This window comes from Elephas maximus, chromosome X (genome assembly GCF_024166365.1).
Source record: "Elephas maximus indicus isolate mEleMax1 chromosome X, mEleMax1 primary haplotype, whole genome shotgun sequence".
Taxonomy (NCBI): Eukaryota; Metazoa; Chordata; class Mammalia; order Proboscidea; family Elephantidae; genus Elephas; species Elephas maximus.
Window position 1 is genome coordinate 146679859 of NC_064846.1, and position 72089 is coordinate 146751947.

The following is a 72089-nucleotide window of genomic DNA, read 5'->3' on the forward strand; positions in this document are numbered from 1 at the left end:
CACTCCCCCACCCCATGCAACCTAACTTAACCTGACCGCCACTAAGGGATCAAAGTGTTCCAAAGCTGCAAACTGCCCTGCCTCAGGGCATTTACACTAGAGGGCTCTCATCCCAAACCACCCCCCTTCTCACTCTTTTCACTTGTCTTTTAGGTCTTAGAGTACATCACCATCTTCCTTACATGATGGCTGCTTCTAGACCATAAACTTCTATGGCAGTGGTTAGGGCTTGTTTTCTTTCTTTTTTTTTTAAAACATTCCCAGCATTAGCACTGCATCTTCCAAAGAGCACATGCTCAATTAATCTTGGAGGCATAAGTGAGCAGGTGAATAAACTAACAAACAAACAGAAAAATAAACCCATTACCGATGGGTCGATTCCAACTCATAGTGACCCTAAGGACAGAGTAGAGCTGCCCCATAGGGTTTGCAAGGAGTGGCTGGTGGATTCAGACTGCCAGCCTATTGGTTACCATCTGATTTTTTAACTACTACACCACCAGGACTCCTAATTTATTAATTTCTACTACATTATTAAATAAGTTAAGCAAATATAGTTATGCATCTTTCTATTTTATTTAATAACAGACAAAGAGATTCAAAAATCAAAGCAAATCCATTGCTTTCGAATCGATTCCTACTCATAGCAATCTTATAGAATCTTGTAGAGATTAACCAAAAAAAAAAAAAAAAAAACCCATTACCTTCAAGTTAAAAGTTAAATACGGACCATCTTACTTTTTTCTCTATGTCTTGATTTCATGTATTTTCTTATTGCTGTATTCTTTACATTTCTAAGAAATGCCTATTCCAATGTCATGTTATCTTGCTTCGGATCACTAAAACAGAAGGTTCCCCCTATTTTTTTTTTTTTTTACAAAAATAGGAAAGCTCCTTACCTTAAACCTGAGAAACATTGCTAAGTGTGTTATCCATGTCATTAATGAACTTAGATTAGAATGCTAAAAACAGCCTTCACTTGAAAGGGTTAACATTTGAAAAATAAAGAAAGAACATACAGTTAAATCCCTAAGTGACCTACATAGAGCAGAAACAGAAAGGTATGATACACTGTGTTCCCTTCTGTCCACCCAGCCCTGCACTACATGGAACGATGACTGCCCTCGTCAACCACAAAGTGAAGAATCTGCCTCACGCTTCACTGGGCCTGGGAGGAGCTGCTGGACCTGGCACGGGAGCACGCACTACACTGGCCATAGCAGTAGGATCAGCCCGGTCTGGAACTGTGGCTCTGGCTCTCTCTTCCTCATCTCTCAAGGCCTCTTCATACAAGGATGGGAGAGCACTTGGCACGGTATCATTGATCTTGGCCAAAAACTCCAGGATTTTCATCTTGCTGGTTTCAGCATGGGCTCTGGGACCCCAGAGAAATTCATAGCTTGGAGGATCGCTGTTGGGCACCTGCCGGTACTCCAGGTACTTTAGCTTCACAAAATCTTGGGTGATGAGTTTCCTAGGCTCCCCAAAGATGAAGTGCCTCTTCCCTGCAAAAATTCTCATCTTATTCAGGAATTCCCAGATCTTCTCCTCACTGGCACAGTTGCCCTTCATGAAGATCACGCCCAGGAGAATCATCAGGAGACCAGTTTTTGGCAACCCCCTGCCACGACTCAGCCTCCCGTTGTTAGGGAGGTCCATTTTGCTGACAAGGGCATAGGACGGCTTGACGGAGTCGATTTCCTTTAAGTCAATGCCAAAGACCACCTCTGTGCTGAAAGAAGCTCTCCTGAGGATCTCAAGGAAGTGGCTCTTGTACTTTTTGCTGACAATCTTCAGCATATCTTCCTTCATGACGAGCTTTTTCAGTTTATACGTTTGCAACAGGAACTGCACCAGTGTACCCACCTTCTTGGTTAGAGGGTCTTTGCGGGACCGCTTAGTGGATGGCTGCTCCTGGGAGGAACTTCGCCTTTTCTCATCTTTGTTCTTGGCACCTGCATAAGATCTTGTGTGTGAAGTAGTGGGGGTGAATAGGGCTCTCGGAGTCCCCTGCAGAGTGCTACATGACTTAGCGCCAGGCTTTCTCTGGGTAGTACACCCAAAAGGAGGAGTGGAAGAGGAGGAGAACTCTTCTTTTGCTGTTGCCATTGCCTGAGCACCCCTGAGACCCTTGGTCTCACCTTGTTTCTGCTGGCATTGCTCAGGTACACAGAGATTACTCTTCTGACTGCGAGGCATGACTGGTCAGGGACACAGGCAGGGGGAGTTTGAGCAGGACACCAGGTGACGTATGCCCCCTGGAAGAGAGAGGAGAGACAGTGTTAGTACCATAAGTAGGGAGATACCACTTGGGCTTTAAGAAGACACCCGCTGCAGGTTTACTTGAAGGCAGTAATCTAGAAACTTTAGAGGGTTCCTGTGCTCCTGGTCAGCCTGTCCCCTGAGAGCCCTGTGGAAGTAATTAGAGTCTGCCTGAGGCTGCATCCTGCCAGCCTTGCCTGGGGCTTACTAGAGCTGAGAGCAGGAATTGGCAGGTCTAGATTCTGTGAGACCTCCTCTGTTCTGGGGTAGATGGCCCACTCAGTTCACACTCAATACCATTGTGTCAACTGTTGGCAGGGCCTTCACCTTCGCCCCCCCCCACCCCCCGCAGTGATACTCTAAATTTGACACATTGAACCAATGTCCCCATCTCCCTGGGACCACCTAGGAGAAAGTGAAGTAGCACCCTGTCAGGGGGCACTGAGTGCCGATTGCTCAATTGGGTCCTTTCTGACTTGGGTTCCTTGGAGACCTCAGTAGTCATTCAGAGTCCTTACCTTGGCTCTAAGTAGGGCCTGAGAGCCCTACCTTTTTATTTTTGATTTTTATTGTGCTTTAAGTGAAACTTTACAAATCAAGTCGGACTCTCATACGAAAATTTATAAACACCTTGCTATATACTCCTAATTGCTCTCCCCGTAATGAGACAGCACACTCCTTACCTCTGGTCTCTCTCTCGTGTCCATTCGGCCAGCTTCTGAACCCCTCTACCCTCTCATCTCCCCTTCAGACTGGAGATGCCAACATAGTCTCATGTGTCTACTTGATCCAAGAAGCTCATTCTTCCCCAGTATCATTTTCTGTCCCACCGTCCAGTCCAATCCCTGCCTGAAGAGTTGGCTTTGGGAATGGTTCCTGTCTTGGAGCCTTACCTAGGGCTATAGTTAAGGCCTGGGTCACCTTCCTCTGCTGATCTGAGGCCCCTCCCCTCAAATCAAGGCTCTCACCAACCTGACAGCAGCAAAAAGAAAGGAGGCTTCACACACACCTCCAAGGACTGCAAACAGGAACTGTCTGCCGCTTCCATTTTTCTGTGGTGAGTGATACCATCAGTTCTCAAACAGGGTCCTCACTGCAACTCCTGTTAGGTCTCCTCCCACTGCAGAATTGGGGCTGCTCCATTAGACAAAGGTCCATACCTCCTTAGCCCCCGCCAGGAGGAAATGAGGGGGCAGCTCAGGCCAACACTTATTCTAGAGTTTCCTGGGCTGAGAGAAGAGAGCATATCCAGTTATGGGGTGCCCGGTTCCCTCAGACCTCATACTGGATTTTTACACTGACTCCTGTTAAGGACCAGGTGAACTCCCATTGCAGAATCAGGCAGCCCCCATTAGAGTAATGTCCCCATCTCTCTGAGACCTTTCAGGTAGAAGTCTGGCTGAAACTGCATGGAGCCTTCCAGGGCCAACATTAGGGGCGGGACTTTGTGGCACTCCTTGTTTGCATCTCATTTGTCCTCACAGTCTTCACCTTGACTCTCGATCAGCCCAAGATTCCTCCCTCGGCACACCTGGAACCCACTTCCCAATGCCTGACCCTCAAATCCCTGTGACTTTCCAGGCAGAAGTTAGCCAGCTAGCTCTGGCTGCGTCGCCCAGGGTCAACAGCAGAAGAGGGGACCTTGAGGGAGGGGGTGGGGTGGACGCTTTGTTCTGGGGTGGGTGATCATCTCAGACCCTACTCAGAGTCCTTCCTCACCTTGACTCCTGACCGATCCTGGACCTATTCCCTCTGGGGTCTGAAGTGTAGCCCCTTAGACACAGGAACTAACCTTCCTGGACTTCCGACGCAGAGGGCAGGCTGTCAAAATATGTCATATCCAGCCAAGGTCTTGGGGAGGCCTTCGACTGTCGACAGCAAATGTGGGGCTTTATGGAACCGCACTGTTATGGAGTGGACGGTCCCCTAGTGCTTACTCAGGGTCCTCATCTTGATACCTATCAGAGTCTGGGATTCCTGCCTATACAAACCTGAGTCACAGGCTGAGAACAAGATCCTCACCTCCCGGATACCCTAGGTGGGAGCTCAGAACATGCCTCACACTACCCTTGCCTGGGGCTGCACAGGAGTGCTGGCTGGGTCAGCACTCTGGGCAGACCCTTTTTGGGGGGTAGGTTGCCCAGTTAGTAGTCAGCTTCAACACCTTTCTCCAGTTGGGGACAAGATTCCTCCCTCTGCAGGAATGGGGCCACCCCCTTTGGACCAATGCCAACCCTCTCTGACACCCTTAGTGCCAAAATGAGGGGGCACTTCAGGCTGAAAACTGCCTGGTACCTCCATGTCATCAAAACAGGGGATGAACTCTGTGAGGTCCTGTTCTACTTACTATTGGTAATCCCTTCATAACAGTCACGGTCCTCACCTTGACTCCTCTTAGTGTTTTTGTTGCTCTTTTGCCTCTGAAGACCTGGGGCAGTCTCCGCTACACCAAGGTCCTCTCTTCCCTCTCTCCAGGTGGAAATAAGGAAGCTCCTTAACCTGATAATTCTGTCATTGTCCCTCAGGGCTGAAGGTGTAGGGGTGGAGTGGGGATTTGGGGAGCCTCTTCTCTTCTGCCATGGGTAGTTCTTTCATTCCTTATTCAGAGTCCTCAGCTTGATACCTGACTTGTCATGGGACTCCATTCTCCATTGACCTGAGGTTGCTCCCCTCAGATCAGGGTCCTCGCTGACTTGGGTCCCCTGAGCTACATCCAGACAGAACTGTTCTGGAGCTACAACGACTGACAGCCAGGGCAGAACTCTATGGGACCCCACTGTTTTAGCCGGGTCCTTCCATCATCCTCAGTCAGGACCATCACCTTGATGTCTATCAGAGGCTGAGACTCCTGCATCTACTGACTTGAGGTGCCCTTCTTAGGCCAAGGCTCTCAAGTCCCTGAGAAATCTCAAGGATAAGTGAGAGGATGCTCAGCCTGACAGCCCTGCCTGGGGCTTTCTAGGTCAGAGAGCATGCCATGGATTGAATTATGTCCCCCCCAAATTGTGTGTAGCAATTTGGCTGGGCCATGATTCCCAGTGTTGTGTGGTTGTCCTCCATTTTGTGATTGTAATTTCCTGTTTAGGAGGATTTGGGTGGGATTGTAACACCCTTACCCAAGTCACAGCCCTGATCCAATGTGAAGGGAGTTCCCCTGGGTTGTGGCCTGCACCACCTTTTATCTCTCAAGAGATACAAAGGAAATGGAAGTAAACAGAGAGGGGAGACCTCATAGCACCAAGGAAGCAGTGCTGGAAGAAGGGTCCTTTGGACCCGGGGTCCCTGCGCAGAGAAGCTCCTAGTGTGGGCGAAGATTGATGAGAAGGCTGACAGAGAAGGAAAGCCTTCCCCTGGCCTGACACCCTGAATATGGACTTTTAGCCTACTTTGCTGTGAAGAAATAAATTTCTCTTTGTTGAAGCCATCCACTTGTGGTATTTCTGTTACAGCAACACTAGATGACTAAGTTAGAGCAGGTGCTAGTCAGTCTCTGGGTGACTCCTAAACTCTAGTGTGCTGGTTTCCCCAGTCTTCCTACATGGGGGTCTCTATTTTGGCTCCTGAATCTTGGATTAAAAACTTGAGCAGTTTTTAATCAAAGAATGGGTGCCTGTCGCAGGAGTCATGTGAGATGAGGAAGCTGCAGCACAAGGCAGGAGGCCCAGGACAGGTGGTCTATGCTGTCAGAGAAAATAAATCTCAGCTATCCCTTCTTTTCATCAGCCACACGTAGAGTGTCGTGTGATTTGTTTTCTAATAGGTATATTTTCTCCAGGCAGGGGCTCCCCAGGATGGTTTTGTGAGCCCCTCATCTTCTCAGGTCATCTGGCATTGCATGTATAGAGGTCGCCAGATATTATCTTTCTTTTCCTTATTACTGTTGTTCTGTCAGGTGCTGTCCAGTCGGTTTCTACTCACAGTGACCCCTGTGACAGAGCAGAACTGCCCCACGGGCTGTAATCTGTATGAGGGCAGATCACCAGGTCCTTGTCCTGTGGAGCCACTGGATGGCTTTGAACTGCCAGCCTTTTGGTTAGCGGCTGAGTGCTTAACCACTGCTCCACCGGGGCTTTCTCCTTATCGTTACCTCTCATTTACTCTTACAACTCCGGCTGTGTAGTCCAACCCAGTGCTTTGGGCACAAAGGTATTGTTTTTCTTGCCTGAGATACATTTTGGAGCAGTGAGAAGAAAAGTGAATTTAGAAACAAGTCAGTCTTTGTCTTGGACGAGTGGAACAGTGTGGGCTCCAGACAAATTCCAACCAGCGGTCTAGTCCAGCCTGGTCGTGTACTAGAGGTGTGGACTCACCCACATTACCAGTCTCTCAGAGCCCCAGGTTCTTTGTCTGTGAAGTGGGTTTGATAAGCCCTGTCTTCTAGGGCCGGTGCGTTCTGCGAAATGCATGTAAAGCACCTGGCAAAGTCCCTGGCAAACATTGGGTCTTTAAATAATTCCAGCTATTAGTATGATTATTTTGACACCACACAGTACCACCCTCCTCTCTGAGAATGTTTTGTTTTGTTTTCTCCAGGAAATGTTGGAGAATATGCAGTGCTCTAGGACAAAAAAAAAAAAAAATCAGAAAAAATGATTGCTTAGAAAGAAAAACTAAATTATATTTTATATTAAGTCCTTCCTGTTGAGTTGATTTTGGCTCAGTGCAACTCCATGTGTTAGTAGAACTGCACCCATGAGGTTTTCTTGGTGGGAGTCTTTACAGAAACATTGCCTGGCCTTTCTTCTGAGGTGCCGCTGGGTGGGTTTGCACTTCCAACCTTCAGGTTAGTAGTCAAGGACAAACCTTTTTGTCACCCATTAGGTAGTGTCTAACTTATCTAGTGCTGCTCTAAGAGAAATGGCACTAGTGGGTGGCTTTATCACACAAATTTATTTTCTCACACTTTAGGAGGCTAGAAGTCTGATTCCAGGGTACCTGCTCTAGGGGAAAGCTTTCTCTCTCTGTTGGTTCTGGGGGAAGGTTCTTGTCTTTGTTCAACTTCTGTTTCTTGGTTCCTTGGAGATCTCCTGTGGCGTGGTACCAATCTTCCCCGATCTGTAGTTACTTGCTTCACTGCTTGATCAATCAGCTCTATTCTATCTCCACAGAGATTGACTTAATAATCCCCCGGCAAAAAAAGTAAAAACCCCACAAAAACACTAAACCCACGGCCATTGGTTTGATTCAGATCGTACAGGATGAAGCAGAACTGCCAGAAAGGTTTTCCAAGGCTGCAATCTTTATGGAGGAAGAGGGCCACATCTCTTTCCTGTGGAGCCACTGGTGGGTTGACTTAAGACAGGCCCTACACTAATGCTGTGCCTTTAACATGACAAAGAAAAGCAATTTCCAAATGGGATTATAACCACAGGAATAGGGTTAGGAATTACAACAACTATTTGGTGTGGAGGGGGGTGGGGGGAGGACAATTCAATCCATATTAGTCAGTATGGTATTTAATGTGGGTGTGGAGCAGACTGCCTCAGTTTAATGCAACAGAAAACTCCTGGAATTATTGTGAAGGACCAGCAACTCACCCACCCAGCTGCACTTCCTTCTAAGTCACCCCAATTTTCTTTCACATCACCACTGCAAAAAGTCTAGTCTTTACTTGCAGTTTGCCAAATGACACTCAAGGTAACCTAATTCTAAAGTCCCTTCAATGGCTTGGGCTCTGGCTTCCCCAGCTCAACACAAAAGGCTACTAACAGGGGCTTCCTTGCACAAAAGAATAGCTCTCTATTTCTCAGGAACTCCCTGGACACACTGTGCATAACATACCCAGTCAGTGCACGTGTTCAAGTGCACCAGAACAAGAGCACAGGGTACCTTCCAGTCCTGACCCAGGCAGGAATTCCTCTCTGGGTAACCCCCAATCCCAGAGTAACTGGGAAGAGCTGATTTCCTTTCCAGGCTCAGCCTCTCCAGCCTGATGCACATCATGGGAGTGTCTGGTCCTGTTCACCCCCCACCACACCCTCATCTGGACTCCCCCCACCTCACCCCACCCACTTTACCCACCCCCTACCCTTGTCCACTCCATGTAGCCGAATGTGAAAATCCACTCCCCAGCACTATCCCCCCACCCCCACCATGAGAGATCAGAGTGTCCCAAGGCCCAAAACTGACCTCCCTCAGGGCATTTATACCAGAGGGAACCCTGAAGTGCTCATTCCTTTTGTACTAGTCCTTAGGTCTTGGAGAGTGTCTCAACCTTCTCCTTATTTCATAGCTGCTCTTAGACTTTAAATCTATGGACAGGGGCTGCGGTGCTTTGCATAAAGATTCCCAGTACTAGCATGAAGCCTTCCAAAGAGAAGATGCTCAATTAGTCTTCGGGGAAAATAAGAACCAGTGAACAAGAGGTGGAAATCATCACGATTTATTTTCTCCCATATCTTTGAATAAGCTAAACGAATCCAGGCACATGTATATTTTACTTTTACCAAAAGGAATAAGGGAAACCAGGAGTTGACCAACTTTTACATATTTCTGCCTCTACCTTGTGATCCCAACTGCTCCTTGCAGACTCTTTAACATTTTCAAGGATATCCCTATTCTGATGCCATGTTGACTGGTTCTAGATCACGAAAAAAGATTCAAGGATTTTCCATTTGTTTTACAAAACACAAAGACTCTCACTCCTAAATCTGAAAAACAGTAATAAATGTATGAGAGTGAATATAGATTTTGAATCTAAATAAATACTCAATATAAACATTTGAAAAAATGAGCTAAATCTACAAGTCACTCAACTATAACAGAAACACAAGAAGACATACATGTGCTCCCTTCAGCCCCACCTAGCCTCCACTAATTAGAAGGTTAACAGCCATTTTCAACAACAAAGTGAAAAATCTCCATCAGACTTCACTAGAGGTGGGAGGACATGCTGGACTTCACCCTGAAAGGGGCCCTTGCCCCGGCATTAGGACCAGCCCCGGCCCATTCTCTGCCTGCAGCTCTCTCTTCTTCAATCTCCCAATTTCTTCATACACGGCTTGGAAGGCACTGGAGTCAGTAGCACTGATCTTGGCCAAAAACTCCAGGACTTTTTCTTGCTGGCTTGAGTGTGGGCTCTGGGACCCCACAGGAATTCGTAGCATGGAGGATCACTGTTGGGCACCTGCCGGTACTCCAGGTACTTTTCCTGCACCAAATCTTTGGTGATGAGCTTCCTGGGCTCCCCAAACATGAAGTGCCTCTTCCCATCGTAGACCCCCAGCACATTCAGGAATTCCCACATCTCTTCCTTGGTGGCCCGGTTGCCATTCCTGTAGATCATGCCCAGGAGAGGCATCAGGAGCCCATTCTTGGGAAACCCCCTGCCACCAATAAAATTCTCTTCCTTGGTGATCTCCAATTGGCTGACAAGGGCATAGAATTGACCTTTGGAGTCGACTTCCTTCAGGTCAAGCCCAAAGACCACCTCCAGGTGCACAGAGGCTCTCCTCAGGATGTCAGGGAAGTGCTCCTTGTACCTTTCATTGATGATCTTCATCATTTCTGCCTTCGTAATGGGCTCTTTCATTTTATACTTGTACAGCAGGAACTGCAACAACGTGCTCACCCTCCGGGTTACGGGGTCTCTTTGAGACCTCTCAGTGGGGGCTGGGGCCGCAGAGGAACTTGGACCTCCCTCATCTTGGCCCTCGGCCCCTCCAGCAGCGCTTGTGCCCGAAGCACCAGCAGCAGCAGTGGCGATGGGCAGGATGCTCTGAGGCCCCTGGGGAATGCCAGCAGCAGGGGAGCTCTGGGGAGACCCCCCAAAAGGAGGAGAGGAAGAGGATGGGGACCCTTCTTCCTCTGCTGCAGTGGTTGAGAACCCTCGACATTGTGGGTGTCACCTCGGGCCTGGCAATGTTTCTTACGGGCATGGAGCTTACTCTTCTGACCACGAGGCATGATGACTCTGCTCAAGGACAGTAGGCAGGAGTGTGGAAGGAGGGCAGGTGATGTGGGCCCACCTGAAGAGGGAGGCTGAGAGGCTGTGCACCCCTGCAGCAGAGAGATGCTTCCTTGGCTTTAACAAATGCCGCCTTTGCAGGATTCTTGGAGGGCACTGCTCTAGGACCCCACAAGGCTCCTATTGTCCTGGTGAGGACACTGTAGTGGAAATTAGAGGAAGGATTAGATTGTAGATTGCCAGCCCTGCTTAGGGCTTATGGGGGCGAAAGCAGGGCCTGGCACTAAGGACCCTGTATTGGGTTATTTGGGGTTCTTCTAAGTTCACTCTTAGGGCCATCATTTCACCTGCTGGCAGGGCCAGGGCACATCCCCTATGCTACTCTAACTTGACACCTCAAATCCCTCTGGGACTCACAAGCAGGAACTAAAGGAGCAGCTCAGCCACCACTCCTGGCAGGTTGTCTCAGTGATGACAGCACATTGGGGCCCGTTCTGACTGGGGTTCCTTGGAGGCCTCAGTCCTCCACCAGGTTCTCACCATGGCTGCCCACTTTCACCATGTCCCTCACCTCCCTGAGATGCCCTGGGAGTTAGTGAGCGCAACTCACTACGTCACCATACCCAGATCCTTCAGGTCCGAAAGCAGTGCTGGAGCTCTTCATTTCCCTCATTTCCGGGAGGAGTCTCCTCATCATAAATATGTATCCTCACCTTAATTCCTACTAGGGACCAAGTCTCCTGCCTCTGCTGAATAAGCCTCTCCATTAGTCCAAGGACTTCATGTCCCTGAGACCATCTGTCCCTACGAACAAACCAGGGGGCACCTCAGCCTGACATCTCTGACAGTGGCTCCCTTGGGCCAATAGCAATAGGAGGCTTTGCTGCCTCCTCCTCCCTTCTTGGGGGAGGGGAGAAGAGGGTTAATTCCTTATTGTCTTTATGGGATTTTTACCTTGACTCCCACCAGTTTCTGGGACCCCTCTATCTCCTGATTTGGGGCTTAAACTACGGCACTCATTTCCCTCAGACAGTCCATGCAGATGTCGAGTCCCCTGAACTTGCCAGATTTGTCCTGGGCTTCCAGAGCTCATGGCATTAGCAGAGCCCACTGCAATCCTCCCCATTTTGGTTGAGTTGTCCCAATACCTCAATCATGTCTTCCCTGCACTGTGTACCATTCCTGGGACCCCATCCTTTGCTGTCATGAGGCCACATCACTCAGACTAAAGACTACACCTTCCTGAGACCTCAGAGTTGAAAGTCAGAGTGAGCCACATCCTTTGCAGGCTGTTTTGGGAATCCTAGCATTGGCCAGGGTAGCAGGAGCTACCTGACCCCAGAGTCCTCAATCTGTGACCCCTTCATTCCTCAGTCAGTGATCTGACCTTGATTCCAGGTAGACCTGGTATTTCTCCCTCTACTAACATGAATCCACCTGAAACCAGGGGTGGGATTTCTGGCTCAGACTAAGGCCCTCACCTCCCTAGAGGGAAGTCGGGGTGCTGCACATCTGGCTACCCCTGCCTGGGGGCTCCCAGAGCTGAGAGCAGGTGTGGGTTGTGGGCAGCCCCTCATTTGCAGGGAGGCCTTGTCATTCGCACTAAGGGTCCTCGCCTCACCTCCAGTTAGGTTCTAGGTTTCCTCCCTCTTGAGAACTGGGGTACTTCCTTGGACCAAGGCCCACCCATTCCCAAGACTCTCCATACGGGAGTGGGCCTGGTGGCCTTGAGGCTGGCAGTTGAGAGAGAGACTCGGGGGTACCTCCTCTGTTCTAGGTTAGGTGCTTCTCTTAGGTCACATTTAGGGTCCTAACCTGGACTCCTGACCAGTCCTGAGACTCCACCCTCCTCCGATGATGAGCCGCGACCCTCAGATCAGGGGCGGCAACTTTCTAGCACTTCCTGTGTGGAAAACAGGACGTAACCATACCTCACATCTGGCCAAGGCTAGAGGGGGCCCTCTAAGGGCCAAGGCTGTTGGGGGGGCCTCCAAGGGCCGACAGCAAGGGCGGGACCTCTGAAGACCCACTATGCAGACTTGGGTGGTCCCTTTGTGTTCACTCAGGGTCCTCACCATGATACCTATCAGAGCCTGGGGATTCTTCTGGTATAAACCTGAGTTGCAGGCTGAGAACAAAACCCTCACCTCGTAGAGACACTAGAGGGGACAGTAAGGGAGTTCCTCAAGCAACCCTTGCTTGGGGCTTCACAAATGTGCCGGCTGGGTCAGTGCTCTGAGAAGACCCTCTTTTGGGGGTAGGTCACCCCTTTAGCACTCATGGTCCACACCTTACTGTTGTTAGGGACAAGACTCCACCCTGCGCACAACAGGGGCCACCCCTTCCGTCCCTGACACCCTTAGTGCTGAAATGAGGGGGCACTTCAGGCTGATAACTCTGCCTGGTGCTTTCCAGGATCAAAACAGGGACTCAGCCCTATAGGGGTCCTTCTCTTGATATGGGCCCCCTCAAAACACATGCGGTCTTCACTTTGACTCCTCTTAGGTCCTAGGTCTGTTCACTCTAGAGGAGCAAGAGTGCTCTCCCTCCCACCCCCCATTAGACCTAAGCCCTTGCCACATAGAAACCCTACAGGAGGAAATAAAGGGGCGCTTCAGGCTGACAGCTTTGCAGGAACCTCACAGAGCTGTGAACAGGGGTGGGACTCTATGAGTAGTCCTTGGTTTTGTGGATCCCTTTATAACAGGAAGGATCTTTATCCTGCCTCCTATTAGGGCCTAGGTGTCCTCCTGCAGAACTAGGGCCAAATGCAATGTACCGAGGATCTGAGACAATCGCTGCATGGCCATTTCTGGGAAGGAAATGAGGTAGTGCTTAGTCTGACAGCTCTGAGCTTTGCAACCCAACTCAGACAGCAGTGGGCGAAGGGACTTTGTGGGGCCTTCTCTGTTCTGGGGTGGATGGTTCCCTCATTCTTCAGTCAGGGTCCTCACCATGACACCCGATCAGTTCTGAAAACCTACCCTCTACTTACCTGAAGATCCTCTCTGATCAAGGTCCACACCTTCCCGACACCATGATTTGGAATCCGGGTGATGCATATCTGTCCACAGTTCTTCAGGACCTCGAAGGAGTGACAGTAGAGATGAGTCTCTATGGGACACCACTATCCTGTCTGGGTCCTTCCATCATCCTCATTCAGGATCATCAGCTTGATATCTATCAGAGTCTGAGACTCCTGCATCTACTGACTTGAGGTACCCTTCTTAGACCCAGGCTCTCAAGTCCCTGAGAACTCTAAAGGATAAGTGAGGGGATGGTCAGCCTGACAGCCGTGCCTGGGGCTTTCTAGGTTTGAGAGCAGGTGCCAGTCAGCCTCTGGGTGAGCCCTATATTCTGGGGTGTTCATCTTCCCAGTCCTCACTCATGGATGTCCTGTCTTGGTTCCTGTGTCTTGGAGTAAAGGCTTCCTGGGAAATGTCACATCCCTCCATGTCTTCAGTCATTTGCCTCCTGGAAATCTTGCAGAAAATGGGTCCCTGTCTGAGAGTGATGTAAGATGGGGACGCTTCAGCTCAAGACAAGGGGCCCAGGACAGCACTCTTGGCAAAAACCAAACCCTTTGCTGTCAAGTTGATTCTCACTCATAGTGATATATATGACAGAGTGTAACTGCCCCATTGGGTTTCCAAGGAGTGGCTGGTGTATCTGAACTGCCAACCTTTTGGTAAGCAGCCAAGGTCTTAACCACTACCAGGGCTCCTCTTGAGCAGTCTCCATAATGCACCGTTCTGTTGTCCAACATCCAAAAGCTGCTGTTTAATACAGCTTGTCCAGTTTTCTAGTTGTTTATAGCAGGAGAGCAAGTCTGTTACCAGTAACTTCCTTAAATCCAGAAGCCTGTTGCTACTAATTTAGTAAAAACTCATTGCAACATACACAGCATTGAAACATTTCACACATTTGTTTCTTGCAGGGCTCTCTGAACAACACTACTTTGTGTTTGGGGAAAGGACCTCAAAAAGAGCTGTTTGTTTTAGCCTCAGGTCACCCTTCCAGAGACTGTAGATTCTGTTTTGACAAATCTGCTCAGATGACCCTTAAATCCTTGTCTTATCTGTCCAGCACTGGGGTGCTCGGAAGGTGCAGAGAAGGTATGCAAAAAATAAGTCCCTGCTTTTTTGTCTTTCCTCCTTCTGCTCTCTCCCCTCCCCCCCGTTGGGCTTATGAATAAGTATCTGCCATTATACAACTTTTGCCACCTTTAAAAGTGCATATTATTTATTTCATATATTTCATCGTGTTTCTCAAATATAATTATTATAAAATGAATGCTGCTTTCTGTTAAGATGCATAAAACTTGTTCAAGCCTTCCTGTAATTTTGAAAGTTATGTTTGCTTTTTTTTTAATCTTATAAAACTTTAGTCACTGACTCTATTTACTTGGATGACCAAGAATGCAACTCCAGTATAGGGACATTTTTTAGGCTTAGAAAAGAAAGTGTGAGTGGTAGAGCTCGTGTTTTATATTCATAATGTCGATTTGCCTGCATCTTCTTTGGTATTGGCTTATTCCCTAAAATGGGCTGGAAAGTTTCCAAAACCAAAGGCATTTTTTAATGAGATGGAGAAACAAAAATCACCAACTTCATATGGAAGGGAAAGGGGCCACAGATAAGCATTACTGAAAAAGTAGAACAAAGTGGGAGGCCTCACACTACCTGATTTTAGAACCTGTTACACTGCCACAGTAGTCAAAACAGCCTTGTACTGGTACAACAGATACATAGACCAATGGAACAGAATTGAGAATCCAAACAGCAATCCATCCACATATAAAACCCAGTGCCGTCGAATAAGCAGCTGGTATTTGACAAAGGCACAAAGTCAGTCAAATGTAAAAAAAACAGTCTCTTTAAGAAATGGTGCTGGCAATACTGGATATGTATCTATAAAAAAAGAAACAAGACCCATAACTCATACCATGCACAAAAACTAACTCTAAATTGATGAATGACCTAAATATAAAATCTGAAACTATGAAGATCATGGATGAAAAAATAGGGACAATGCTAGGAGCCCTAATACATGGCATAAACAGTATACAAAACATTACTAACAATGCAGAAGAGAAACTGGATAACTGAGAGCTCCCAAAAGTCAAACACCTATGCTCATCCAAAGACTTCACCAAAAGAGTGAAAAGATTAGATTGGGAAAAAGTTTTTAGCTATGACATTTCCAATCAGCATCTGATCTCTAAAATCTACATGATACTGTAAAAACTCAGCTATAGAAAGACAAATAACCCAATTAAAAAACGGGCAAAAGATATGAACAGACACTTCACTAACGAAGACATTCAGGTAGCTAACAGACACATGAGGAAATGAGATTCCATCTCACTTCAAAAAGACTGGCATCAATCCAAAAAGCACAAAACAGTAAATGTTGGAGAGGTTGTGGAGAGATTGGAACACTTACACACTGCTGGTGGGATTGTAAAATGGTACAACCACTTTGGAAATTGATTTGGCGCATCCTTAAAAAGCTAGAAATAGAACTACCTAATGATCCAGCAATCCCACTCCTTGGAATATATGCTAGAGAAATAAGAGCCTTTACACGAACAGATATATGCACACCCATGTTCACTGCAGCACTGTTTACAATAGCAAAAAGATGGAAGCAACCAAGGTGCCCATCAACGCATGAATGGATAAATAAATTATCATATATTCACACAATGGAATACTATGCATCCATAAAGAACAATGACGAATCTGTGAAACATGTCATAACATGGAGGAATCTGGAAGGCATTATGCTGAGTGAAATTAGTCAATTGCAAAAGGACAAATATTGTATGAGACCCCTATTATAAGAAATCAAGAAATAGTTTAAACAGAGAAGAAAATATTCTTTGATGGTTACGAGAGTGGGGGGGAGGGAGAGAGAGGAGTATTCACTAATTAGATGGTAGATAAGAACGACTTTAGCAGAAGGGAAAGACAACACACAATACAGGCGAGATCAGCACAACTGGACTCAACAAAAAGCAAAGAAGTTTCCTGAATAAACCAGATGCTTCAAAGGACAGCGTAACAGAGGCGGTAGTTTGGGGACCATGGTTTCAGGGGACATCTAAGTCAACTGGCATAATAAAATTTATTTAGAAAACATTCTGCATTCCACTTTGAAGAGTGGCATCTAGGGTCTTAAATGCTAGCAAGCAGCAATTTAAGATGCATCAATTGGTCTCAACCCACCTGGAGCAAAGGAGAATGAAGAACACCAAAGACACAAGGTAATTATGAGACCAAGAGACAGGAAGGGTGACATAAATCAGAGACTCCATCAGCCTGAGACCAGAAGAACTAGATGATGCCCGGCTACAATCGATGACTGCCCTGACAGGGAATACAAGAAAGAACCCCTGAGGGAGCAGGAGACCAGTGGGATGCAGACCTCAAATTCTCATAAAAAGACCAGACTTAATGGTCTGACTGAGACTAGAAGGACCTAGGAGAACATGGTCCCCAGACCATCTGTTAGCCCAAGACAGGAACCAATCCCAAAGCCAACTCTTCAGACAGGGATTGTACTGGAGTATATGATAGAAAATGATACTGGTGAGGAGTGAGCTTCTTGGATCAAATAGACACATGAGACTATGTGGGCAGCTCCTGTCTGGAGGGGAGATGAGAAGGCACAGGGGGACAGAAGTTGGCCTAATGGACACAGAAATAGAGGGTGAAGAGAAGGAGTGTGCTGTCTCATTAGGGGAGAGCAACTAGGATTATATAGCAAGATGTATGTAAATTTCTGTATGAGAGACGGAGTTGATTTATAAACTTTCACTTAAAGCACAATAATAAAAAAAAAAAGAAACGAGTTTGCTTAGGAAACCTTCATCATCTAAAGTATAATAATAATAATAATAATAAAAGAATTTAGTTTCCCCATAGAGGAGGACAGATACTAATGAACAAGATATGAAGCAAAGTGTAAGTGGCAAGGAACTGGACTCAGATTAAAGACTTTTTATTTTGGATCATAGTAAAAGGGTAGCTAGACAGACCCTTAAAAGTAAAGAAAGGAGACTTGCATTGTTTTCATTGACGCATAAATTACTGTCAGAGCTGACTCAATTCCTAGGTTTGTTTATATCTGTTCTTAAACTAAATTATAATGGTCCAGAGCACAAGTGCTGGAATAAGATCTGAATTTCATCACTTATTGTGACTTAAAGCAAATATCTTAATGTCCCCTCATCTGTAAAATGGGGGCAGTAATAGAGTTGGTGTATGAACTAACCTATGCTAAAAGATTAACATGGAATATGGTACATAGAAAACGCTCAATAAATTTTAGCTATCATTATTTTCTTTGTTCCATAAAGACAGTTCCTATGTCTGTTATTGCTTACTATTCTATGCATTATTGCTTAGCACAGTCCCTATCACATAGTACGCTTATATAATTATGTGTCAGATAAGTATTGGGTAGGAAATAAAATATTTGACATTGAATGGAAGAAAATAATTACAACAGTAGCTAGAGGGGTTATATAGCTAATTACAGATTTATGTTGTATAACAAACCATGCCAAAATTTAGTGGCTCAAAGGAACCATTTATTTGTTCATGAGTGTGTGGTTTCAGTTGGGATGGCACATCTCTGCACCATGTAGTGTTGTCTGGGTTCACCCATGCATTGGTGGTTAGCTGATGGTCCATGGTCTCACTCACATATTTCTTGCTTGGCTGGCTGTCTTTCTCTTGGCAGGGGCAAAGGAGGTATCTAGGCCATTGAGCTTTCACCCTCCAAAAGGCTAACCTGCATTTGTTCACATGGGGTGGTGGTCACAAGGTATCCCTTTTCAAGACTCTACTTGTGTCATGTTTGCTATTAACCCACTGAGCAAAGCAAGCACTATGGCCAAGCCCAGGGTCACTATGGGAAGGAATTTCTCAAGGCTTGCACAACAGGGAGGGTAATCAATGTAGCCATTTATGCACAGGTGAAACAAACATATAAGATAGACCTCATGATATTTTAGCATATTTACTGAAGAGGGAAAGTTGCAAAAGGCACAAGATAAACTTCTGAAAGGAATGTTGAGTTTATAGGACCAAAAATTTTCAGGAGCCAGAAGGGTTCCTGGACGTCTCTTCCTCTGAAACTAAAAGGAGAGATGAAGTGATGGGTGTAAAGGGGAGATGTGGCGGCTAAGAGAAACTAGGCAGTTCTCAACCTTACCAGCTACTGTTGAGTTGATTCCAACTCGTGGAGACCCCTTGTGTGCCAGAGAACAACTGTGCTCCATAAGGTTTCCTATGGCTGATTTTTCAGTAGTGGATTGCCAGGCCTTTCTTTCAAGGTGACTCTGGTTGAACTGGAACCTCCAACATTTTGATTAGCAGCCCAAGGTAAAGTGTTAAGCATTTGTACCACCCAGGGCCTCCCAGTTCACAACAACGTCCCTTATTAACTGAAGACTGATGTCTTGGTCATCTTGCTAGTTTCCTTTTAGCTTCTGTCTATCCTTTTGGGTGCTCCCTAAGACATCTGTCCTAGGCCACATTCCACCAGACATGCAAACATCTCCTTCTTGTTTGTATTATTTTAGAAGACTCTAAGCCTGGAAAGCATTTTAAAATACATTAAACACAACAGGCACGAGAAGGAGTATTTTTTGAGTAAGCCTTCTTGCGGATTCTCCCCAAATTCTAGATCATCTCAGCTTGACCCTGAGGCCTATCCAAAACCAAACCAAACCTCCTTCTGTCAAGTTGGTAACAACTCATAGTAACCCTATGTGTGTCAGGGTAGAAATGTGCTCCATAGGACTTTCAATACATGATTTTTTGGAAATAGATCACCAGGCCTTTCTTTTGAGGCACCTCTGGATGGACTCGAACCATCAAAACGTTTCACCCAATGACTAAACTGCTTATTATTGGGTTGTCACCATGTAGAGATAGCCTAAGATCCAATTACCTTTTCCCAGTGTTCATTTATAAAGGATAGCTATTACAAAAAAAATCATTTATTTTAATATCTTTTAAACGTTTGTTGAATTTCAAAATATATTACTTTCAAATTAGGTCTAAAATTTTGTTAAAAAAGTAATACATGTACAGGGAACAAAAACTCAAATAGTAAAAAATTATTTAAATGGAAAGAATGCCCTCTTCCCCAAGGACAACTACTGTTATGAGTTTTTGTATCCTAATGGTAACTTTGGTGGAGGTTAAGACAGCACACAATACTGGGGAAGCCAGTGCAACTTATTCAAGGCAAAGTCATGGAAGCTCCATAGACACATCCAAATTCCCTGAGGGATCAGATTGCTGGGCTGAGGGCTGGGGGCCATGGTCTCGGGGAACATCTAGTTCAATTGCCATAACATAGTTTATAAAGAAAATGTTCTACATTCTTACTTTGTTGAGTAGTACCTAGAATCTGAAAAGGCTGCGAGTGACCATCTAAGATACTCTACTGGTCTCGTTCCTTTGGGAGCAAGGCAGAATGAAGAAAACTAAAGATTGGAGGGCAAGATTAGTCCAAAGGACTAATGGACCAAAACTACCACGGCCTCCACCAGAGTCAGCACAGTACAACCAGATGATGCCAGACTACCACCACTAACTGCTGTGACGGGGATCAACAGTAGAGAGTCCTGGACAAAGCTGGAGAAAAAAGTAGAATAAAATTTTAACTAATAAACACACAAAAAAGACCAGACTTAGTATGTGACAGAGACTGGAGAAACCCCAAGAGTATGGCCCCTGGGCACCATTATAGCTCATCACTGAGATCACTGCTGAAGTTCACCCTTCAGTCAAAGATTAGGCAGGCCCATAAAACAAAAGGAGTTTAAATGGGCACACCATCCCAGGGGCAAGGACGGGAAGGCAGGAGAGGACAAGAAAGCTGGTAACAGGGAAACCAAGGTTGAGAAGGGGAGAGTGTTGACATGTCATGGGGCTGGCAACCAATGTCACAAAACAATATGTGTATTCATTGTCTAATGAGAAACTAGTTTGCTCTGTAAAACTTCATCAAACATACAATAATAAAATAAAATAAAATTTTAGTTTCCTGATACAGTAGGACAGATACTAATGCACAAGATATTAAGCAAAGTGTAAGTGGCAAGGAAGTGGAGTCAGGTTAAAGACTTTTTATTTTGGATCATAATAAAGAGAGGCGGGCCAAGATGGAGGAGTAGTCGGACGCTTCTGGTGATCCCGCTCACGAAAAAGACTCAAAAATCATGTGAAACAATTATATTTATGACAAGCTAGGAGCCCTGAACATCAAAGGCAAAGTTAGAATATGGACTGAGCGGCAGGAGGAGGGAGAAATGGATCAGAAGCAACGAGGAGTTGCCGGACCTGAATTGCCAGGAACCCTCAGGCACGTTCCCTGGAGTGACCCCAGCAGGGCTGGAGATAGCGATCGGGACACAGTTTCCTCAGGGAGAGAGAGCCAGCCGCATAGCCTACTCACACCTCCAGAACCAGAGAAAAATGGTGCTCTCGGCAAAAGCTAAGTACTTGCATACATTTTACCCTCCCACCAGCTGCCAAGCAGGATTCAGTGGCTGTCAATTTCCCTGGGCCTGAGGCAGGGTCTGCTGAGCACTCTGAGCCATTCTCCCTGCCTTGGAGTAGGAATAAATTCACAATTGGGGGAAAAGATAATCTGCCACCTTCACTAAGCTGGGGAGCTTAGGAGAGAAGCAGCTCTGTCCTGGCGTAAAAGGTCTATGGACTTTGAATACCTTTCCCCCCTGCATGGACCTGTGTGGGCCTATTTCTGGAGAATAGGCCCTTCTTGGCAGACTGCAACTGTTTCTGCTGTGCAGTGGAGAGGTGGATGTTTGATGTTTGACACCACTTTGCCTATTATACAGGGTCCTCACCTACCCACATCAGGGGCCTAAGGACTGGTGGCTCCACCCATGTTACCTAGCCACCCGTGACAGGGATCCAAGGATGACTGGTACCTCCCAGTCCTTAAAACCAAAAGCATTGGGTGCCCAAGGTCCATCTGCAGAACCCACCCACCTGTGTGTTCTAGGGAACAGGGACATGCATTCTTCAGAGACACGTGCGGGACAATTCTCAGCCCCCTGCCTTGTTCAGAGTGTGACCCCCTGCTGCAACCAGATACCGGTACCTACACCAATCACCTCTGCCCTGGTAAGACTGTGGGACAGAGCCTGAACCATAAACTTGATGATCAGCTACCTGGCACCTGAGCTGAATTCACACAAGAAAAGTGAATGGACTCCTAGGCTGACACACCTGATAACAGCTCTAGCCATCTGTAGACAGGATGTCAGAATTTCAAAGGCAAAAATAATCAAGCTAGCTCACTCAAGCAACCCATTTGGGTATATCAAAACAAAACAAACCAAGAAACTAGGATACACTATTTTTTTTTAAGGAAACATAAAATAAACTAATATAATAACTTATAGATGGCTTGGAGGCAATAGTCAAAAAAGCAGACCATGATCACGTCAACAACCTCTCAATACAAAGGATCAAGGGATCTTCTGCATGAAATTGCTTTCCTGGAATTACCAGATAGAGAATACAAAAGATTAATATACAGAACTCTTTAGGGCATTAGGAAGGAGATTGGGAAATATGCAGGACAAGCCAAGGAACACACAGATAAAGCAGCTGAATAAATTAAAAAGGTTATTCAAGAACATAATGAAAAATGTAATAAGCTGCAAGAATCCATAGGGAGACAGCAATTAGAAACTCAGAAGATTAACAATAAAATTACAGAATTAAACAACTCAGTAGAAAGTCAGAGGAGCAGAACTGAGGAAGTGGAAGGCGGAAATGGTGAGCCTGAAGATAAAACACGAGGCACCAATATATTCGAAGAAAAATCAGATAAAAGAATTTAAAAAAGTGAACGAAACTTAAGAATCATGTGAGACTCTATCGGCAGAAATAACAAACGAGTGATTGGAGTACCAGAACTGGGAGGGAATACAGAAAATACACAGAGAATTGTTGAAGATTTGTTGGCAGAAAACTTCCCTGATATTGTGAAAGATGAGAAGATATCTATCCAAGATGCTCATCCAACTCCACATAAGGTAGATCTTAAAAGAAAGTCACCAAAACATATTATAATCAAACTTGCCAAAACCAAAGATAAAGAGAGAATTATAAGAGCAGCGAGGGATAAACGAAAAGTCACCTACAAAGGAGAGCCAATAAGAATAAGTTCAGGCTACTTGGGAGAAACCATGCAGGCAAGAAAGCAATGGGGTGACGTATATAAAGCATTGAAGGAAAAAAATGGCAGCCAAAAATCATATATCCGGCGCTCAAATATGAAGGCACAATTAGGACATTTCCAAATAAACAGGAGGTGGGGCAAAATGATAGAATAGGCAGACGCTTCTGGCAAGCCCTGTTACAACAATGACCCAAAAAGAGAAGTGAAACGTGTATACTTACTACAAGCTAGGAGCCCTGAACATCAAAGGCAAAGTTAGAAAATGAAGTGAGCAGCAGGGGGAAGAAGAGACAGTTGAGAAGCGGAGAGGAGTTACCTGACCTGAATCATCGGGAGCCCTCGGGTACCATTCCAGGGAGCAGCTGCAGCAGGGTCATACTAGCGTTCGGCCGCAGTTTCTTCAGGGAGGAGCAGCCAGCCTACTCACACCTCTGGAACCAGAGAAGAACGGTGCTCTGGGCAAAAGCTAAGTACTTACGTATATCTTACCATGACCCCACCCCCAAGCTGGCTTCAGCAGCTGTTGGTTAATGTGGGCCTGAGATAGGCCCTGTTGAGCACCTAGTGCCATCTTTCCGGCCTAGGAGAAGGAATAAATTCACAGCTGGGGAAAAAGATAATTTGCCAGCCTCACTAATCTGGGGAGCTCAGGACAGAAGCAGCTCCTGTCCAGGCATAAACCGCCCATGGACTTTGAGTACCTTTCCCCCTTGCATGGACCTGTGTGGGCCTATTTCAGGAGAATAGGCCCTTGTTGGCACACTACAACTGTTTCAGCTGTGCAGTGGAGAGGTGGGTGGTTGATGTTTGACACCACTTTGCCTATTAAACAGGGTTCTCACCTACCCACATCAGGGGCCTAAGGACTGGTGGCTCCACTCAGGTCACCCAGCCTCCCGCGACAGGGGTCCAAGGATAACTGGCACCTCCTAGTCCTTAGAACCAAAAACTTTGGTTGCTCATGGTCTGTCTGCAGAACCCACCCACCTGTACGCTCTAGGGAAGAGGGACGCACTTTCATCAGAGACACTTGGGGGATGATTCTCAGCCCCCTGCCTTGTACAGAGTGTGGCCTCCTGCTGCAATGAGATACCAGTCCCTACACTAACCACTCCTGCCCCTCTAAGACTGTAGGACAGAGCCTGTATCACACGCTTGATGACCAACTACTTGGACACCTGAGCTGAATCCATACAAGAGAAGTGAATGGACTCCTAGACTGATTTCCCTGATAACAGCTCTAGCTATCTGGGGATAGGACGTCAGAGCTTCAAAGGTGAAAACAATCAAGCTAGCTAACTCAGGCAATCCATTTGGGTATATCAAAACAAAACAAAGCAAGAAGCTAGAATACAGTAAGCAAACATAAAATAAACTAATACAATAACTTACAGGTGGTGCAGAGACAACAGTCAATTTCAAATCACATAAAGAAACAGACCATGATTGCTTCAACAAGGTCTGAAAACAAAGAATCAAGGGATCTTCCCGATGAAGGTGCATTCCGGGAATTACCAGATGCAGAATACAAAAGATTAATATACAGAACCCTTCAAGACCTCAGGAAGGAAATCAGGCAATATGCAGAACGAGACAAGGAATACATAGATAAAGCAGGTGCAGAAATCAAAAAGGTTATTCAGGAATATAAAGAAAAGTTTAATAAGCTGGAAAAATCCATAGACAGACAGCAATCAGAAATTCAGAATATTAAAAATAAAATTACAGGATTAGACAACTCGATAGAAAGTCAGAGGAGCAGAACTGAGCAAGTGGAAGGCAGAATTTGTGAGCTTGAAGATAAAGCAGTTGATACCAATATATTTGAAGAAAAATGAGATAAAAGAATTAAAAAAATGATACCCTAAGAACCATGTGGGACTCTATCAAAAGAAATAACCTACGAGTGATTGGAGTATCAGAACAGGGAGGGAATACAGAAAATACAGAGAGAATTGTTGCAGATTTGTTGGCAGAAATCTTCCCTGATATCGTGAAAGATGAGAAGATATCTATCCAAGATGCTCATCCAACTCCACACAAGGTAGATTTTAAAAGAAAGTCACCAAGACATATTAGAATCAAACTTGCCAAAAGCAAAGATAAAGAGAGAATTTTAAGAGCAGATAGGGATAAACGAAAAGCCACTGACAAAGGAGAGTCAATAAGAATAAGCTCGGACTACTTGGCAGAAAGGAGGCAATGGGATGACTTATACAAAGAATTGATGGAAAAAAAGTTGCCAGCCAAGAATCATGTATCCAGGAAAACTGTCTCTCAAATATGAAGGTGAAATTAGGACATTTCCAGATAAACAGAAGTTTAGGGAATTCATAAAAACTAAAATAAAACTACAAGAAATACTGAAGGGAGTTCTTTGGTTAGAAAATCAATAATATCAAGTATGAAGCCAAGACTAGAACAATGGACAGAGCAATCAGATGTCACCCCAGACAGGGAAATCACAAAAATAAATCAAGATAAAAAACGCTCAAAACAAGGAAACAGTGATGTTGTTATGTAAAAGAAGACATCATCAAAACAATAAAGAGGGACTAAGAAATGTAGTCATAGATCTTTCATATGGAGAGGAAGAAAGGGTGATATAAAGAAACAAAAGTTAGGTTTAAATTTAGAAAAATAGAGGTAAATATTAAGGTAACCGCAAAGAAAACAAACTATCCTATGCATCAAGATAAAATGCAAGAAAAAAAATAGAGACTCAGCAGAAACAAAATCAACAACAACGAATATGAGGAAAGGATGATATGTAATCTACTCAGCACATAAAATTAAGTGGGAAAAAGAAACTGTCAACAACACACAAAAAAAGACATCAAAATGATAGTACTAAACTCATTCCTATCCACAATTACCCTGAATGTAAATGGAATAAATGCACCAATAAAGAGACAGAGAGTGGCAGAATGGATTAAAAAACATAATCCGCCTATATGCTGCCTACAAGAGACACAACTTATACTTAGAGACACAAACAAACTAAAACTCAAAGGATGGAAAAAAAATATATCAAGCAACAACAATCAAAAAAGAGCAGGAGGGAGGCGGAGCCAAGATGGCCGAATAGACAGACGCTTCCAGCGAGCCCTCTTTACAACAAAGACCCGAAAAAACAAGTGAAACAAGTATATTTGTTATAAGCTGGGACCCCTGAGTTTCAAAGGCAAGCTTAGAAACCGAACCGAGGGGCAGAAGGAAGAAGAGACCGTTCAGAAGCGGAGAGGAGTTACCTGATCTGAACCGCAGGGAGCCCTCAGGCACCATTTCTGGAGGCGCAGCGGTGGGCTGGTACTAGGGTTCCCCTGCAGTTTCCTCAGGGAGAAGCAGCCAGCCGCACAGCCTACCCGTACCTCTGAGAAAAACGGCGCTCTTGGCAAAAGCTAAGTACTTGTGTATAATTACCACGCCCCCCCACCCCCAAGCCGGCTTTAGCAGCTGGATTCCCTGGGCCTCAGATAGGCACTGTTGAGCACCTAGAGCCATCCTCCCAGCCTTGGGGAAGAAAAAAAATTGCAATTGGGGGAAAATATAATTTGCTAGCTCCACTAACCAGGGGAGCTCAGACAGAAGCGGCTCCTGTCCAGGCATAAACCGTCCATGGACCTTGAGCACCTTTCCCTTCTGCATGGACCTGTGTGGGGCTATTTCAGGAGAGTAGGCCCTTGCTGGCAGAGTCCAACTGTTTCAGCTGTGCAGTGGAGAGGTGGGTGTTTGAAGTTTGACATTGCTTTGCCTATCAAACAAGGTCCTCACCTACCCACATCAGGGACCTAAGGACTGGTGGCTCCACTCAGGTCACCCAGCCACCCGTGATGGGGGTCCAAAGATAACTGGTACCTCCCAGTCCTTACAACCAAAAACTTTGGGTGCCCATGGTCCCTCTGCAGAACCCACCCACCTGCACGCTTTAGGGAACAGGGATGCGCTTTCCTCAGAGACACTCAGGGGCCAGTTCTCAGCCCCCTGCCTTGTTCAGAGCATGACCCCCTGCTGCAATCAGATACCGGTATATAAGCCAATCAGCCCTGCCCCTCTAAGACTATAGGACAGAGACTGTACCACACACTTGATGATCACTACCGGGAAACCTGAGCTGAATTCATACAAGAAAATTGAATGGACTCCTAGACTGATATACCTGATAACAGCTCTAGCCAGCTGAGGACAGGATGTCAGAGCTCCAAAGGTGCAAATAATCAAACTAGCTCACTCAAGCAACCCATAGGGGTATACCAAAACAAAACAAAGCAAGAAGCTACGACACAGTAAGCAAGCATAAACTAATACAATAACTTATAGATGGTTCAGAGACAACAGTCAATATCAAGTCACATAAAAAAACAGACCATGATCACCTCAACAGACTCTCAAAACAAAGAATCCAGGGATCTTCTAGATGAAAGTGCCTTCCTGGAATTACCAGAGTCAGAATACAAAAGTTTAATATGCAAAACCCTTCAAGACATCAGGAAGGAAATGAGGCAATACGCAGAACAAGCCAAGGAATACACAGACAAAGCAATTGAAGAAATTAGAAAGATTACTCAGGAACATAATGAAAAGTTTAATAAGCTGGAAAAATCCATAGACAGACAGGAATCAGAAATTCAGAAGATTAACAATAAAATTACAGGATTAGACATCTCAATAGAAAGGAGGAGCAGAATTGAGCAAGTAGAAGCTAGAATTTCTGAACTCGAAGATAAATTGCTTGGCACTAATATATTTGAAGAAAAATCAGTTAAAAGAATTTTAAAAAATGAAGAAACTTTAAGAATCATGTGGGACTCTATCAATAGAAATAAACTATGAGTGATTGGAGTACCAGAACAGGGAGGGATAACAGAAAATGCAGAGAGAATTGTTGAAGATTTGTTGGCAGAAAACTTCCCTGATATTGTGAAAGATGAGAAGATATCTATCCAAGATGCTCATCGAACTCCACATAAGGTAAATCGTAAAAGAAAGTCACCAAGACATATTATAATCAAACTTGCCAAAACCAAAGATAAAGGGAGAATTTTAAACACAGTGAGGGATAAACGAAAAGTCACCTACGAAGGACAGCCAATAAGAATAAGCTCGGACTACTCGGCAGAAACCATGCAGGCAAGAAGGCAATGGGATGACATATTTAAAAAATTGAAGGAAAACAATTGCCTGCCAAGAATCATATATGTAGCAAAAGTGTCTCTTAAATATGAAGGTGAAATTAAGACACTTCCAGATAAACACAAGTTGAGGGAATTTGTAAAAACCAAACCAAAACTACAAGAAATACTAAAGGGAGTTCTTTGGTTAGGAAATCAAAAATATCAGGTATCAACCCAAGACTAGAACACTGGGCAGAGCAATCAGACGTCAACCCAGACAGGTAAATCCAAAACAAACAGAGCAAGATTATAAAAAAAAAAAAAAGCTCACAAACAAATATATATATAAAAATATAAAAAATATATATATAAAATAAGACAACATTAAAATAATAAAAAGGGACTAAGAAATGTAATCTTACTCGTTCCGTATGCAGAGGAAGATACGACGATACAAAGAAATAAAAGTTAGGTTTAAATTTAGAAAAATAGGAGTAAATAATAAGGTAACCACAAAGGAGACAAACTATCCTACTCAGAAAAATAAAATACAAGGGAAAAATAGAGACTCAGCAGAAACAAAATCAACAACAACAAATACAAGTAAAGGAAAATATATAAAGAAAATCTACTCGGCACATGAAATTAAGTGGGAAAAAGAAACTGTCAGCAACACACAAAAAAGACATCAAAATGATAGCACTAAATTCATACCTATCCATAATTACCCTGAATGTAAATGGACTAAAAGCACCAATAAAGAGAGAGTGGCAGAATGGATTAATAAACAAGATCTGTCTATATGCTGCTTACAAGAGACACACCTTAGACTTAGACACAGAAACAAACAAAAACTCAAAGGATGGAAAAAAAATACATCCAGCAAACAACAATCAAAAAAGAGCAGGAGTGGCAATATTCATTTCTGACAAAATAGACTGTAAAGTTAAATCCATCATAAAGAAAAAGGAAGGACACTATATAATGATTAAAGGGACAATATACCAAGAAGATATAGCCATATTAAATATTTATGCACCCAATGATAGGGCTGCAAGATACATAAAACAAAATCTATCAGCTTTGAAAAGTGAGATGGACAGCTCCACAATAATAGTAGGAGACTTCAACACACCACTTTCGATGAAGGACAGGACATCCACAAAGAAGCTCAATAAAGACATGGAAGATCTAAATGCCACAATCAACCAACTTAACCTCGGACATATACAGAACACTCCACCCAACAGCAACCAAGTATACTTTCTTTTCTAGTGCACATGGAACATTCTCTAGAATAGACCACGTATTAGGTCATAAAGCAAGCCTTAGCAGAATCCGAAACATTGAAATATTACAAAGCATCTTCTCTGACTATAAAAAACCCAGAAACTGAGTGCCTATATGGCCATAAAAGTGGAAATCAATAACAGGAAAAGCGGGGAAAAGAAGTCAAACACTTGGAAACTGAACAATACCCTGCTCAAAAAAGACTGGATTATAGAAGACATTAAGGATGGAATAAAGAAATTCATAGAATCCAATGAGAATGAAAACACTTCTTATCAGAACCTTTGGGACACAGTGAAAGCAGTGCTCTGAGGTCAATTTATATCAATAAATGCACACATCCAAAAAGAAGAAAGGGCCAAAATCAAAGAATTATCCCTACAACTTGAACAAATAGAAAGAGACCAACAAAAGAAACAGTCAGGCACCAGAAGAAAACAAATAATAAAAATAAGAGCAGAACTAAATGAAATAGAAAACAGAAAAACAATTGAAAGAATTAGGAAGACCAAAAGCTGGTTTTTTGAAAAAATCAACAAAATTGATAAACCATTGGCCAAACTGACAAAAGAAAAACAGGAGAGGAAGCAAATAACCTGAATAAGAAATGAGAGGGGCGATATTACAACAAACCCAACTGAAATTAAAAGAATCATATCAGATTACTATGAAAAAATATATTCAAACAAATTTGAAAACCTAGAAGAAATGGATGAATTCCTAGAAACACACTACCTACCTAAACTAACACAAACAGAGGTAGAACAACTAAATAGACCCATAACAAAAGAAGAGATTGAAAAGGTAATCAAAAAACTCCCAACAAAAAAAAGTCCTGGCCCAGATGGCTTCACTGCAGAGTTCTACCAAACATTCAGAGAAGAGTTAACACCGCTACTGCTAAAGGTATTACAGAGCATAGAAAAGGGCGCAATACTACCAAACTCATTCTATGAAACCACCATATCCTTGATACCAAAACCGGGTAAAGACACCACAAGAAAAGAAAATATCCCTCATAAATGTAGATGCAAAAGTCCTCAACAAAATTCTAGCCAATAGATTTCAACAACATATCAAAAAAATAATTCACCATGACCAAGTGGGATTCATACCAGGTATGCAGGGATGGTTCAACATTAGAAAAACAATTAATGTAATCCACCACCTAAATAATTTTATCAAAATGATTTTATCAATTGATGCAGAAAAGGCATTTGACAAAGTTCAACACGCATTCATGATAAAAACTCTCAGTAAAATAGGAATAGAGGAAAATTCTTCAACATAATAAAGGGTATTTATACAAAGCCAACAGCCAAAATCACCCTAAATGGAGAGAGCCTGAAAGCATTCCCATTGAGATCAGGAACTAGACAAGAGTGCCCTTTATCACCACTCTTATTCAACATTGTGTTGGAGGTCCCAGAGCAATTAGGCTAGATAAAGAAATAAAGGGCATCTAGATTGGAAGGAAGAAGTCAAAGCATCTCTATTTGCAGATGACATGATCTTATACACAGAAAACCCTAAGGAATCCTTAAGAAAATTACTGAAACTAATAGAAGAGTTCAGCAGAGTATAAAATCAGCTGAATTCCTCTACACCAACAAAAAGAACATCGAAGAGCAAATCACCAAATCAATGCTATTTACAGTCGCTCCCAAGAAGATAAAATACTTAGGAATAAATCTTACCAGAGATATAAAAGTCTTATACAAAGAAAACTACAGTACACTTCTGCAAGAAACCAAAAGAGACTTACAGAAGTGGAAAAACATACCTTGCTCGTGGATAGGAAGACTTAACATTATAAAAATGTCTATTCTACTAAAAACGATCTATAGATTTAATGCAATTCTGATCCAAATCCCAACGACATTCTTTAATGAGTTGGAGAAACACATCACCAACTTCATATGGAAGGGAAAGAGGCCCCGGATAAATAAGGCATTACTTGAAAAAGAAGAAGAAAGTAGGAGGCCTTACTTTACCTGATTTTAGAACCTATTATATCACCGCAGTAGTCAAAACAGCCTGGTACTGGTACAACAACAGATACATAGACCAATAAAAAAGAATTGAGAATCCAGACATAAATCCATCCACATATGAGCAGTTGATATTTGACAAAGGCCCCAGGGCAGTTAAATGGGGAAAAGACAGTCTTTTGAACAAATGGTGCTGGCATAACTGGGTATCCATCTGCAAAAAAAATGAAACAAGACCCATACCTCACTCCATGCACAAAAACGAGCTCAAAATGGATCAAAGACCTAAATATAAAATGTAAAACGATAAAGATCATGGAAGAAAAAATAGGGACACCGTGAGGAGCCCTAATACATGGCATAAACAGTATACAAAACATTATAAGAATGCAGAAGAAAAACTAGATAACTGGGAGCTCCAAAAAAATCAAACACTATGCTCATCCAAAGACTTCACCAAAAGAGTAAAAAGTTTTTAGCTATGACATTTCCAATCAATGCCTGATCTCTAAAATCTACATGATACTGCAAAAACTCAACTACAAAAAGACAAATAAACTTATTAAAAAATGGGCAAAATATATGAATAGACACTTCACTAAAGAAGACATTCAGTTAGCTAACAAATACATGAGGAAATGTTCACGATCATTAGCCATTAGAGAAATGCAGATCAAAACTACAATGAGATTTCATCTCACTCCAACAAGGCTGGCATTAATCCAAAAAAGAATAAATGCTGGAGAGGCTGTGGAGAGATTGGAACACTTTATACACCGCTGGTGGGAATGTAAAATGTTACAACTACTTTGGAAATCCATTTGGCGCTTCCTTTAAAAGCTAGAACTAGAACTACTATATGATCCAGCAATCCTGCTCCTCGGAATATATCCTAGAGAAGTGAGAGCCTTTACATGAACAGATACATGCACACCCACGTTCATTGCAGCACTGTTTACAATAGCAAAAGGATGGAAGCAGCCAAGGTGCCCATCACCAGATGAATGGATAAATAAGTTATGGTATATTCGTACAATGGAATACTACCCATAGATAAAGAACAGTGAAGAATCTGTGAAACATTTCATAACATGGAGGAACCTGAAAGGTATTATGCTGAGTGAAATTAGTCAGTTGCAAAAGGACAAATACTGTATAAGACCACTCTTACAAGAACTTGAGAAATAGTTTAAACTGAGAAGAAAACATTCTTTTGTGGTTACGACGGGGTAGGAGAGGGAGGGAGGGTGGGAAAGGGCTATTTACTGATTAGATAGTAGATAACTACTTTAGGTGAAGGAAAAGACAACACACAATACAGGGAAGGTCAGCATAACTGGACTAAACCAAAAGCCAAGAAATTTCCTGAATAAACTGAATGCTTAGAAGCCCAGCGTAGCAGGGGCAGGGGTTTGGGGACCATGATTTCAGGGGGCATCTAAGTCAATTGGCATAATAAAATCTATTAACAAAACATTCTGCATCCCACTTTGACGAGTGGCGTCTGGGGTCTTAAACGCTAGCAAGCAGCCATCTAAGATGCATCAATTGATCTCGACCCACCTGGATCAAAGGAGAATGAAGAATACCAAGGACATAAGTTAACTTTGAGCCCAAGAGACAGAAAGGGCCACATGAACCAGAGACTACATCATCCTGTGACCAGAAGAACTAGATGGTGCCTGGCTACAACCGATGACTGCCCTGACAGGGAACACAACAGAGAACCCTTGAGGGAGCAGGAGAGCAGTGGGATGCAGACCCCAAATTCTCATAAAAAGACCAGACTTAATGGTCTGACTGAGACTAGAAGGACCTCAGTGGTCATGGCCCCCAGATCTTCTGTTGGCCCAGGACAGGAACCATTCCCAAAGCCAACTCTACAGACATGATTTGGACTGGACAATGGGTTAGAGAGGGATGCTGGTGAGGAGTGAGCTTCTTGGATCAGGTGGACACTTGAGAATATGTTGTCATTTCCTGCCTGGAGGGGAGAAGAGAGGGTAGAGGGGGTTAGAAGCTGGCAAAATGGACATGAAAAGAAAGAGTGGAGGGAGAGAGTGGGCTGTCTCATTAGGGGGAGAGCAATTGGGAGTATGTTGCAAGGTGTATATAAGTTCTTGTGTGAGAGACTGACTTGATTTGTAAACTTCCACTTAAAGCACAATAAAAATTAGAAAAAAAAGAGCAGGAGTGGCAATATTAATTTCTGACAAAATAGACTTTAAAGTTAAATACACCAAAAAGGATTAGGAAGGAAACTATATAATGATTAAAGGCACAATATACCATGAAAATATAACCATATTAAATATTCATGCACCCAATGGCAGGGGTGCAAGATACATAAAACGAACTCTATCAGCATTGAAAAGTGAGATGGACACCTCTACAATAATAGTAGGAGACTTCAACACACCACTTTCGGTGAAGGACAGGACATCCAGAAAGAAGCTCAATAAAGACATGGAAGATCTAAATGCCACAGTCAACCAACTTGACCTCATAAACGTATACAGAACACTCCACCCAAGAGCAACCAAGTGTACTTTCTTTTCTAGTGCACATGGAACATTCTCTAGAATAGACCACATATTAGGTCATAAAGCAAGCCTTAGCAGAATCCAAAACATTGAAATATTACAACGCATCTTCTCTGACTATAAGGCCATAAAATTGGAAATCAATAACAGAAAAAGCAGGGAAAAGAAGTCAAACACTTGGAAACTGAACAATACCCTGCTCAAAAAAGACTGGATTATAGAAGACATTAAGGATGGAATAAAGAAATTCATACAATCCAATGAGAATGAAAACACTTCCTACCAGAACCTTTGGGACATAGCAAAAGCAGTGCTCAGAGGCCAATTTATATCAATAAATGCACACATCCAAAAAGAAGAAAGGGCCAAAATCAAAGAATTATCCCTATAACTTGAACAAATAGAGAGCAACAAAAGAAACCCACAGGCACCAGAAGAAAACAAATAATAAAAATTAGTTCTAGGTTTCTTTATATCTATTCTTAAACTAAAGTATAATGGTCCAGAGCACAAGCACCGGAGAGAGATCTGAATTCATTCCATCACTTACTATGACTTAAACCAAATAACGTTCTCTGAACCTCCATATCTGCTCTGTAAAATGGGGCAATAATAGTGTTGGTGAATGAACTAATGTATGCTAAAAGATTAACATAGTCGATGGTACATGGAAAACACACAATAAATTTTAGCTATTATACTTTTCTTTATTCCATAAAGGTAGTTCCTATGTGTGTTACTGCTTACTACTCTATGCATTGTTGGTTAGCACAGTCCCTATCACATAGTATGCTTATGTAATTATGTGTTAGATAAATGAATATTTGGTAGGAAATGAAATATTTGGCAATGAATGGAAGAAAATAGTTAAAGCAGAATATAGAGGTGTTATTAGTTAAGTAAAGATTTATGTCATAAAACAAACCATGCCAAAATTTAGTGGCTCCAAACAACAGCCATTTATTTGTTCAGGAGTCTGTGGTTTCAGTTGGGATGGCACATCTCTGCACCATGTAGTGCTGTCTGGGCTCACTCCTGAGTTTGTGGTCAGCTGATGGTCCATGGCCTCACTCACACATCTCTTGCTTGACTGTCTGTCTTTCTCTTGGCAAGGGCAAAGGAGGTATCTAGGCCATTCAGCTCTCACCATCCTGCAGGCTAGCCTGCATTTGTTCACATGGGGTAGTGGTCACAAGGTATCTCTTCTCAAGTCCTACTTGTGCCATGTTTGCTGTTATCCCACTGAGTAAAGCAAGCACTATGGCCAAGCCCAGGGTCAGTATGGGAAGGGACTTCCCAAGGCTGGGACAACAGGGAGGGTAATCAGTGTGGCCATTTATGCACAGTGGAAAAAATGCACCAGATAGATCTCATGATATTTGAGCATATTGACTGCAAAGGGGAGTTGCTGATGAAGGAAAGACGAGTTCATAGGACCAAGAATTTTCAGGAGCCAAAAGGGTTCCTGGACGTCTCTTCCTCTGAAACTAAAAGGACAGAGGAAATGATGGGTATAAAGGGGAGACATGGCCCTTAACAGAAACTAAGGCAGTTCACAGCCTTACCGGTTACTCTTGAGTTGACTTCAACTCATTGCTACCCTATGTGTGCCAGGGAAGAAATGCGCTCCACAGGGTTTCCAATGGCTGATTTTTCAGAAGTGGTTTGCCAGGCCTTTCTTTCAAGGTATATTTTGTTGGCCTCGAACCTCCAACCTTTTGATTAGAAGCCCAATGTAAAGCACCAAAGGACTCCCAGTTCACAACAATGTCCTGTATTTAGTGAAGTCTGATGTCCTGGTCATCTTGCTAGTTTCCTTTCAGCTTCTGTCTATTCTTTTGGGTGCTCCCTAAGATGTCTATCCTAGGCCACATTCCACCAGAGGTGCAAACATCGCCTTCATGTTCATGTGATTTGAGAAGACTCCAAGCCTGGAAAGCCTTTTAAAATACATTCAACATAACAGGCACCAGAAGAGGTCATTTTTGAGTAAGCCTTCTTGCTGATTCTCCACAAATTCTAGATCGTCTCAGTGTGACCCTGAGGTCTATCCAAAACCAAACCAAACCTCTTTCTGTCAAGTTGATTACAACTCTTGGCAATCCCACGCGTGTCAGGGTAGAACTGTGCTCCATAGGGTTTTCAATGAGTGAGTTTTTGGGAAATAGAGCGCCAGGCCTTTCTTCTCTAGCTACCCTGGATTGACTGGAACCACCAAAACTTTCCTCCCCACGTATTCACTCCTGGTTGGGTGGACGTCACGTAGAGACAGACAGCCTTAGATGCAATTACCTTTTCTCAGTTTTCATTTTCAAAAGGACAGTTACTCTAACAGAATCATCGATTCGAATATTATCTCTTAAAAGTCTGTTGAATTTCAAAAGATATTACTTTCAACTTTGGTCTAAAATTTTGTTGAAAAATTAACACATGTACATGACACAAAATTTAAATAATTAAAAATTTTTATGGAAAGAATGTCCTATTCCCCAAAGATAACAACTCTTAACAGTCTTTTTATCCTATTGGTAACTTGAAAACCCTGGTGGTGCTTTGGTTAAGTGCTACTACGGCCACGAACCGAAAGGTCTACATTTGGAATCCACCAAGTGCTCCTTGGAGACTCTATGGAGCAGTTCTTCTCTGTCCTATACGGTTACTGGGAGTCGGAATTAACTCAACAGCAATGGGTTTGGTTTTAGAGTGATTTTCCTGCAAATAGATCACCAGGCATTTCTTTTTAGGCACTTCTGGGTTGACTCAAAAAGCAAAACTTTCCCCCAATGAATAAACTGCTGGTTAGGTTAAACATCATTTAGAGACAGCCTCGGTTCCAATTACCTTTTCCCCATGTTTATTTTTAAAAGTATAGTTATTATAACAAAATCTTTATTTTAGTATTATCTTTTAAAATTTCGTTGAATTTCAAAAGATATTACTTTCAAATTAGATTTAATATTTTGTTGAAAAATTAATACATGCACATGGTACAAAAATTCAAATAATAAAAAAATTCTTTCACTGGAAAGAATGTCCTCTTCCCCAAAGACAACTACTGTTAAGAGTTTTTGTATTAGTGGTAACCTGGAAGCCCTCGTGGTGTACTGGTTAGGTGCTACGGCTGCTAAGCCCAGGGCTGGCAATTCGAATCCACGAGGCTCTAAATGGAAAGTCTATGGGGCAGTTATATCGTCGTCTATGGGGCAGTTATATCGTCCCCTATGGGGTCGCTGACTCGGAATCAACTCAGCGGCAATGGGTTTGGTTTTTTGTTTTTTAAGTGGTAAATTTGGTGAAGGGTAAGACAGTACACAACACTGGGGAAGGCAGCACAATTTATCCAAGGCAAGGTCATGGAAGCTCCACTGACACATCCAAACTCCCTGACGGACCAAATTACTGGGCTGAGGGTTGTGGGGACCATGGTCTTGGGTAACATCTAGCTCAACTGGCATAACATAGTTTAGAAAGAAAATATTCTAAATTCTGCTTCGGTGAGTAGCGTCTGTGGTCTTAAAAGGTTGTGAGCACCATGTAAGATACTCCACTGGTCCCACCACATCTGGAGCAAGGGAGAATGATGCAAGGAAAAGATTGGTCCAAAGGGCTAATGGACCACAACTACCACAGCCTCTACCAGACTGAGTACAGAACAAGTAGATGGAGCCCGGCTACCACCACTGACTGCTCTGACAGAGATCACAATAGAGGGTCCTGGACAGAGCTGGAGAAAAATGTTGAGCAAAATTCTAATTCACACACACACACACAAAAGACCAGACTTAGTGTTGGACAGAGACTGGAGAAACCCCAAGAGTATGGCCCCCAGAAGCCCTTATAGCTCAGTACTGAAGTCACACCTGAGGTTCAGCCAAAGATTAGGAAGGCCCGTAAAACAAAACGAGTCTAAATGGGCACACCAGCCCAGCGCTGAGAACGAGAAGGTAGGAAGGGACAGGAAAGCTGGTAACCGGGAACCCAAGGTGGAGAAGGGGAGCGTGTTGCCATGTGCTGGGTTGGCAACCAAAGTTACAAAACAATATGTATATTATTTGTTTAATAAGAAACTAGTTTGCTCTGTAAATCTTCATCTAACGTACAATAAAAAAATAAAATTTTAGTTTCCTGATAAAGGCAGATAGATACTAATGGACAAGATATGAAGCAAAGTGTAAGTGGCAAGGAACTGGATCAAGTTAAAGACTTTTTACTTTGGATCATAGTAAAAGGGCAGCTAGACAGACCCTTAAAGATAAAGAAAGGAAACTTGCATTCTCTTCATTGACGCAGAAGTTACTGTCAGAGCTAAGACTAAATTCCAACCTTTCTTTCTATCTGTTCTTAAAGTATAATGCTTCAGAGCACAAGCGCTGGAGGAAGATCTGAATTCCATCACTTACTGTGACTTAAAGCAAATGTTTTAACGTTCTCTGAACCTCCATTTCTGCATCTGTAAAATGGGGTGAATAATAGGGTTAGTGTATGAACTAATGTATGCTAAAAGATTGACATGGAAGATGCTACATAGAAAACACTCAATAAATTTTAGCTATCATCATTTTCTTTTTTCCATCAAGATTATTGCCATGTCTGTTATTGCTTACTATTCTATGCATTATTGATTAGCACAGTCCCTATCACATAGTATGCTTATATAATTATGTGTTTGATAAGTGAATATTTGGTAGGAAATAAAAGATTTAGAATTGAATGGAAGAAAATAATGAAAGCAGGAGCTAGAAGGGTTATATAGTTAAGTAAAGATTTATGTTATATGGGAAACCACGCCAATACTTAGTGGCTCAAATCATCAGCCATTTATATGTTCATGGGTCTGTGGTTTCAGTTGGGAGGGCACATCTCTGCACCATGTAGTGCTGTCTGGGCTCACTCCTGAGTTTGTGGTCAGCTGATCGCCCATGGCCTCACCCACATGTCTCTTGCTTGGCTGTCTGTCTTTCTGTTGGCAGGGGCAAAGGAGGTATCTAGGCCATATAGCTCTCATCATCTCGCAGGCTAGCCTGGATTTGTTCACACGGTGGTCACAAGGTATCACAAAACAAGTAAGAGAGGGCAAACCCCAGTGTCACATCTCTTTTAAAGTCTCTACTTGTGTCATGTTTGATATTATCTCACTGAGCAAAGGAAGCACTATGGCCAAGGCCAGGGTCAGTATGAGAAGGGACTTCCCAAGGCTTGGACAGCATGAAGGGTAATCCATGTGGCCATTTATGCACAGGTGAAAAAAATGCACCAGACAAATCTCATGATATTTTAGCATATTTACAGCAAAGGGAAAGTTGCTGATGAAGAAAGCAAGATAAACTTCTGAAAGGAAAGACGAGTTCATAAGACCAAGAATTTTCAGGATCGAGGAGGGTTCCTGGGCGTCTCTTCCTCTGAAACTAAAAGGAGAGCTGAAGTGATGGGTATAAGAGGGGGATGTGGCCCTTAACAGAAACTAAGGCACTTCACAACCTTACCAGTTACTGTTGAGTTGATTCTAACTCATGGCGACCCCATGTGTGCCAGAGAACAACTATACTCTGTAGGGTTTCCATTCGCTGATTTTTAAGATGTGGACTGCCAGGCCTTTCTTCCGAGGTGCCTGTGGTTGGACTGGAACCTCCAACCTTTTGATTAGCAGCCCAATGTAAAGTGTTAACCATTTGCACCACCCAGAGACTCCGAATTCACTACAATGTCCCTTATTAAGCGAAGTCTGATGTCTTAGTCATGTTGCTTGTTTCATTTTAGCTTCTGTCCATTCTTTTTTGTGATCCCTAACACATCTGTCCTAGGCCACATTCCCCCAGAGATGCAAACATTTCTCTCAGGTTTGTATTATTTTAGAAGACTCCAAGCCCGGAAAGCATTTTAAAGTACATTCAACATAACAGGCACTAGAAGAGGTATTTTTTGAGTAGGCCTTCTTACTGATTCTCCACAAATCCTAGGTCATCTCAGTTTGATCTGTGGGCTATGCAAAAGCAAACCAAACCTATTTCTGTCAAGCCGGTTTCAACTCACGGCAACCCCATGTGTGTCAGGGTACAACTGTGCTCCATATGGTTTTCAATGTGTGATTTTGGGGGAAATAGAGCGCCAGGCCTTTCTTCTGAGGCACCTCTGGATTGACTGGAACCACCAGAAATTTTCCCCCAATGAATAAACTGCTCGTTGGGTTGACATCATGTAGAGATAGCCTTAGATCTAATTACCTTTTCCCAGTGTTCATTTTTAAAATTACACTTACTATAACAAAATCATTAATCTTAATATTATCTTTTAAAATATTGTTGAATTTCAAAAGATATTACTTTCAAATTACGTTTAAAATTTCGTTGAAAAAGTAATACATGCACATGGTACAAAAATTCAAATAGTAAAAAATTATTTAAATGGAAATAATGTCCTCTTCCCCAATGACAACTACTGTTAAGAGTTTCTGTATCCTAGTGGTAACCTGGAAACCCTGGTGCTGTAGTGGTTAAGTGCTATGGCTGCTGACCCAAAGGTGAGCAGTTCGAATCCACCTAGTTCTAACCGGAAACTCTATGGGGCAGTTCTACTGTGCCCTATAGGGTCGCAAGGAGTCAGAATCGACACTGTGGCAATGGGTTTGGTTTTTGATTTTTTTAGTGGTAACTCTGGTGAAGGGTAAGGCAGTACACAATACTGGGGAAGCCGGCACAACTTATCCAAGGTAAGGTTGAAGACTTCCCCCCACACCGCCGCAGTTCCCCATCCCCCTCGCAGCCTGCCAAGCCACAGCTTCTAACCGCGGTTTGGCCCGAACACACAGTAGCCCTAACCACAGTTTGAATTTGGTGCCAGAACCCTGAGCATGCACGAATCAAGATTTTGGCGCATGCGCAGGACCCGAAGAGCTGTGTCCTCAATCTGTCCTTGGATGTTAACATCATCGACCTGATTCAACATCTAGGCTTCCAAATATGGACATGGGAAGGTGAAGGACAGAGAGTTCCGGGCACCAAACCCAACCCCCAGGCGCCACTGGAAATAAAAAGCTCTCTAACCTCCTCAGTCAGTGAGCACATGGCCATATGGTCGCTAGACCCCACGTTGCTCCTTGTCTGCGCAGCGAATTTCCACTTTCTGTTTCCCTTGCAACTAGTGGTGTGGCGTCCCTCTTATTTTGATCGGCTAATAGTTTTTAATAGTACTGGACAAGAACCCTCATTCTGTTACAGATTTTGGCGGCTCTGGCCGTGACTGGCGGACTCCAAAACCTGGGCGGTGAGTATCCGGACCCCCCACAACCCTTTAAGATGTGCCCTGACCCCATTTGCTCAGTAAGTAGTTTCAGGTGGCCACTGCAATCCCTGCCCCAAGATGAGGTCCGCCGGGTCCCCACTTCAGCTCGGAGCCTCCCGCAGCCTCATCTGGACTTGCCCCCACCCCCAGCCCCACCCTGCCTGCTCTTCTCACCCCCTACCCTTCCCTACCCTATGTTTCCTAGCTTAAAATTCCCCCAGCACAGACTGAGAGATCAAAGTTTCCCAAGGCCCCAAAATGCCCTGCCTCAGGGCATTTACACTAGAGGGAACCGTGAAGTGCTCACTCATTTTCTACTAGTCCTTAGGTCCTGGAGAGTATCTCAACGTCCTCCTTATTTCATAGCTTCTGTAAGACTCTAAAATCTACACACGTGCTGCCACACCTTTACTTAAAGGGCCCCAGTACTAGCATGAAGCCTTCCAAAGGGCAGACGCTCAATTACTCTTTGCGGAAAATAAGAGCCAGGGAACAAGAGGTCAAACCATCACAATTTATTTTCTCCCACATCCTTAAATAAGCTAAACAAATCCAAGCACATGAGTATTGTACTTTTACCAAATGGAATAAAGAAAACCAAGAATTGACCAGCTTTTATGTTTTTTTTCCCTCTATCTTGTGGGTATCTTTAATTTTTCCAAGTATATCCCTATTCTGATACCACGTTAAATAGTTCCGGATTTATAAGAAAAGATTCAAGGATTTTCAGTTTGTTTTACACAATATAAAACTCTTACCCTGAAATCTGAAAGAAAACAATAAATGCATGAGGGTGAATTCAGATTCTGAATCTTAATAAACCTTCAAATAAAAAGAACAATATTTGAAAAATACAAAAAGACAAGCTAAATCTACAAGTTACTCAGGTATAACAGGAATATAAGAAGACATACACGTGCTCCCTCCAGCCCCATGTTGCCTCCACAGCTTAGAAGGTTAACAGCCATTTTCAACAAAAAAGTGAAGGATCTGCATCAGACTTCACTAGGGATGGGAGGACCGGCTGGACCTACCCTGACACTAGCCCTGGCCCTGGCATTCGGACCAGCCCCGGCCCATTCTCTGCCTGCGACTCTCTCTTCCTCATCTCTGCAAGTTTCTTCATACAGGGCTTGGAAGGCACTGGAACACATATCGTTGTCCTTGGCCAAAAACTCCACGACTTTTGTCTTGCTGGCTTCAGCTTGGGCTCTGGGACCCAACAGGAATTCATAGCGTGGAGGATCACTGTTGGGCACCTGCCGGTACTCCAGGTACTTTGCCTGCACCAAATCTTTGGTGATGAGCTTCCGGGGCTCCCCAAAGATGAAGTGAGTCTTCCCATCATACACCCCCATCATATTCAGGAATTCCCACATCTCCTCCTCTGTGGCACAGCTTCCATTCGTGTAGATCATGGCCAGGAGAGGCATCAGGAGCCCCTTCTTGGGAAACCCCCTGCCACCACTCAGATTCTCTTTCTCGGTTATCTCCAATTTGCTGACAATGGTATAGGATTGACCTTTGGAATCGACTTCTTTCACATCAAGGCCAAAGACCAGCTCTATGTACTCAGAGGCTCTCCTCAGGATGTCAGGGAAGTGCTCCTTGTACCTTTTGTTGATGATCTTCATCATGTTTCCCTTGGTAATGGGCTCTTGCATTTCATACTTGGACAGCAGGAACTGGGACAACAGGATCACCCTCCTTGTTAGAGGGTCTCTACGTGACCTCTCATTGGGTGCTTGTGTGGCAGAGGACCTTGGACCTCCCTCATCTTGGCCCTTGGCCCTTCTAGGAGCTCTTCTGCCTGAAGCACCTGCAGTAGCAGTGGTGGTAGATGGGGCTCTCTGAGACCCCTGGGGAGTGTGAGCAGCAGGGGAGCTCTGGGGAGGCCCCCCAAAAGGAGGAGAGGAAGAAGAGGGGGACCCTTCCTCCTCTGCTGCAGTGGCCTGAGCACCCTTGACACTGTGGGTGTCACCTCGGGCCTGGTGACGCTTCTCGCGGGCGCGGAGCTTACTCTTCTGACCCCGAGGCATGATGACTCTGCTCAAGGGAAGCAGACAGGAGTGTGAGAGGGCAGGTGATGCGAGCCCACAGGAGGAGGGAGGCTGAGAGGGTGTGCACCCCCGTAACAGAGAGATGCCTCCTTGGCTTTCACAACCGCTGCCAATGCAGGATTCTTGAGGACACTGCTCTAGGACCTCACAAGGCTCCTACTGTCCCTTTCAGGACCCTGTAGAGGAAATGAGAGGAAGGATTAGGTTGTAGATTGCCAGCCCTGCTTGGGGCTTACTGGAGTGAGAGCAGGGGCTGACACTAGGGACCCTCTGTACTGGGTTATTGGGGATTCTTCTAATTTTATTCCTAGGGCCATCATATCAACTGCTGGCAGGGCCAGGGCACCTTGCCTCTACTACTCTGACTGAAACCTCAACTCCCTCTGGGACTCACAAGCAGAAACTGAAGGAGCAGCTCAGCCACCACTCCTGGCAGGGTGTCTCAGTGATGACAGCACACTGGGACTCGTTCTGACTGGGGTTCCTTGGAGGCCTCAGTTCTCCACCGGGGTCCTCACCATGGCTGCCCCCTTTTACCAGGTCCCACATCTCCCCAAAATGCCCTGAGAGTTAGTGAGTACAACTCACTAAGTCACCATACCCAGGTCCTCCAGGTCCGAATGCAGTGTTGGGGCTCTGTGTTTCCCCCTTTCTTCTGGCAGGAGTCACCTCATCAGTACTCAGTGTCCTCACCTTGACTCCTATTAGAGACCATGTCTCCTGCTTCTAACAAATACCCTGTTTGTACTCGTTACTGTCGAGGCGATTCCGACTCATAGCGACCCTATAGGACAGAGCAGAATTGCCCCCATGGACTTTCCAAGAAGCACCTGGTGAATTTGAACTGCTGACCTTTCGGTTAGCAGCCATACTACTTAACCATTATGCCACCAGGGTTTCCTCTCCTGAATAAGCCTCTCCATTAGTCCAAGGACTTCATGTCCCCGAGACCATCTATCCCTAGGAACAAACCAGGAGGCACCTTAGCCTGACACCTCTGACCGTGGCTCCCCTGGGCCAACAGCAGTGGGAGCCTTTACTGCATCCTCCTCTCTTCTTGGGGGAGGGGAGAAGAGGATAATTCCCTATTGCCTTCTAAAGGATTTTTACCTTGACTCCCACCAGTTTCTGGGATCCCTCTATCTCTTGAATTGGGGCTTAAACTAAGGCGCTCATCTACCTCTGATACTCCAGGCAGAAGTCCAGAGTCCCCTGAACTTGCCAGATTTGTCCTGGGCTTCCAGGGCGACTGGCATTAGCAGAGCCCACTGCAATCCTCCCCATTTTGGGTTGAGTGGTCCCTGTACCTCAATCATGTCTTCTTTCACTCTGCACCATTCCTGGAACCCCACTCTCTGCTGTCATGAGGCCACATCCCTCAGACCAAAGACCACACCTTCCTGAGAACTCAGAGTTGAAAGTCAGAGTGAGCCACATCCTTTGCAGGCTCTTTTGGGAATCCTAGGCCTTGCCAGGGTGGTGGGGTTTACCTGACCCCAGTGTTCTCAACTGGTGACCCTTTCATTCCTCACTCAGGCTTCTGAACGTCTTCCGGGTAGGGCTCCTCCCTCTACTAACTTAAGTCCGCCCGAAAGCAGGGCTAGGATTGATGGCTCAGACTAAGGCCCTCACCTCCACAGAGGGAAGTCGGGGTGCTGCACATCTGGCTACCCCTGCCCGGGGGCTCCCAGAGCTGACATCAAGATTGGGCTGCCGGCGGCCCCTTTTTTAAGGGGAACCCTCCTCATTAGCACTAAGGGTCCTCGCCTGGCCTGCAGTTCGGGTCTAGGTCTCCTCCCTCTTCGGAACTCGGGTGCTTTCTTGGACCGAGGCCTGCCCATCCTTAGACTTTACAGGCCGAAGTCAGCCTGGTGGCCTTGAGGCTGGCGGTAGGGGCGGGACTTTGTGGGACCTCTTCTGTTCTGGGTTAGGTGTCCCCCTAGTCCACTTTCAGGGTCCTCACCTGGACTCCTGACCGCTCCCGAGACTCCACCCTCCTCCGATGATGAAAGCCTCAACCCGGTCAGACCAGAGGCCACGCCTTCGCGGCACTTCCCGGATGGAAGTCGGCGCATGCCCGCCCGTCACTTCCGGCCAAGGCTATAGGGGGTCTCTGAGGGCCAAGGCCCTCAGAAGGGGGTCTCCGAGGGCCAACAGGAGAGGCGGTGCTCTTAGGACCCCGCTTTTCTGGGGTTAATTGCTCACCACAATCCACATTCAGGGTCCTCACCTTTACCCCTGATCAGTCCTGAGACTCCACCCTCCACTGCTGAGGAGAGCTCACAGCCCCCTCAACCAGAATCTGTACCTTCCCAGCACTTCCTAGATGGAAGCCAGGACATGTCACATCTGTAGAAGGCTGTAGGGAGGGTCTCCAAGATTAAAGACATTCGTGGTAGGGGCCGGGGACCCCGAGGGCCGACAGCAAGGGCAGGATTCTTGGGGCTCCAGTGTTCTGGAATGAGAAGTCCCTTAGTGCTCACACTGGGATCTCGCCTTCATACCTATCAGAGCCTGGGAGTCCCGCGTATGAAGACCTGACTCACAGGCTCAGACCATGATTCTCACCAAGCTGAGACCCTAGAGGTACAGGTTAGAGTGTGCCACATCATACACTTGCGTGGGGCCTCAGAGGATTGCAGGCTGTTTCACTGCTCCTGGCAGATGATTTTTAGGCGGTACGTCGCCCCATAAACACTCAGGGTCCACACCTAACTCCAGTTAGGGACAAGACTCCTCCCTCTGCAGAGCTGGGGCCGCCCCTGTAGACCAGACCTTCCCTCCCTGAGACCACTCAGGAAGAAACGACGGGCACCTTTGTCAGAGAGCTCTCCCAGAGGCTTACCAGGACTAAGAACAGAGGCAATGCTCTCTTCTGCTCCTTTTGTTGATGGGGTTCCCATTCATAACACTCAGGGTCCTCACCTTGCCTCCTTGAGGGCCTGAGTCTCCTCCCTCTATGGACCTGGGGGTATGCCCACAAGACCTGATACCCTCCAGGCAGAAATGAGGAGACTCCTCATCCTGACAACTCTGCCCTGGGACTCCCAGGGCCAACAGCAGGAAGGATTTTGTGTGGCCTCCTCTGTCTGGGGTGGGTGGCTCCCTCCTTCCTCATTCACAGTCTTCATCTTGAAAATGACCAGTCCTGGAAATCCACACCTGCTCAATCAAAGGCTGGTCCCCTCATATCAAGGTCTTTACTGACCTGGGACCTCTGATTTGGAAGTCAGGATAAGTCATATCCAGCCAGGACTGTCTGAGATCTCTCAGAGGAAATTGCAAGGCCAGGACACTTGGGGACCACACTCTTCTTGAGGGGGCCACCCATCATCTTCATTCAGGGTCATCTCTTAGGTATCTATCAGAGGCTGAGTGTCCTCACTTTACTGGCTTAGAGAGTGTCCTTAGGCCAACGTCTCAGGTCCCTGAGAAATCTGAAGAATAAGTGAGGGCACTACCTGGGGCTCTCTAGGTCTGAGAGCAAGCCCTGCAATTCCTTGTGTGATCCCTAAATTCTGGTGTGTATTTCTTCTCTGTTTTCAGTCACTGGAGTCCTCTTCTTGGCTCCTCTTTGATTAAAGGCTTCCTGAGAAAGGCAACATCTTTGCAAACTTGAGCAAATTTGCTATTGCAGATCTTGCAGAGATTTGGTCACTGTCCCAGAGTGAGAAGTGGCATGAGGTGGGGAAGCTGCAGCCAAAGACAAGAAGGCCAACACAGGTGTTGGGCTGTCAGAAAACCAGGCTGATCTCATCCTTCTCTCCTTCAGCCACACACACAGGCTCATGTAACATTGGTTCTGCTAGATCCACTCTCTACTAACTACTGTTACGAGTTTTTGTATCCTAGTGGTAACTTTGGTAAAGGGTAAGACAGCAGACTGTACTGGGGAAGCCAGCACAACCTATTCAAGGAAAGGTTGTGAAAGCTCCGTAGACACACCTAAACTCTCTGAGGGACCAAATTTCTGGGCTGAGGGCTGTGAGGACCATGGTCTCAGGGAGCCTCTAGCTCAAATTGCATAAAATAGTTTATAAGGAAATGTTCTACATTCTACTTTGGTGAATAGCATCTCGGGTCTTAAATGCCTGTGAGCAACCATCTAAGATACTCCACTGATCCCACCCCATCAGGAGCAAAGGAGAATGAAGGAAACCAAAGACACAAGGGAAAGATTAGTCCAAAGAACTAGTAACTAGCACAGCCTCCACCAGACTGAGTCCAGTACAACTAGATGGAGCCGTCTACCACCCCTGACTGCTCTGACAGGAATCACAATAGAGGATTGTGGACACAGATGGACAAAGATGTAGAACAACATTCTACCTCACAAGAAAAAAAAAAAAAAAAAGAAGACCAGACTTACTGTCTGATAGAGAGTGAAGAAATCACGAGAGAATGTTTCTGGACACCATTATACCTTAGTACTGATGTCACTCCTAAGGTTGACCCTTCAGGCAAAGATTAGGCAGGCCCATAAAACAGCATGAGTCTAAATGGGCACACCAGCCCAGGGACAAGAATGAGAAGGCAGGAGAGGACAGGAAAGCTGGTAACAAGGAACCCAAGGTCAAGAAGGAGAGTTTGTTGACATGTCCTGGGTTTGGCAACCAATGTCACAAAATAATATGTGTACTGATTTTTTAATAAGAAGCTAGTATGCTCTGTAAACCTTCATCTAACGTACAATAAAAAAATAAAATAATAAAAACTGAGTTTCCTGATAGAGGAGGACAGATAATAATGGACAACATATGAAGAAACGTGTTTAAGTGCCAAGGAACTGGACTCAGGTTAAAGACTTTTTATTTTGGATCATAGTCAAAGGTAGCTAGATAGGCCCTCAAAGATAAAGAAAGGAGAGTTGCATTCTCTTCATTGATGCAGAAGTTACCTTCAGAGATAAGAATAATTTCCTAGGTTTCTTTATATCTGTTTTTAAGTATAATGGTTCAGAGCAAAAGCGCTGAAGAAAGATCTGAACTCCACCACTTACTGTGACTTAAAGCAAATAACGTTCTCTGAACCTCCATTTCAGCATCTGTAAAATGGGGTCAATAATAGGGTTGGCGTATGAACTAATGTATGCTAAAAGATTAACATGGTAGATGGTATATAGAAAACACCCAATAAATTTTAGCTATCATTATTTTCTTTATTATATAAGGATACTTCCCATGTCTATTACTGCTTATAGCTCTAATGATATTTTAACATATTCACTGCAAAGGGAAAGTTGCTGATGAACAAAGCAAGATAAACTTCTGAAAGGAAAGATGAGTTCAAAGGACCAACACTTTTCAGGATCCAGAAGGGTTACTGGACGTCTCTTCCTCTGAAACTCAAAGGAGAGATGAAGGGTATAAGAGGCAGATGTGGCCCTTAACAGAAACTAAGGCAGTTCACAACCTTACCAGTTATTGTTGCATTGATGCCAACTCATGGCAACCCCATGTGTGCCAAGAACAACTGTGCTCCATGGGCTTTCCAATGAGTGATTTTTCAGAACTGGATTGCCAGGCCTTTCTTCTGAGGTGCCCCTGGTTAGACTAGAACCTCCACCCTTTGGATTAGCAGCCCACTGTAAAGTGTTCCCTCATTCTTCATTCAAGGTCTTCACCTTGACTCTTGACTTGCCATGGGACTCCATGCTCTATTGACTTGAGGCTGCTCCCCTCAGATCAAATTCCCCACTGACTTGGGTCCCCTGAGCTACATCCAGATGGGGCTGTTCTGGAGCTGCAAGGACTGATAGCCAGGGTGGAACTCTATGGGACCCCACTGTTCTGGCTGGGTCCTTCCATCATCCTCAGTCAGGACCATCACCTTGATATCTATCAGAGGCTGAGACTCCTGCATCTACTGACTTCAGGTGCCCTTCTGAGGCCAAGGCTCTCAAGTCCTTAGTACTCTCAAAGATAAGTGAGGGGATGCTCAGCCTGACAGCCCCGCATGGGGCTTTCTAGGTCAGAGCACATGATATGGATTGAACTATGTCTCCCCCAAATTGTGTGTAGCAATTTGGCTGGGCCATGATTCCCAGTATTGTGTGGTTGCCCTCCATTTTGTGATTGTAATTTCCTGTTTAGGAGGATTTGGGTGGGATTGTAACACCCTTACCCAGGTTACAGCCCTGATCCAATGTGGAGGGAGTTTCCCTGGGTTGTGGCCTACACCACCTTTTACCTCTCAAGAGATAAAATGGAAGGGGAAGCAAACAGAGAGAGGAGACCTCATAGCACCAAGAACACAATGCTGGGAGCAGAGTGTGTCCTTTGGATCTGGGGTTCTGTGCGGAGAAGCTCCTATTCTGGGGGAAGATTGATGAGAAGGCTGACAGAGAAGGAAAGCCTTCCCCTGGCCTGACACCCTGAATATGGACTTTTAGCCTACTTTACTGTGAAGAAATAAATTTCTTTTTGTTGAAGCCATCCACTTGTGGTGTATCTGTTATAGCAACACTAGATGACTAAGTTAGAGCAGGTGTCAGTCAGTCTCTGGGTGACTCCTAAACTCTAGTGTGTTGGTTTCCCCAGTCTTCCTACATGGGGGTCTCTATTTTGGCTCCTGAATCTTGGATTAAAAACTTGAGCAGTTTTTAATCAAAGAATGGGTGCCTGTCCCAGGAGTGATGTGAGATGAGGAAGCTGCAGCACAAGGCAGGAGGCCCAGGACAGGTGGTCTATGCTGTCAGAGAAAATAAATCTCAGCTATCCCTTCTTTTCATCAGCCACACGTAGAGTTTCATGTGATTTGTGCTCTAATAGACATATTTTCTCCAGGCAGGGGCTCCCCAGGATGGTTTTGTGAGCCCCTCATCTTCTCAGGTCATCTGGCATTGCATGTATAGATGTCGCCAGATATTACCTTTCTTTTCCTTATTACTGTTGTTCTTGTTAGGTGCTGTCCAGTCGGTTTCTACTCACAGTGACCCCTGTGACAGAGCAGAACTGCCCCACGGGCTGTAATCTGTATGAGGGCAGATCACCAGGTCCTTGTCCTGTGGAGCCGCTGGATGGCTTTGAACTGCCAGCCTTTTGGTTAGTGGCTGAGTGCTTAACCATTGCTCCACCAGGGCGTTCTCCTTACTCTGGCTGTGTAGTCCAACCCAATGCCTTGGGCACAAAGTTATTTGTTTTTCTTGCCTGAGATACATTTTGGAGGAGTGAGAAGAAAAGTGAATTTAGAGACACCAAGTCAGTCCTTGTCTTGGACGAGTGGAACAGTGTGGGCTCCAGACAAATTCCAACCAGCGGTCTAGTCCAGCCTGGTCGTGTACTAGAGGTGTGGACTCGCCCACATTACCAAACTCTCAGAGCTCCAGGTTCTTCATCTGTGAAGGGGGTTTGATAAGCCCTGTCTCCTAGGGCCGGTGCATTCTGTGAAATGCATGTGAAGCACCTGGCAAAATACTTGGCAAATATTGGGTCTTTAAATAATATCAGATATTACCTTATTTTGACACCACACAGTACCACCCTCCTCTCTGAGAATGTTTTGTTTTGTTTTCTCCAGGAGATGTCGGATAATATACAGTGCTCTAGGAAAAAAAAAAAAAAAACCAAGGGAATCAGAAAAAATAATTGCTTAGAAAGGAAAACTAAATTATATTTTATATTAAGTTCTTGCCGTTGAGTTGATTTTGGCTCGATGCGACTCCATGTGTTAGAGAGTAGAGCCGCCCCCATAGGCTTTTCTTGGTGGGAGTCTTTACAGAGACATTGCCTGGCCTTTCTTCTGAGGTGCCGCTGGGTGGGTTCACACTTCCAACCTTCGGGTTAGTAATCAAGGACAAACCTTTTTGTCACCCATTAGGTAGTGTCTAACTTATCTAGTGCTGCTCTAAGAGAAATGGCACTAGTGGGTGGCTTTAACACACAAACTTATTTCCTCACAGTCTAGGAGGCTAGAAGTCTGATTCCAGGGCACCTGCTCTAGGGGAAGGTTTTTTCTCTCTGTTGGCTCTGGGGGAAGGTTCTTGTCTTTGTTCAGCTTCTGTTTCTTGGTTCCTTGGAGATCTCAGGTGGCGTGGTACGAATCTTCCCCTATCTGTGCTTCCTTGGTTCACTGCTTGCTCAATCTGCTCTTTTATATCTCCATAGAGATTGAGCTAATAAAACCCCGCCAAAAAATAAAATAAAATAAAATAAAGGCACCGCAAAAACACTAAATCCACTGCCATTGATTTGATTCCCTCCCTACAGGATGAAGCAGAAATGCCCCATAGCATTTCCAAAGCTGTAATCTCTATGGAGGAAGAGGGCCACATCTCTTTGCAGTGGAGCCACTGGTGGGTTGACTTAAGACAGGCCCTATACTAACACTGTAACATTAACATAACAAAGAAATCCAGTGCCCAGATGGGATTATATCCACAGGAATAGGGTTAGGAATCACAACTATTTGGGGAGGGGGGAATTCAATCCATATTAGGTGGTATGATATTTAATGTGCGTGTGGGAGCAGGCTGCCTCAGTTTAATGCAACACAAAACTCCTAGAATTATTGTTAAGGACCAACAACTCACCCTTCCAGCTGCACTTCCAGCTAAGTCACCCCAATTTTTATTCACATCGCCACGGCCAAGAGTCTAGTCCTCACCTGGGGTTTGCCAAATGACACTCGAGTAACCTAATTCTAAAGTCCTTTCAATGGCATGGGCTCTGGCTCCCCCAGCTCAGCACAAGAGGCTTCTAACAGTGGCTTCCTGACACGAAGGAGTAGCTCCCTATTTCTCAGGAACTCCGTGGACACACTGTGCAATCCACACCCAGTCACTGCATGTGTTCAAGTGCATTGGGACAAGAACATAGGGCATCTTCCAGCCCTGACCCAGGAGGGAATTCTTCTCTGGTTTGTCCACAAACCCAGAGTACCTGGGAAGAGCTGGTTTCCATTCCAGGCTCAGTCTCTCCAGGCTGATACACATCATGGGAGTGTCTGGCCCTGCTCACCCCCCACCACAGCCTCATCTAGAGTCCCCCCACCACACCCCACCCACTTTACCCACCCCCTACCCTTGTCCACCCCATGCAGCCTAAGGTGAAAATCCACTCCCCAACACTATGCCCCCACCCCCACCATGAGAGATCAAAGTGTCCCAAGGCCCAAAACTGACCCTCCTCAGGGCATTTATACCGGAGAGATCCCTGAAGTGCACACTCCTTTTGTACTAGTCCTTAGCTCTTGGAGAGTATCTCAACCTCATTTCATAGCTGCTCTTAGACTTTAAAATCTATGCACAGGGGCTGCGATGTCTTTGCCTAAAGGTCCCCAGTACTAGCATGAAGCCTTCCAAAAAGCAGATGCTCAATTACTCTTTGTGGAAAATAAGAACCAGTGAACAAGTGGTTGAAATTATCATGATTTATTTTCTTCCATATCTTTGAATGAGCTAAACAAATCCAGGCACAGGTATATTTTACTTTTACCAAAAGAAATAAGGGAAACCAAGAGTTGACCAACTTTTATATATTTCCACCTCTACTTTGTGATCCCAACTGCTCTTTGCAGACTTAACATTTCCAAGGTTATCCGTATCCTGATGCCATGTTAACTGGCTCTAGATCACGAAAAAAGAGTTAAGGATTTTCAATTTGTTTTACACAATACAAAACTCTTACTCCTCAATCAAGCAATAAAACAGAAAAAATGCATGAGGATGAATTTATATTCTGAATCTTAATAAACCTTCAGTTAAAAAGAACAACACTTGAAAAATACAAAAAAACGAGCTAAATGTAGAAGTCACTCAAGTATAACAGGAACACAAGAAGACATACATATGCTCCTTCCAGCCCCCCTTGCCTCTACTAATTAGAAGGTTAACGGCCATTTTCAACAACAAAGTGAAGAATCTCCATCAGACTTCACTAGAGGTGGGAGGACAAGCTGGACTTCACCCTGAAAGGGGCCCAGGCCCTGGCATTAGGACCAGCCCCGGCACATTCTCTGCCTGTGTCTCTCTCTTCTTCAATCTCCAAATTTCTTCATACAGAGCTTGGAAGGCACTGGGGTCGGTAGCACTGATCTTGGCCCAAAACTCCAGGACTTTTTTCTTGTTGGCTTCAGTGTGGGCTCTGGGACCCCACAGGAATTCGTAGCATGGAGGATCACTGTTGGGCACCTGCCGGTACTCCAGGTACTTTTCCTGCACCAAATCTTTGGTGACGAGCTTCCTGGGCTCCCCAAACATGAAGTGCCACTTCCCATCGTAGACCCCCAGCACATTCAGGAATTCCCACATCTCCTCCTCCGTGGCCCGGTTGCCATTCCTGTAGATCATGCCCAGGAGAGGCATCAGGAGCCCATTCTTGGGAAACCCCCTGTCACCAATAAAATTCTCTTCCTTGCTGATCTCCAATTTGCTGATAAGGGCATAGGATTGACCTTTGGAGTCAACTTCCTTCAGGTCAAGCCCAAAGACCACCTCCATGTGCACAGAGGCTCTCCTCAGGATGTCAGGGAAGTGCTCCTTGTACCTTTTGTTGATGATCTTCATCATTTCTGCCTTCGTAATGGGCTCTTTCATTTTATACTTGTACAGCAGGAGCTGCAACAATGTGCTCACCCTCCGGGTTACGGGGTCTCTTTGAGACCTCTCAGTGGGGGCTGGGGCCGCAGAGGAACTTGGACCTCCCTCATCTTGGCCCTCGGCCCTTCCAGCAGCTCTTGTGCCCGAAGCACCAGCAGCAGCAGAGGTGATGGGCGGGATGCTCTGAGGCCCCTGGGGAATGCCAGCAGCAGGGGAGCTCGGGGGAGACCCCCCAAAAGGAGGAGAGGAAGAGGAAGGGGACCCTTTCTCCTCTGCTGCAATTGCCTGAGCACCGTCAACACTGTGGGTGTCACCTTTGGCCTGGTGACATTTCTCACGGGCACGGAGCTTACTCTTGTGACCACGAGGCATGATGGCTCTGCTCAAGGACAGTAGGCAGGAGTGTAAGGAGGGCAGGTGATGTGGGCCTACTGGAGGAGGGAGGCAGAGAAGATGTGCATCCCTGCAGCAGAGAGATGCCTCCTTGGCTTTAACAAATGCCACCTTTGCAGGATTCTTGGAGGGCACTGCTCTAGGACCCCACAAGGCTCCTACTGTCCTGCTCAGGACCCTGTAGAGGAAATTAGAGGAAGGTTTAGGTTGTAGATTGCCAGCCCTGCTTGGGGCTTACTGGGTTGAAAGCAGGGCCTGGCACTACGGACTCTGTACTAGGTTATTTGGGGTTCTTCTAAGTTCACTCTTAGGGCCATCATTTCATCTGCTGGCAGGGCCAGGGCACATCCCCTATGCTACTCTAACTTGACACCTCAAATCCCTCTGGGACTCACAAGCAGGAACTAAAGGAGCAGCTCAGCCACCACTCCTGGAAAGTTGTCTCAGTGATGACAGCACAGTGGGGTCTGTTCTGTCTGGGGTTTCTTGGAGACCTCAGTCCTCCACCAGGTTCTCACCATGGCTGTCCCCTTTCACCATGTCCCTCACCTCCCTGAGATGCCCTGGGAGTTAGTGAGTGCAACTCACTACGTCACCATACCCAGGTCCTCCAGGTCCGAAAGCAGTGCTGGGGCTCTATGTTTCCCCCTCACTTCTGGGAGGAGTTACCTCATCATAACTATGTATCCTCACCTTGATTCCTATTAGGGACCAAGTCTCCTGCCTCTGCTGAATAAGCCTCTCCATTAGTCCAAGGACTTCATGTCCCTGAGACCATGTGTCCCCAGGAACAAACCAGGGGCACCTCAGCCTGACACCTCTGACCGTGGCTCCATTGGGCCAATAGCAGTGGGAGGCTTTGCTGCCTCCTCCTCTCTTCTTGGGAGAGCGGAGAAGAGGGGTTAATTCCCTATTGCCTTCTAAAGGATTTTTACCCTGACTCCCACCAGTCTTGACTCCCACCAGTTTCTGGGATCCCTCTATCTCCTGAATTGGGGCTTAAACTAAGGCACTCATCTCCCTCAGACACTCCAGGCACAAGTCCAGAGTCCCTGAAACTTCCCAGATTTGTCCTGGGCTTCCAGGGCTAATGGGATTAGCAGAGCCCACTGCAATCCTCCCCATTTTGGGTTGAGTGGTCCCAGTACCTCAGTCATGTCTTCCCTTCACTCTGTACCGTTCCTGGAACCCCATCCTCTGCTGTCATGAGACCACATCCCTCAGACCAAAAACCACACCTTCCTGAGACCTCAGAGTTGAAATTCAGAGTGAGCCATATCCTTTGCAGGCTGTTTTGGGACTCCTGGGGCTGGCCAGGGCAGCGGGGGTCACCTGACCCCAGAGTTCTCAATTGGTGACCTCTTCATTCCTCACTCAGGCTTTTAAACTTGTTCCTGGGTAGGGATTCCTCCCTCTACGAACTTGAGTCTGCCGGAAAGCAGGGCTAGGATTGATGGCTCAGACTAAGGTCCTCACCTCCCTAGAGGGAAGTCAGGGTGGTACACATCTGGCTACCCCTGTCTGGGGGCTCCCAGAGCTGAAAGCAGGGGTGGGTTGTGGGCAGCCCCTCATTTACGGGGAGGCCTCATCATTAGCACTAAGGGTCCTCGCCTCACCTCCAGTTACGATCTAGGTTTCCTTCTTCCTGAGAACTGGGGTGCTTTCTTGGACCAAGGCCCGCCCGTCCCTGAGACTCTCCAGGATGTTGTCGGCCTTGGTGGCCTTGAGGCTGGTGGTTGGGGGCGAGACTTGGTGGTACCTCCTCTGTTCTACGTTAGGTGTTCCCCTTAGCTCACATTCAGTGTCCTCACCTGGACTCCTGACCAGTCCTGAGACTCCAACTTCCTCTGATGATGAGCTGCGTCCCTCAGATCAGGAGCGGCAACTTTTCGGCACTTCCTGTGCGGAAAACAGGATGTAACCATACCTCACATCTGGCCAAGGCTAGAGGGGGACCTCTAAGGGCCAAGGCTGTTGTGGGGGCCTCCAAGGGCCGACAGCAAGGGCGGGACCCCTGATACCCCACTGTGCAGGCTTGAGCGGTCCCTCTGTGCTCAACTCAGGGTCCTCACCTTGATATCTATCAGAGTCTGGGGATTCTGCCTACATAGAGCTGAGTCACAGGTTGAGAACAAGACCCTCACCTCGCAGAGACCCTAGAGGGGGCAGTCAGGGCGTGCCTCACGCTACCCCTGCCTGGGGCCTCACAGGAATGCCTTCTGGGTCAGTGCTCTGAGAAGACCCTCTTTTGGGGTAGGTGGTCCGTTTAGCACTCAGGGTCCACACCTTACTCCAGTTAGGGACAAGACTCCACCCTGTGCACAACAGGGGATGCCCCTTTGGACCGAGGCCTTCCCTCCCTGACACCCTTAGTGCTGAAATGAGGGGGCACTTCAGGCTGATAACTCTGCCTGGTGCTTTCCAAGATCAAAACAGGGGCTCAGCCCTATAGGGGTCTGATGGGGGTCCCCTCAAAACACACAGGGTCTTCACTTTGGCTCCTGTTAGGTCCTAAGTCTATTCCTGCTCGAGAACCATGACTGCTCTCCCTTCCATCCCCCAATAGACCAAAGCCCTTGTCACACGGAAATCCTACAGGAGGAAATAAAGTGGCGCCTCAGACTGCCAGCTTTGCAGGAATCTCACAGAGTTGTGAACAGGGGTGGGACTCTATGAGCAGTCCTTGGTTTTGTGGATCCCTTCCTAACACAGGAAGGATCCTTATCCTACCTCCTACTAGGGCCTAGGTGCCCTCCCTCTGCAGAACTAGGGCCAACTGAAATGTACGAAGGACCTGAGACAATCTCCGCATAGCCATTTCTGGGAAGGAAATGAAGGTAGTGCTTAGTCTGACAGCTCTGAGCTTTGCAACCCAACTCAGACAGCAGCAGGGGAAGGGACTTTGTGGGGCCTTCTCTGTTCCGGGATGGATGGTTCCCTCATTCCTCAGTTGGGGTCCTCAACTTGATACCTGATCAGTTCTGAGAATGTACCCTCTACTTACCTGAAGATCCTCCCTGATCAAGGCCCACACCTTCCTGGCACCATGATTTGGAATCCGGGTGATGCATATCTGTCCACAGCTCTTCAGGACCTCGAAGGAGTGACAGTAGAGATGAGTCTCTATGGGACACCACTATTCTGTCTGGGTCCTTCCATCATCCTCATTCAGGATCATCAGCTTGATGTCTACAAGGGACTGAGACTCCTGCATCTACTGACTTGAGGTGCCCTTCTTAGGCCCAGGCTCTCAAGTCCCTGAGAACTCTAAAGTATAAGTGAGGGGATGCTCAGCCTGACAGCCCTGCCTGGGGCTTTCTAGGTTTGAGATCAGGTGCTAGTCGGTCTCTGGGTGAGCCCCATATTTTGGGATGTTCATCTTCCCAGTCCTCACTAATGGACGTCCTGATCTTGGTTCCTGTCTCTTGGATGAAAAGCTTCCCGGGAAATGTCACCTCTCTCCAAGTCTTCAGTCATTTGCCTCCTGGAAACCTTTCACAGAATGGGTCCCTGTCCAAGAGTGATGTGAGATGGGGATGCTGCAGCACAAGACAAGGGGCCCAGGACAGCGCTTTCGCAAAAACTAAACCCATTGCCCTCGAGTTGATTCTGACTCACAGGGACCCTATAGGACAGAGTAGAACTGCCCCATAGGGTTTCCAACGAGTGGCTGGTGCATTCGAACTGCCAACCTTTTGGTTAGCAGCCAAGCTCTTAACCACTACCAGGACTTCTCCTCTTGGGGAGTCTCCATAATGCACTGTTCTGTTGTCCACTGTCCAAAACTGCTGTTTACTAAATCTTGTCCAGTTTTCTAGTTGTTTATAGCAGGAGGGCAAGTCTGTTACCAGTACCTTGCTTAAGGCCAGAAGCCTGTTGCTACTAATTTAGGAAAAACTCATTGCAATATTCACAGCCATTGAAACAGTTTACACATTGGTTTCATGCAGGGTTCTGGAAGGAACACAATTTTGTGTTTTGGGAACGGACCTCAAGAAGAGCAGTTTGTTTTAGCCTCAGGCCATCCTTTCAGAGATTGTACGTTCTGTTTTGACAAATCTGCTCAGATGATCCTTAAATCCTTGTCTTATCCATCCAGCACTGGGGTACTCAGAAGGTGCAGAGAAGGTATGCAAAAAATAAGTCCCTGCTTTTTCGTCTTTCCTTCTAATCTCTCTCTTTTTTTTTTTCTCACCCTTTTGGGCCTATGAATAGGTATTTGCCATTATAAAACTTTTGCCACCTTTAAAATTGGATATTATTTATTTCATCCATTTCATCGTGTTTCTCAAAGCGTAATTATTACAAAATGAATGTTGTTTTCTGTTAAGATGCATAAAACTTGTTCAAGCCCTCCTGTAATTTTGAAAGGTATGCTTGATTTTTTTTTAATCTTATAAAACTTTAGTCACTGACTCTATTTACCTGGATGACCAAGAATGCAACTCTAGAATAGGGACATTTTTTAAGCTTAGAAAAGAAAGTGTGAGTCGTAGAGCTCGTGTTTTTCATTCATAATGTCAGTTTGCCTGCATATTCTTTGGTATTGGTTTACTCCCTAAAACAGGTTGGCACAGTTACAGTCCTGAATTTTAGAGAAGGAAAGGAAACTCTCTTGGTGCTCTCTGAGGGTCTAATCAGTCTCCAAGGCCTGCCTAAACTGGCCTCTGTAAACTCATCTCCCAAACCTCTCCCCTTGTTCACTTCATTCAGTCAATGATAATGGCTCCTGTGTGTTCCTTGGAGGCACAGAGCATGGTCCTATGTCAGGGTAGTTACCTTCCACAATCCTTCCAGAAATGCTCATTCCCTGGATATCCATAAAGTTTTCTTTCTCATTTCTTTCAGGCTTCTGTTCAAATATCAATTCCGCACGGAGAGCTGCATGACAATTCAGAATGAACTCAAGTAGCTTCAAATGCTATTTGATTTTGGCAAAAGAGAAGACAACGGTAACCTTCAAGAATTTAGTTTCCCAACTACACGGCATTAATAGGATGCAAATCATAACTACCAATACACAAACACCAGAAGATAAACTAGATAACTGGGCGATTCTAAAAATTAAACACTTATGCTCATCAAAATACTCCACCAAAGAATAAAGAAAGAACCTACAGGCTGGGAAAAAATTTTGACTATGACAAATCCAACAAAGGTCTAATGTCTAAAATCTACAGGAAAACCCAACACCTCTACAACAAAAGACAATACAATTAAAAGATGTTCAAAGGATATGAACAGACACACTCCATCAAAGAAGACATTCAAGTGGCTAACAGATATATGAGGAAATGCTCGCGATCATCAGCCATTAGAGAAATGCAAATCAAAACTACAATGAGATATCATCTCACCCCAATAAAGCTGGGATTAATCAAAAACACACAAAATAATATATGTTGTAGAGGTTGTGGAGAGACTGGAACGCTTACACACTGCTGGTGGGAATGTAAAGTGGTACAACCACTTTGGAAATTGATTTGGTGCTTCCTTAAAAAGCTAGAAATAGAACTACCATAGGATCCAGCAATCCCACTGCTTGGAATATATCCTAGAGAACTAAGAGCCTTTATATGAACAGATATATGCACACCTATGTTCACTGCAGCACAGTTTATAATAGCAAAAAGATGGAAACAACCTAGATGCCCATCAACAGGTGAATGGATAAACAAACGGTGCTACATACACACAATGGGGTATGACAGAATGATAAAGAACAGTCAAGAGGGTATGAAGGGAAGATGTGGCTGCTAAGAGAAACTAAGGCAGTTCACAAACTTACCAGTTACTGTTCAGTTGCTTCCAACCCATGGCGACCCCATGTGTGCCAGAGAACAACTCTGCTCCATAGGGCTTACGATGGTTGATTTTTCAGATGTGGATTGCCAGGCCTTTCTTCCGAGGTACCTCTGGTTGGACTAGAACTTCCACACTTTTGATTAGCAGCCCAATGTAACGTGTTAACCATCTGTACCACCCAGGGACTCCCAGTTCACAACAACCTCCCTTATTAACTGAAGACTCATGTCCTGGTCATCTTGCTAGTTTCCTTTCAGCTTCTGTCTATTCTTTTGGGTGCTCCCTAAGACATCTATCCTAGGCCACATTCCACCAGAGGTGCAAACATCGCCTTCATGTTTATGTGATTTGAGAAGACTCCAAGCCTGGAAAGCATTTTAAAATACATTCAACATAACAGCACCAGAAGAGGTACTCTTTGAGTAAGCCTTCTTGCTGATTCTCCACAAATTCTAGATCATCTCAGTGTGACCCTGAGGTCTATCCAAAACCAAACCCAACCTCTTTCTGTCAAGTTGATAACTACTCACGGCAGCCCCATGTGTGTCAGGGTAGGAGTGTGCTTCATAGGGTTTTCAAGGGCTGATTTTTTTGGAAATAGACAGCCAGGCCTTTCTTCTGAGGCACCTCTGGATTGACTTGAACCAGCAAAACTTTTCTCCCCGTAAATAAACTGCTCATTGGGTTGATATCATGTTGAGATAGCCTTAGATCCAATTACCTTTTCCCAGTGTTCATTTTTAAAAGGATAGTTATTACAAAAAAAATCATTTATTTTAATATCTTTTAAAATTTTCTTAAATTTCAAAAGATATTACTTTCAAATTAGCTTTAAAATTTTGTTACAAAAGTAACACATGCACATGGTACAAAATTTCAAATAGTAAAAAATTGTTTAAATGGAAAGAATGTCTTCTTCCCCAACAACTACTGTTATGAGTTTTTGTATCTTAGCGGTGACTTTGGTGAAGGGTCAGACAGTACACAATACTGGGGAAGCCAGAACAACTCATACAAGGCAATGTCGTGGTAGCTCCATAGACACATCCTAACTCCCTGAGGGATGAAATTACTGGGCTGAGGGCTGTGGGGTCCATGGTTCTGGGAACATCTAGATCAACTGGTATAACATACTTTATAAAGAAAGTGTTCTACATTCTACTTTGGTGAGTAATGTCTGTGCTCTTAAAAGCCTGTAAGCAGCCATCTAAGATACTCCACCGGTCCCACACCATCTGGAGCAAGAGAGAATGATGGAAACCAAAGACACAAGGGAAAAGATTAGTCCAAATGACTAATGGACCACAATTATCACAGCCTCCACCAGACTGAGTCCAGCACGACTAGATGGCGCCCGGCTACCGCCACTGACTGCTCTGACAGGGATCACAACAGAGGGTCATGTACAGAGCTGCAGAAAAAGGTGGAACAATATTTGAACCCACACACACGCAAATAAAAAAGACTAGACTTAACATCTCACAGAGACTGCAGAAACCCCCGAGAATGGCCCCCGGACCCTTACAACTCAGTACTGAAGTCACTACTGAGGTACACCTTTCAGCCAAAAATTAAACAGGCCATTAAACAAAATGAGTCTAAATGGGCACAGCAGCCTAGGGGTGAGGACGAGAAGGCAGCAGGGGCCAGGAAAGCTGGTAACAGAGAACTCAAGGTCGAGAAGTGGAGACTGTTGACATGTCACAGGGTTGGCAACCGATGTCACAAAACAATATGTGTATTAATTGTTTAATAAGAAACTAGTTTGCTCTGTAAACCTTCATCTAACATACAACAATAAAATAAAATAAAAATATTAGTTTCCTGATAGAGGAGGACAGATACTAAAGAAAAAAATATTAAGCACAGTGTAAAGGGCAAGGAAACTGGACTCAGGTTAAACACTTTTATTTTAGATCAAAGTAAAAGGGTAGCTACAGAGACCCTTAAACATAAAGGAGACTGGAGTTCTCTTCACTGACGCAGAACTTACTGTCACAGCTAAGACTCAATTCCTAGGTTGCTTTATATCTGATCTTAAGCTAAAGTATAATGCTTCAGAGCACAAGTGCTGGAAAAAGATCTGAATTCCATCACTTACTGTGACTTAAAGCAAATACGTTAACATTCTCTGAACCTCCATTTCTGCATCTGTAAAATGGGGTCAATAGTAGCGTACGTGCGTGAACTAATGTATGCTAGAAGATTAACTTGGTAGATGTTACATAGAAAAAAGTCAATGAATTTTACCTATCATCATTTTCTTTGTTCCATAAAGGTAGCTCCTATGTCTCTTATTGCTTACTATTATATGCATTATTGGTTAGCACGGTCCCTATCACATAGATAGATATATAATTATGTGTTAGGTAAGTGAGTATTTGATAGGAAATAAAAGATTTGGCAATGAATGGAAGAACATAAAGCAGTAGCTAGAAGGGTTATATAGTTAAGTAAAGATTTATGTTATATAACAAACCATGTGAAAATTTAATGGCTCAAAATAACAGCCGTTTATTTGTTCATGAGTCTGTGGTTTCAGCTGGGATGGTACACCTCTGCACCATGTAGTGTTGTCTGGGGTCACTCCTGAGTTGTTGTCAGCTGCTGGCCCATGGCCTCACTCACATGTCTCTTGCTTGACTACCTGTCTTTCTGATGGCAGGGGCAAAAGAGGTATCTAGGCCATTTAGCTCTCACCATCCAGCAGGTAGCCTGCATTTGTTCACATACTGGTGGTTCCAAGGTATCACAAGAAAAGTGTGGGTAAACCCCAATGTCTCATCTATTTTTAAGTCTATATTTGAGTCATGTTTGCTATTAGCCCATTGAGCAAAGCAAGCACTATGGCCAAGCTCAGAGTCAATATGGGAAGGGACTTCCCAAGTCTAGGACAACAAGGAGGGTAACCAGTGTGGCCATTTAAGCACATGTGAAAAAAATGTACACGACAGATCTAATAATATTTTAGCATATTTACCGCAAAGGCAAAGTTGCTGATGAAGCAAGATAAACTTTGAAAGGAAAGACGAGCCCATAGGACCAAGAATTTTCAGGAGCCAGAAGGGTTCCTGGACGCCTCTTCCTCTAAAACTAAAAGGAGGGATGAAGTGATGGGAATAAGGGTGGGACGTGGCTGCTAAGAAAACCCTAGTGGCGTAGTGGTTAAGTGCTACAGATGCTAACCAAAAGGTTGGCAGTTTAAATCCACCAGGTGCTCTGTGGAAACTCTATAGGGCAGTTCTACTCTGTCCTATAGGGTCGCTGTGACTCAGAATTGACTTGACAACAGTGGGTTTGGTTTTTTTTTGGCGGCTGCTAAGAGAAATTAAGGCAGTTCACAACCTTACCAGTTACTGTTGAGTTGATTCCAACTCAGTGCGACCCCATGTGTGCCAAGAACAACTGTGCTCCACAGGGTTTCCAATGGCTAATTTTTCAGAAGAAGATTGCCAAGCCTTTCTCTTAAGATGACTCTGGCTGGACTGGAACCTCCAACCTTTTGATTAGCAGCCCAATGTAAAGTGTTAACCATTTGCACCACCCAGGGACTCCCAGTTCACAACAACGTCCCTTATTAAGTGAAGTCTGATGTCTTGGTCATCTTACTAGTTTCCTTTTAGCTTCTGTCTATTCTTTTGTGTGCTCCCTAAGACACGTATCCTAGGCCACACTGCACCAGAGAAGCAAACATCTCCTTCGAGTTTGTATTATTTTAGAAGACTCCAAGCCTGGAAAGCATTTTAAAATACATTAAACATAACAGGCACTAAACGGAAAAAAAAAAAAAAAAAACACTCACTAGTGGACGTATTTTTTGAGTAAGCCTTCTTGCTGATTCTCCACAAATTCTAGTTCATCTCAGTTTGACTCTGTGGTCTATCCAAAGCCAAATCAAACCTATTTCTGTCAAGTTGATTACAACTCATGGCAACCACATGCGTGTCAGGGTAGACTGTGCTCCATAGGCTTTTCAATGACTGAATTTTCTGGAAAAGGATCACCAAGGCTTTTTTCTGAGGCACCTCGGGATTGACTTGAACCACGAAAACTCTCCTCCCAATGAACAAGCTGCTCGTTGGTTTGACATCATGTACAGATAGCCTTAGATCCAATTACCTTTTCCCGGTGTTCGTTTGTAAAAGGATAATTACTTTAAAAAATCATTTACTTTAATATCTTTTCAATTTTTGTTGAATTTCAAAAGATACTTTCAAATTAGGTTTAAAATTCTGTTAAAAAAGTAATACATGTACGTGGTACAAAAGTTCATATAATTAATAATTGTTTAAACAGAAAGAATGCCTCTTTCCTAAAGACAACTACTGTTAAGAGTTTTTGTATCCTAGTGGTAACTTGAAAACCCTGGTGTTGTAGTGTTTAAGTTCTACGGCTACTAACCCAAAGACTGGCAGTCCGAATCCACCAGGCGCTCCTTGGAAACTCTATGTGGCAGTTCTACTCAGTCCTATTGGGTAGCTATGAGTCGGAATTGACTCGATGGCAAAGCGTTTGGTTTTTGTTTTTTTTAGAGGTAACTTTGGTGAAGGGTAAGACCGTACACAATACCAGGGAAGCGAGCACAACTTGTCTAAGGGAAGGTCATGGAAGCTCCATGGAAACATACAAAGTCCATGAGGGATGAAATTACTAGGCTGAGAGCTGTGGGGCCATGGTCTTGGAGAACATCTAGCTCTACTGGCATTACATTGTTTATAAAGAAACTGTACTACATTCTACTTTGGTGAGTAGCCCTCTAAGATACTCCACTGGTCCCAACCCAACTGGAGCAAGGGAAAATGAAGAAAACCAAAGATACAAGGGAAAGATTAGTACAAAGGACTGATGGACCACAACTACCACAGCCTCCACTAGACTGAGTCCAGCACAACTAGATGGAGCCTGGCTACCAGCACTGAGTGCTCTGACAGGGATCACAGTAGAGGGCCCTGGACAGAGCTCAAAAAAAAATGTAGAACAAAAATCTAACTCACGCACACACCCAAAAAAGACTGGACTTAGTGTCTGACAGACTGGAGAAACCTGGAGAGTATGGCCCCTGTACACCCTTATAGCTCAGTACTGAAGTCATTCCTGAGGTTCACCCTTCAGCCAAAAATTAGTCAGGCCCATAAAACAAAATGAGTCTAAATGGGCAAACCAGCCCAGGGGCAAGGACAAGAAGGCAGGAGAAGACAGGAGAGCTGGCAACAGGGAAACCAAGGTGGAGAAGGTGAGAGTGCTGACATGTCGTGGTGCTGGCAATCAATGTCACAAAAATGTATGTGTATTGTTTAATAAGAAACATGTTTACGAAAATTGGAGGCGGGGCCACGATGGTAGAGTAGTCAGACGCTTCTGGTAAGCGCTCTTATAACAGAGACCCGAAAAAAAAGTGAAATGATTATATTTATGACAAGCTAGCAGCCCTGAACATCAAAGGCAAAGTTTGAAAATGGACGCAGTGTCGGGGAAGGAGAGACAGTTCAGATGTGGAGAGGAGTTGCCAGACCTGAATTGCCGGAAACACTCAGGCACCATTCCCTAGAGTGACCACACCGGGGCTGGCAGTATCGTTCCAGATGCATTTTCCTCAGGGAGGAACAGCTAGCTCCACAGCCTACTCACACCTCCAGTACCAGAGAAGAACATCGCTTTTGGCAAAAGTTAAGTACATGCATTCATTTTACCATGGCCCCAGCCCCCAAGCTGGCTTCAGTGGTTGTCGATTTCCCCGGACCTGATATAGGTTCTGCTGAGCAACCTGAGCCATTCTCCTGGCCTTAGAGAAGGAAAAAATTCACAATCGGGAGAAAAGATAATCTGCTAGTTTCACTAAACTGGGGAGCTCAGGACAGAAGCAGCTCCTGCCCAGGCACAAATGGTCTACGTACATTGAATACTTTTTACCCCTACATTGACCTGTGTGGGCCCATTTCAGGAAAATAGGCCCTTGCTGGCAAACTGCAACTGTTTCAGCTGTGCGGTGGGGAGGTGGGTGTTTGATGCTTGACACCGCATTGCCTATGAAAAAGGATCCTCACCTACCCACATCAGGGGTCTAAGGACTGGTGGCTCCACTCTGGTCACCCAGCCACCCGTGACAGGGATCCAAGGATAACTGGTACCTCCCAGTCCTTACAACCAAGAACATTGTGTGCTTATGGTCTGTCTGCAGAACCCACCCACCTGTAGACTCTATGGAAGAGGGACATGCTCTCCTCAGAGACACTTTGGGGATGATTCTCAGCCCCACGCCTTGTTCAGAGTGTGACCTCCTGCTGCAGCCAGATGCTGGTACCTACACCAATCATCCCTTCCCCTCTAAGACTGTAGGACAGAGCCTGTATCACACACTTGATGACCAACTACCTGGACACCTGAGCTGAATCCATACAAGAAAAGTGAATGGACTCCTAGGCTCATACATCTGACAACATCTCTAGTCATCTTGTGACAGGATGTTAGAACTTCAAAGACAAAAATAATCAAGCTAGCTCACTCAAGCAACCCATTTGGGCATATCAAAACAAAACAAAGAAGAAGCTATGATACAGTAAAAGAAACTTAAAATAACATAATACAATAACTTATAGATGGCTCAGAGATAACAGTCAATATGAAATCACATAAAAAAGCAGACCATTATTGCATCAACAAGCTCTCAAAACAAAGAATCAAGGGATCTTGAAATGAAGGTACCTTCCTGGAATTACCAGATGCAGAAAAGGAAAGATTAATGTACAGAACTCTTGAAGACATCAGGACGAGATCAGGAAGGAGATCAGACAATATGCACAAAAAGCCAAGGAACACACACATAAAGCAGTTAAAGGAATTAAAAAGGTTATTCAGGAACATAATGAAAAACTGAATAAGGTGCAAGAATCCATAGAGAGACAGCAATCAGAAATTCAGAAGATTAACAATAAAATTACAGAATTAGAAACTCAAAAGAAAGTCAGAGGAGCAGAACAGAGGAAATGGAAGGCGGAATTATTGAGAATGAAGATAAAACACTTGGCACCAATATATTTGAAGAAAAATCAGATGAAAGAATTTTAAAAAATGATGAAACCTTAAGAATCATGTGGGACTCTATCAAAAGAAATAATCTACGAGTGATTGGAATGCCAGAACAGGGAGGGATAACAGAAAATACAGACAGAATTGTTGAAGATTTGTTGGCAGAAAACTTTCCTGATATTGTGAAAGATGAGAAGATATGAATCCAAGATGTTCATTAAACTCCACATAAGGGAGATCTCAAAAGAAGTCACCAAGACATATTATAATCAAACTTGCCAAAACCAAAGAGAAACAGAGAATTTTAAGAGGGGCTAGGGATAACGAAAAGTCACCTATGAAGGAGAAAAAAAAAAGAATTAGCTCGGACTACTTGGTAGAAACCATGCAGGCAAGAATGCAAAGGGATGACTTATATAAAGCACGGAAGGAAAAAAATTGCCAGCCAAGAATCATATATCCAGAAAAACTGTCTCTCAGATACGAAAGTGAAATTAGGACATTTCTAGATAAATAGAAGTTTAGGGAATTCGTAAAAACCAAACCAAATTACAAGAAATACTAAAGGGAGTTCTCTGGTTAGAAAATCAATAATATCAGACATCAACCCAAGACTAGACCACAAGACAGAGCAACCGGATGTCAACCTAGATAGGGAAATCACAAAATAAATCAAAATAAATGCTCAAAACAGGGAAACGGCAATGTCAGTATGTAAAAGAAATCAACATTAGAACAATAAAGAGGGACTAAGAAATGTAGTCATAGATCTATCATACGGACAGGAAGTCAAGGTGATATAAAAAAATAAAAGTAAGGTTTCAAATTAGGAAACTGGGGGTAAATAGGTAACCATAAAGGAGACTAACAATCCTACTAATTAAAATAAAATACAAGAATAAAATGAAGACTAAGGAAAAACAAAATTAACAATGAGTAAGAGGAAAAGTGAATATATAAACTAGTCAGCACAAAAAATTAAGTGGGAAAAAGAAATTGTCAACAATATACAAAAAAAGACGTCAAAATGACAGCACTAAACTCATACCTATCCATAATTACGCTGAACGTAAATGGACTAAATGCACAAAAAAGTGACAGAGAATGACAAAATGGATTAAAAAAAAGATCCGTCTATATGATGCCTACAAGAGACTCACCTTAGACTTAGAGACACAAACAAACAAAAACTCAAAGGATGGAAAAAAACATATCCAGCAAACAACAATCAAAAAAGAGCAGGAGTGGCAATATTAATTTCTGACAAAATAGGCTTTAAAGTTAAATCCACCACAAAGGATAAGGAATGACACTATACAATGATTAAAGGGACAATACATTGGGAGGATATAACCATATTAAATATTTATGCACCCAATGACAGGGCTGCAAGATACATAAAACAAACTAACAGCGTTGAAAAGTAAGAGAGACTGCTCCACAATAATAGTAGGAGACTTTAACACACCACTTTAGTGAAGGAAAAAACACATCCAGAAAGAAGCTCAATAAAGACACAGAAGATCTGAATGCCATGATCAACGAACTTGACCTCACAGACAGATACAGAACATTCCACTCAACAGCAGCCAAGTATACTTTCTTTTCCAGCACACATAGAACATTCTCTAGAATGGACCACATAGTAGGTCATAAAGCAAGCCTTAACAGAATCCAAAACATTGAAATATTACGAAGCATCTTCTCTGACCATAAGGCCATAAAAGTGGAAATCAATAACAGAAAAAGCAGAGAAAAGAAATCAAACACTTGGAAACTAAAATGACCTGCTGAAAAACAACTGGGTTATAGAAGACGTTAAGGATAGAATAAAGAAATTCAGAGAATCCAATGAGAATGAAAACATTTCCTATCAGAATCTTTGGGACACAGCTAAAGCAGCGCCCAGAGATCAATTTATATCAACAAACGCACACACACAAAAAGAAGAAATGGCAAAAATCAAAGAATTACTCATAGAACTTGAACAAATAGAAAGAGAACAACAAAAGAAACCCTCAGGCACCAGAAGAAAGCATATAATAAAAATTAGAGCAGGACTAAATGAAAAAGAGAACAGGAAAAAAATTGAAAGAGTTAACAAGACCAAAACTGGTTCTTTGAAAAAATTAACAAAATTGATAACCCATTGGCCCAACTGAAAAAACAAAGAGACAAACAAAAAAATCAGAAGAGGAAGCAAATAACCCAAATTAGAAATGAGATGGGGGATATCACCACACACCCAACGGAAATTAAAAGAATCATATCAGACTACTTCAAAAAATTGTACTCTAATAAATTTGAAAATGTAGAAAAAATGGATGGATTTCTAGAAACACACTACCTACCTGAACTAACACAAACAGAGGTACAACGACTAAATAAACCCATAACAAAAGAGGAGATTGAAAACGTAATGAAAAAACTCCCAACAAGAAAAAAGCGCTGGACTGGATGGCTTCACTGCAGAGTTCTACCGAACTTTCAGAGAAGAGCTAACACCACTACTACTAAAGGTATTTCAGAGCATAGAAAAGGATGGAATACTCGCAAACTCATTCTATGAAGACAGCATAACCCTGATACCAAAAACAGGTAAAGACTCCACACACACACACAAAAAATTACAGACCAGTATCCATCATGAAATTAGACTAAAAAATCCTCAACAAAATTCTAGCCAGTAGAATTCAACAACATATCAAAAACATAATTCACCATGACCAAGTGTGATTCATACCAGGTATGCAGGGATGGTTCAACATTAGAAAAACAATTAATGTAATCCATCATATAAATAAAAACAAAAGGCAAGAAGTACATGATCTTATCAATTGATGTAGAAAAGGCATTTGACAAAGGCCAGCATCCATTCCTGATAAAAACTCTCAGCAAAACAGGAATAGTAGGAAAATTCCTCAGCATAATAAAGGGCATTTATACAAAGTCAACAGCCAACATCGTCCTAAATGGAGAGATTCTGAAAGTATTCCCTCTTGAGAACAGGAACCAGACAAGGATGCCCTTTATCACCACTCTTATTCAACATTCTGCTGGAGGTCCTATCCAAAGCAATTAGGCTAGATAAAGAAATAAAGGGCATCCAGATTGGTAAGGAAGAAGTAAAAGTATCTCTATTTACAGATGACATGATCTTATACACAGAAAAAAAAATTTTTTTTCAAAGCCCTAAAGAATCCTTAAGAAAACTACTGATATTAATACAAGAGTTCAGCAGAGTATTAGGATACAAGGTAAACGTACAAAAATCATTTGGATTCCTCTACACCAACAAAGAGAACATCGAGGAGGAAATCACCAAATCAATAAAATTTACAGTAGACCCCAAGAAGATAAAATACTTAGGGATAAATCTAAGCAGAACATAAAAGACCTATACAAAGAAAATTACAATACACTACTGCAAGAAACCAAAACAGACCTAAATAAGAGGAAAAACACACCTGGCTCATGGATAGGAAGACTCAACATTGTCAAAATGTATATTCTATCAAAAGCGAATTATAAATACAATGCAATTCTGATCCAAATTCCAATGACATTTTTTAATGAGATGGAGAAACAAATTACCAACTTCAAATGGAAGGGAAAGAGGCCCTGGATAAGTAAAGCATAAGTGAAAAAGAACAAAGTGGGAGGCCTCACAGTACCTGATTTTAGAACCTATTCTACTGCCACAGTAGTCAAAACAGCCTGGTACTGGAACAACAGATACATAGACCAATGGAACAGAATTGAGAATCCAGACATAAATCCATCCACATATGAGCAGTTGATATTTGACAAAGGCCCAAAGTCAATTAAATATAGAAAAAACAGTCTCTTTAAGAATGGTGCTGGATGCTCTAGGGAACAGAGACGTGTTTTCTTCAGAGACACTTGGGGGTCAGTTCTCAGCCCCCTGCCTTGTTCAGAGGGTGAACCCCTGCTGCAATCAGATACCGCTATATACACCAATCACCCCTGCCCCTCTAAGACTGTAGGACAGAGCCTGTACCACCCACTTGATATCAGCTACCTGGAAACCTGAGCTGAATTCATACAAGAAAACTGAATAGACTCATAGCCTGATATACCTGATAACAGCTCTAGCCAGCTGGGGACAGGACACCAGAGCTCCAAAGCGGAAAATAATTAAGCTAGCTCATTCAAGCAACACATAGGGATATACCAAAACAAAACAAAGCAAGAAGCTACGACACTAAACTAAGCATAAACTAATACAATAACTTAGCATAAACTAATACAATAACTTATAGATGGCTCAGAGACAACAGTCAATAACAAGTCACATAAAGAAATAGACCATGATCACCTCAACACGCTCTGAAAACAAAGAATCCAGGGATCTTCCAGATGACAGTACATTCCTGGAATAACCAGATGCAGAATAAAAAAGTTTAATATACAGAACCCTTCAAGACATCAGGAAGGAAACGAGGCAATATACAGAACAAGCCAAGGAACACACAGATAAAGCAACTAAAAAATTAAAAGATTATTCAGGAACATAATGAAAAGTTTAATAAGCTAGAAAAATCCATATACAGACAGCAAACAGAAATTCAGAAGATTAACAATATAATTACAGGATTAGATAACTCAATAGAAAGTCAGAGGAGCAGAATTGAGCAAGTAGAACCTAGAATTTCTGAACTCGAAGATAAATCACCTGGTACTAATATATTTGAAGAAAAATCAGATTAAAGAATTAAAAAAAATGAAGAAACCTTAAGAATCATGTGAGACTCTATCAAGAGAAATAACCTACGAGTGATTGGAGTACCAGAACAGGGAGGGATAACAGAAAATACAGAGAGAATTGTTGAAGATTTGTTGGCAGAAAACTTCCCTGATATTGTGAAAGATGAGAAGATATCTATCCAAGATGCTCGTTGAGCTCCACATAAGGTAGATCTGAAAAGAAAGTCACCAAGACATATTATAATCAAGCTTGCCAAAACCAAAGATAAAGTGAGAATTATAAGAGCAGTGAGGGATAAACGAAAAGTCACCTACAAAGGAGAGTCAATAAGAATAAGCTCGGACTACTTGGCAGAAACCATGCAGGCAAGAAGGCAATGGGATGACATATTTAAAAAGTTGAAGGAAAACAATTGCCTGCCAAGAATCATATAACCATCAAAACTGTGTCTTAAATATGAAGGTGAAATTAGGATATTTCCAGATAAATACTAGTAGAGGGAATTAGTAAAAACTAAACCAAAACTTCAAGAAATACTAAAGGGAGTTCTTTGGTTAGAAAATCAATAATATCAGGTATCAAAACAAGACTAGAACACTGGGCAGAGCAATCAGAAGTCAACCCAGGCAGGGAAATCCAAAAAAAGAAAGCAAGATTAAAAAAAAAATAAAGTAAAAGGCCAACACAGGGTAACGGTGATGTTATTATATAAAAGAAGACAACATTATAATAATAAAGAGACTAAGAAATGTAATCATACACCTTCCATATGGAGAGGAAGATATGGTGTTACAAAGAAATAAAAGTTAGTTTTAAATTTAGAAAAATGGGGGTAAATAATAAGGTAACCACAAAGGAGACAAACTATCCTACTCATCAAAATAAAATACAAGGGAAAAATACAGACTCAGCAGA

At 44.1% G+C, this 72089-nt stretch overlaps 3 protein-coding genes across 4 annotated transcripts; all 3 read right to left on the bottom strand.

The window, feature by feature from the left end:
- Positions 1–690: 690 nt before the first annotated feature.
- LOC126069091 (melanoma-associated antigen B3-like) lies at positions 691–3058 on the bottom strand. The gene is made up of 2 exons (XM_049872054.1): positions 2946–3058; positions 691–2258 (listed from the first exon to the last, which is right to left on the bottom strand). Exon 2 carries the CDS (start codon positions 2197–2199, stop codon positions 1153–1155), a length of 1047 nt encoding a protein of 348 aa, XP_049728011.1. The 5' UTR covers positions 2200–2258; positions 2946–3058; the 3' UTR covers positions 691–1152.
- A 6103-nt stretch (positions 3059–9161) lies between these two features.
- On the bottom strand, positions 9162–42663 carry LOC126068827 (melanoma-associated antigen B2-like). Its single transcript, XM_049871522.1, has 3 exons — positions 41659–42663; positions 9389–10015; positions 9162–9341 (listed from the first exon to the last, which is right to left on the bottom strand). Exons 1-3 carry the CDS (start codon positions 42661–42663, stop codon positions 9162–9164), a joined length of 1812 nt encoding a protein of 603 aa, XP_049727479.1.
- A 9688-nt stretch (positions 42664–52351) lies between these two features.
- LOC126069095 (melanoma-associated antigen B2-like) lies at positions 52352–56704 on the bottom strand. 2 transcript variants are annotated; one of them, XR_007515839.1, is made up of 3 exons: positions 56619–56704; positions 55426–55513; positions 53742–53792 (listed from the first exon to the last, which is right to left on the bottom strand). XR_007515839.1 is itself a non-coding variant. In XM_049872056.1 (2 exons), the coding sequence occupies exon 2, from the start codon at positions 53591–53593 to the stop codon at positions 52586–52588; it is 1008 nt and encodes a 335-aa protein (XP_049728013.1). In that variant the 5' UTR covers positions 53594–53792; positions 55426–55472; the 3' UTR covers positions 52352–52585. The 2 variants fall into 2 exon arrangements, 1 of the variants encoding a protein (XP_049728013.1); XM_049872056.1 differs by lacking the exon at positions 56619–56704 and having other exon boundaries at positions 52352–53792; positions 55426–55472.
- Positions 56705–72089: the final 15385 nt, after the last annotated feature.

Excerpts from the sequence above, each read along its gene's own strand:
- LOC126069091 (XM_049872054.1), bottom strand. The coding sequence starts at position 2,199 with ATGCCTCGCAGTCAGAAGAGTAATCTCTGTGTACCTGAGCAATGCCAG.
- LOC126069095 (XM_049872056.1), bottom strand. The coding sequence starts at position 53,593 with ATGCCTCGTGGTCACAAGAGTAAGCTCCGTGCCCGTGAGAAATGTCAC.
- LOC126068827 (XM_049871522.1), bottom strand. The coding sequence starts at position 42,663 with ATGCCTCGGGGTCAGAAGAGTAAGCTCCGCGCCCGCGAGAAGCGTCAC. Across the intron at positions 10,016-41,658 it reads GGGCCAGGGCTAGTGTCAGG|AGCTCCCCTGCTGCTGGCAT; the intron begins GTAGGTCCAGCC and ends GGGTCTCCCCAG. Across the intron at positions 9,342-9,388 it reads AGTACCTGGAGTACCGGCAG|AGCCCACACTCAAGCCAGCA; the intron begins GTGCCCAACAGT and ends GTGGGGTCCCAG.